The sequence below is a fragment of the Dasypus novemcinctus genome, chromosome 4, assembly GCF_030445035.2.
Source record: "Dasypus novemcinctus isolate mDasNov1 chromosome 4, mDasNov1.1.hap2, whole genome shotgun sequence".
NCBI classification, from domain to species: Eukaryota; Metazoa; Chordata; class Mammalia; order Cingulata; family Dasypodidae; genus Dasypus; species Dasypus novemcinctus.
Window position 1 is genome coordinate 42,001,528 of NC_080676.1, and position 72,089 is coordinate 42,073,616.

At 39.4% G+C, this 72,089-nt stretch overlaps 1 protein-coding gene and 1 non-coding gene across 3 annotated transcripts; one reads left to right on the plus strand and one right to left on the minus strand.

Moving 5' to 3' along the window:
* The first annotated feature begins 3,199 nt into the window (after positions 1–3,199).
* SKIL (SKI like proto-oncogene) lies at positions 3,200–32,181 on the plus strand. Of its 2 annotated transcripts, none has more exons than XM_004484873.3 (7): positions 3,200–3,580; positions 5,233–7,006; positions 19,705–19,802; positions 20,674–20,906; positions 25,313–25,557; positions 25,835–26,059; positions 27,560–32,181. In XM_004484873.3, exons 2-7 carry the CDS (start codon positions 5,906–5,908, stop codon positions 27,716–27,718), a joined length of 2,061 nt encoding a protein of 686 aa, XP_004484930.2. In that variant the 5' UTR covers positions 3,200–3,580; positions 5,233–5,905; the 3' UTR covers positions 27,719–32,181. The 2 variants fall into 2 exon arrangements, with proteins under 2 accessions (XP_004484930.2, XP_058151248.1); XM_058295265.2 differs by having other exon boundaries at positions 3,276–3,580; positions 5,233–7,010; positions 19,709–19,802.
* A 17,641-nt stretch (positions 32,182–49,822) lies between these two features.
* On the minus strand, positions 49,823–49,926 carry LOC111765461 (U6 spliceosomal RNA). Its single transcript, XR_002797794.1, has one exon. It is a non-coding gene; the product is annotated as a U6 spliceosomal RNA (small nuclear RNA).
* Positions 49,927–72,089: the final 22,163 nt, after the last annotated feature.

The window sequence follows — 72,089 nt, forward strand, 5'->3', positions numbered from 1 at the left end:
AATTGTTTTTAAGCATCTGGTTTTCATTTTATTTAAGGCATTAAAAAGGGAATTGGGACTTGTATATCCAGTACTGACTTGGCAGATAAGAGGAGAAAGCAGCCTGAGGAGAAAGTCTACTTGGTAAGGGGAAGGAACTTTGCACAGGAAGAGATAGTAGCATTAAAGAAACTTGGGAGTAAAGTGCACAGAAGAGAGGACAGGTCAGAAATAAAGTGCTGTAAAGTTAAAGAGCATCATCATTTCTCTTTCTCTTTTGACAACTAGAAAAAAATGAAAAGCTACAGAAAAAAATATGAGATGGAAAAAGGAAAAGGTTGAAATTATTTTGTGAAATTTAAGGACCTAGTAGGATTTGACTTGCTGTTATGAAAGCTTTCAAACAACAACAAAACATGTTTTTTTGAGGATCAAGAAAAAGGAAGGATTGTCAAGCTACAACTGGTTTCTCTATGGAAAAGAGCAAAATGTGTAAACTAAAACACAAGCCAGTGTTTATATGCTCAATTAACATTTGACATTTCTTCCCTCTCCTTCATAAAAAGAAAAATAATTTATATTGAATTTTTACACTTTACTGTTTCCTTTTTCATTTCCATGTCCTTCATAATTAATATAATTATTATTAGTAGGTCATTATCAGTATATCAGTAAATGGAGACACAAAGAAAATATTTGCCCCAAACTGTTTATCAAGTCACAGGGCAGAATTGGCCTTTGAATGTATAATGTCTAAATTCTATTTCAATTATTACCAGATGGCCATAGCTTCTCAAGAAGAAACTCAAAAACCATCTAGCATCATTAGTTTGGATCTTCTGTTTTTACTCCTTGGTAGAGGAAGACAAAACAATGGGTAGCCCCCTAGGCATTTGAAATTCTTATGGAATACAGGCATGCACTCACAGCAGACTAGCTCAGCTGCTGCTGGCAGCCAAGCAGTTCAGGTAGGAAGCCAGGCAAAAACCACCTACTTACTGACCAAAACTTAAACTGACTTTCAACACTGCTGAAAGACCACTAGTATGTGGGAATTCCAACATTCATTAACCTTGCAGCGCTAATTTTTTTAAGACTTCAATTCCACTTCTGGGATAAAGAAATGTTATATATTTTTGGTACTTTAAAATTTCCTATTATACAATACAATCAATTTTACTGATAATTTCCAAAAATCCTTATGTAGGCCTGCAAAGCTGGCTCAGTGTGAACCTCCCCATCTGTATCAGAACTATGTAAATGTACCCTGCTCAGTTTCACTTGTATTCAAACCAGCACCTTTGAGGCCAAGACCTTGGAAGGACACAGCGAATTTTTAATTTGGTACATTTTGTATTTTCAGGAACAATGAAAAAAAATGCCTTCAAAGCTTAATTAGTTATCACATTTGTCCTTCACTATTTCTCAGACCATTGTATATAAGATCACACACACAAAGGAATCTTCCCTCAAAAAACAGATTCCTGGGGAGAGCAAACTATATAAGAATGGAAGTGGTGGCAGAGATAATACTTGTGATTTCCCCAAAAGCCTGTTTATTGTCTGATTTATATTGGTCCTTAGACCTTTGGGTAAGCTAGCAAGCAATTATTTTTATGACTGACAAAATGACTGCTGAACATTTATCATTAATTGCCGTTTTGGAATCACCCTTTTTTTTTTTTATCTGTCATCTGGTTTCTAAAAATTGTTTTTTCTCGCTAGACACGTGAGCCAGGTGCCGAGAGCTGAAAGGATGCCAAGTCTCAGGTCTGTCCAGTCTTCCACATCAGATCTTCAGCCAGGCCTTCTGAATATTCTCATGGTTAGAAAATCTATCCCCCCAGACTCGCAGATGCTGTTCTCCCCCCACTGGCTCTGCACAGAACATCATTATCTTTGCCGAGCTTCTGTCTCTATGGCAATAACAGATGGAAAGTGCTGCGGAATTATTCATGTTCAGAAAAGGAGGCAGTCAAGGAGGAGGGAAGGGTGGGGGGTGGGAGAGGGGGCACGACCCGGGAGCACAGCGACGGAGGCGTCAGGAAGGGGAACTGGGGGCGGGCGGGGGGGTGCGAGGCGTGCATCTTCTGTAGGCCCCATGCGAGGAAAAGTGAGAGAGAAAAAATCTACGAGCACGGGAGTGTTCCCAGGCGGTCGGCTTCAAACGTGGGCCCATGAGTGAGCTCGAAGCAGTAAACCCAAGAAAAATTGGACGAAAATGGGCATAAAGGGGGAAAAAAAAAAAAAAAAAAAAAAAAGAGGACGAAGCTCGAAGCTGTCGAATTCTGTGCGCTGCGTCTCGGGGGCCTGTTTCAGTTCCTGATCCTGAGATGGGGTGGAGAAAAGGGGATTTCTCGGTGTTTTGAAATCTGACGGAGCAGCTGGGCAGAGTTCAACATGCTAATTGGCTATACTGGAACAGTGATCAGGAAGACCACCCTACACGCCCCTCAGGGTCACGGCAGAAAACTCTTAAATCATGTCTTTTCCATTTCATCTCCTCCCTCCCTCAAAAAACAAACACAAAAACTCTGTGTACACTGTAAAACCGTGCAATTTCTCTCTCTCTGTTGGAACCGAGAGGCTGAGAAGTAGGGAAAGAAATGTCTTCTCTCGGTTTTGCCGGAACTTTGGCCACCCTTCTCAGGTCTGGCCGGATGGCGGATGGCGGTCAGCCCGGCGAAGGCGTCGGGCGGCGGCAGCACGGGAGGGCCGCCGGCAGCTGGCGGGCCGGCCCTGGAGCGGGAGGCCCCGCGGGGGCGGGCCCCGGGGGAGAGGGCTCCCGCGGGGGGCGCTACGCGGCGGCCGCCGCCCGGCTGCCTCCGGGGCGGGGCGGCCCAGCTGCGGCCCCGCGGGGGGAGGGGCGCCCGTGCCTGACCTCGGGCGGCGGCTCTGAGCCGGGCGGGCCCTGCCTCCGCCCTGCCGGCTGCTGGGGTCGCGCACAGTGCACCGCGCGGACGCCCTGCCCCTCCCTCTGGGCCGCGCGGCAGCCGAGCGGCCAGGGCGCCCCCGGGTCTGGCCCGTCACCACAGAGCCGCGAGAAGGGCGGGGCGGTGACGGCCCCAGACAGCCGGCTGGGCGACTCGAGGAAGGAAGGAGGGCGGGCGGCGGTGGCGGTGGGGGGTGGGGCGGGGAGGGAACATCCTGTCTGCGCCGAGTGCACCGCAGACAGCGCCGCGCGCCAGCCGCCCAGACGGCGCGCGGAGACGGGCGCGCCGGGCGCGCGCCTGGGGGGGAGGGGCGCGCGCACGAGCCGAAGGGGCGCCGGGGGCACTGAGGAGCCACAATAGGCCAGACGACTCGCGCGTCCCCGAGGGCCTGGGAGCAGCGAAGCGGCGGCGACGCCGGCGGGGCCCGAGCGCGCGGGAGCGCCGCTGGCTCTGTTCCCTTCCCTTCCCCCCTCCGCGCCGCCCTCGCTCTCCCCCGGGCGGCCGGAGACGGCGGCGGCGTCTGCGGGAAGCCGTGTGTCTCCGCAGTGACGTGGGCGGGCCAAGGGCTCGGTGACGTCAGAGGGCTGTGTGTAGCGATGTGTGTGGGGTTCGGAGCGGCGCCGGCACAGCCGAAGGAAGCGGGCGAACGGCGGCGGCGGCGGGCACAGGTGCGGCCCCTGCTCGTGGGGTGGGGTGGGTGGTGGACGCGGCCGAGGCGGCGGGAGGTGAGGGGCGCGCAGCCTCCGGGGAACCCGTCGGCCGCGGAGGGGGTTGTGGGGAGTTAACAAAGCTCGTCCACTTTTCCGGGCGCCGAGGCCGGAGTCGGGGTTCCGGACGTGCGGGACCGGGGTGGGGTCGGGGTCAGCATGGGGCGGGGGGGGGCTGGTGTCCCATGGCAGGTCACACCTAGTTGACCTGGAGCGGGTGAGCGCCGACGGAGGGAGGGGGCGTTGCACTTGGCCGGAGCAGTCGGCACCCCGGACACCCCGATGCCTGCACCGCCCCCCACCCCCGGTTTGCGCTACGCGGGGATGCCCCGGGCTCGACCCGTTCGGTCGGCGGCCGACGGCGCGGGGATCCCCGCTGCGGGCCCACCCCGTCCGCGGATCCTTCTCGGTGGCCCGGGGCGGTGGGGGGAGGTGCAGCTCGAGGGGCGTTGGGTTAACACCCGAGAACTTCCCGGGGAGAGGGTGTGCGGGGGATTTCCACCGTCCTCCCCGCAGCCCCCTCAATGGGGCTGGACTGAGAGGGCACTTGGGGACTGTCCGGAGCTGGCGGGTGGGGGTTGGGGTACTCCTCTCTACTTTTCGCCAGCTTCCCGCACACTCGCAGCCGTCCCGGGCCCCTAGCCGTGGCCCTCGGATTTGCGATGGGTGGGTGGCTTTGCGTGGGCGGAGGACTTTAGGGTTCTGGGGCCTCCCCCATTCTAGGTCATGCCTCCTGCCCTCTTCCTTGGCCTGCCGTTTGCCCAGATGTTCCTGTGGTGGGCGAAAGTCAGTACGATTGCTAGTGGCGTTGGTCTTTAACCTTTTGGGTCTTTTTTAAGGTAAATTCTTGTGAGTTTGGGAGGCAAGAATTTCCACTTAATGGATTTCTTCTGGGTTTTCTCTCAAGAAGGAAGTGGAAGAATCTTTCCTTTCCTCCTTCCTCCATTTGCATTCTTTGTGAGGTCTGTCTGCCTTGTGCTTTTCGTCCCGGATTAGTCTTGTTCAAGGATGGAGATTCCCAGGTGTGGAGTCGGTAGCTTTTGGCTTCCCAGTAAGCACAATCGCTAACCTTTTAAAGGGAAAGTTAATTTTTGCCTGCACATCGCCTCTCGGCCTTTTGGCCAAGATAAAGCGTAATTTTTGCCAACAGTCTTTTTGAAAAATAGCATACACTGGATAAATCAATGCATTTAAGATTATAATTTAGTAATATAGGGTAGACCTGTTAACTCATCTGATTTTTTGGATGAACTTTGGTGTTTTAAAATTAGGAAATGAAGTATGGATTTTAGTTTAAATGGCATGACTGAGAAAACGTTATGGTACTGAGCCTTGGATAAGATGTCTTTTTGAGGTTCTGCGTGTTGGGTTTAGGAGTGGCCCTCTGCCTTTTGAGGGATATTATTGCTCCCTATTTACCCACCTTCCTAACTGCTTTCCTATTTAAATGAACGGTCTTCAAATTAACTGGAATTATATTTAAAGAAACCATTCAGATCAACCTTTGGTACAGTGAACTCAGTTTAAGATTAAGAACTGGTTTCAAACTGACCCTTTGGCCTTTGAAGCAAATTCAAATATAACTCTTCCCCATCCTCCTTCTCTTCTTCCAGATTAATTGAAAGAAGAATGAACTGAACTCCTTGAAGCTAATTGGGCAATTTTTCAAGTATTTTTGATTGTAAAAGTTCAAGTGGAGGCAGAGGCTTTTTACTGGTGTGAGGATATCTGCAAGTCTTCAATTTGTCGACACTGACCAACAGACCATCTTTTTTTTTTTTGAAAAGATACTTTAAAAAATTAGTTTTTGTGTCCCCAGGGGCAAAAATTTAATTTGGCTGCATCATTTTAATTTGTATTTGAGTCTGGTTTGATGAAACAAGTAATGACATAAACTTTCCATATGTTTTGCTTTAAAACAACTTCGACAAAACCATTGCATTGAACCTGGAAATCTTGAATTAAGAAAATTGGTAACTTTATTTTAATACATATATCTGAGGAATTTAAGAAAACATAAAGGCTTCCTGCTCTTAAAATTTATATTTATTATTTGAGGCAAAATGAGAAATTTTAGAGAATCTGCACTGAAACTATATTAGAGTTTAGGCAGAACCAAAAACAAAGTTGCAAAGTCTATTGAGAAATTTAAGGAGGCGGGAAGTTTAAATTTCCTATGAGAGTAAGTTACCGTAAGTATTTATATATACATTTTTCTCCGTTCAAATCAGCAACCAAGTAAAAATGCCAATCTCAGGCTTAGTTATTTAAAACAATAATTTAGCAATGGAAAGCCTACAGACAAATTTTTCCTTGGTTCAGGGCTCAAATAAAAAACTGCATGGGATGGGAGATGAAGGCAGCCCTCCAGTGAAAAAAATGATGACAGACATTCATGCAAATGGAAAAATGATGATACACAAGATGCCAACAGTAAAGAAGGAACACTTGGAAGACTATGGAGAAGCACCAATGGAAACGGATGGAGAGCATGTCAAGCGAAACTGTGCCTCTGTGCCTGAACCTTTAAATTTAAATCCCAGTTTGAAACATACATTGGCACAATTTCATTTAAGTAGTCAGAGCTCTCTGGGTGGGCCAGCAGCATTTTCTGCACGATATTCTCAAGAAAGCATGTCACCTACTGTATTTCTGCCCCTTCCATCTCCTCAGGTTCTTCCTGGCCCCCTCCTCATCCCTTCTGATAGCTCCACAGAACTCACCCAGACTGTGTTGGAGGGGGAGTCTATTTCATGTTTTCAGGTTGGAGGAGAGAAGAGACTCTGTTTGCCCCAAGTCTTAAATTCTGTGCTCCGAGAATTTTCACTCCAGCAAATAAATACTGTGTGTGATGAATTGTACATATATTGCTCAAGGTGCACTTCAGACCAGCTTCATATTTTAAAAGTCCTGGGAATTCTTCCGTTCAATGCCCCATCCTGTGGGCTGATCACATTAACTGATGCACAAAGACTATGTAATGCTTTATTGCGACCACGCACTTTTCCTCAAAATGGTAGCATGCTTCCTGCTAAAAACTCATTGGCCCAGCTAAAGGAAACTGGCAGTGCCTTTGAAGTGGAACACGAATGCTTGGGCAAATGTCAGGGTCTGTTTGCACCGCAGTTTTATGTTCAGCCTGATGCTCCGTGTATTCAGTGTCTGGAGTGCTGTGGAATGTTTGCACCCCAGACATTTGTGATGCATTCCCACAGATCACCTGACAAAAGGACTTGCCACTGGGGCTTTGAATCTGCCAAATGGCATTGCTATCTTCATGTGAACCAAAAATACTTAGGGACACCTGAAGAAAAGAAACTGAAGATAGTTTTAGAAGAAATGAAGGAGAAATTTAGCATGAGAAATGGAAAGAGAACTCAGTCCAAGGCAAGTTTTTTTAAAATAGCAGTTTTGAATAATGATAAATGGCATACTTTGAATCAAATGTTCTGTATTTAGAATATAACTTAACCTATGTATTGTTAAGAAACTGTTAATGCTCTTGCAACAAGTACTGATCAGTATATGTTATGTGTGTATTATACTTTTTAGGTAATAAATTGCTTTTCTGTATGTTTTCCTATTTGACCAAACAAGCATATTTGACCTTCCAAACAAGGAAGTAGGATTATTTCCATTTTACAGGTACTGAGAACATGAGGCTCAAAAAGATTAAGTGGCTTTTCCAAAGTTATATAGCCAAGGATTGGAGGAATTGGGCTTCTTCTCAAATTCTGTCCTCTTATGCATCCTGTTTCTTGATGACTAAATCTGTTGTTTTCCTTGGATTAGAGGTAATTTACACTTTGGTGTTATCCCTGTTTGCAAATGGTATTAAACTCACCAAAACAATTCTGGTAGTGGGCACCACAGCATTTTCAAAGTTAAAACTTAGGATTTCTGATATTGGCTCCATGCTCGTATTCAGATTTGAACAATACTGGAAAGAAATGGAAAAGACAGATTTATCTGAAGAATTTGTGATTCTAGTGACCAAGATTTTTTTAAGTAAAGGAATAATTAAAAAAAAATTTTTTTTGACAGCCAAAATAAAGAAAAGGTTATTTTAAGTATTAGTACAAAAACCTATTAGCAAAGATATCTTAAACTTAGTATTTCCCACTGCATTATCTGCTAGGCTAAACTAATATCTTTAATCAAAATTGTGAAAGCCTGGGTGATAGACAGGATTTGGTTTTTAAATGTTCAGGTTGCTGATCTAGTTACTTTATTTTTCTATTTGATTAGAATTGATAAATAACAATAGCTAATAGCGTTTAAAGGGTATCAAGGATTGCTCTTGAGTAGTTTTATATATATTATTTTTCTTACAACAAAAGATTGACCATGTTTCATTTAAGAATCTTTAATTTTTCCACAACTGGTTTTTATTCCTTGAAATATCTCTGTCCTTTCTGTTTGACAGAGGAAATAATTGATACACATTAAATCACTGAAGGTTACCACAATGTTAGATCTTGGATTAGAACCTAAGAATTTGGTGTCCTTTCCTTTATTAGGGTGCCTTTAATGTTTTGAGAGAAACTTACATGTAGTTTTTATGACAATGGTTTGCTTCTGAAGCCCAATGAAGATAATTTTAGCCTGTCATTCAGGGTAGTTTGCTGCTTGCTGCACCTAAAGATTTAGCACTGCTTCAGAATTCCTTGCCAGTGGCTGCTAGATAAGCTTATATTATTTAGGTGCAGTTACTTACTGAATTTAAAGCAGACTTGATTTCAAGCTAGTACTCAAACTGCTTGACTTGCTTACAGTTGGACTTGTCTAGTACCTGTGCTCAGAGATACTCTCAAAATACGAAATGCCCCTATTGATATTTTGTAAAACCTTGTTCCCCAGGTAATTAGATAGAGGCTTGCCCCTTACATGTCCATAGGTAGCTACATTATTCTCTGGGTATTCTTGCTCCAATTGCCATTACTCTGACATAAAAACTTTGTGGATAAGCTACTACTCTGCATAATAGTTCTGCTCTGTGTTTGTATGAAAAAACTTGAGAAGCATGATGAATGTGCTGAGGTTTGATGAAATTAAAACCATCCTTTGTCTGGGATATAGCCCTTTATTGTCCCAGCACTCATTAATTTGCATGCATTTTTGATTTGGTGAAGGTGTGAGAATGTTTTCCATCTTTTTGCTTTAAAAAAAATTTTTTTACAGTATTTGCTATAGTGTTTCCATTGTGGTATTTTTTCCAATTTTATGTGGACTTGAAGAAATTTAAGGAATTTAAGGGAATGAAGAAAATTTCCAGCAATTAAACCTTTCAGAAAAAATCTTTTGGGTTCATGTTTAATAGATACTTAAAAGCTGGTTTTATCATGTTTGCCACTTCACATTTTAAAATTTTATTCCTCAAAACATTGTGAGATAGTTCTTTTTGAAGATCTTTGAGGCAGGTGAGTAGGAATTATATATTCCTCTTTTATTTAGATGAGAAAGCAGACCTAGATAGGTCATATGCTTCTGATTGTTTAACTGGTACCTGGTAGAATCAGCAGTTTGAAAGTGGGTCTTCTGACTTGAAGTCAGAATTTTTACTACTTCCTAAAGTGAATTTAGTAGTAGAAACTGAGTTTTGAAAAATAATAACTTTTCCTATCAACTACCTGAGTCTGAGTATAAAGTTTCTTAAACTCTCTTAACCTGACTGTAGACTAAGGTATTTAACTTGGAAGGCTACAAGGAGATAGTCCTTGACTGTCTTCTGTGAGTCAGTGAGTTGGTTGCCAGACAAACAATATTGACCCAGAGGAAACTAGTTTTTAATAAAACCAAAGCAGGCCTTTTAAAAACAAAACAAAACAAAACAATGCACTACATACTTTAACCTGTTATGTAAAGGACCTTATTTGTAATATGAATACTTAATGTAATTTGATAGGTTAATAAAATTTATATAGGTGAATATTCTTTTGGTTTTAAAAAGAAACATGAAACTCAATAGGTAATTGTTTGAACTATAACTAAATTATTTCATAGGACTAAAATTAATGATGAACAAGAAACTAATTTGAATAGCTGATAGCTGTATTTAATTTGCATCGTTAATAGCTCTATTTAGATGAGAGAAATAAATGGTGTAAGGTCAGTGTTCTAAGTGAAGAATTGAATTTATTTGTAAAAATTAAAGGTATTTTAAATTTTAATTTTCTTTTGAACTTTTGTACTGAGGTCATGGCAAGAGTTTAGATCTGCTTAGATTGCTCTGCAAAGTGGTGCAGTCAAATTATTCATCTCTTAACATCACTTTGAACTTTATTGACTGTTTTCCTTCAAATATAAAAACTGTTGTGTTTTTGTGTAGAAAGTGTGTTTTTCAAATATAACCTAAGTGAGATAAAGAACTGCAGTGGGTCGTGTTGGGACAAACCATGTTCCTGTAATAATTGTTGCTGATTTGATGGTATTTATTATATCAGTGTTATAATTTGCATATTGTATTTAGCATAAATTTTGATCATATGGGAATAAGGTTAGAGTCAAATGAAGTGTGCTTATTTGAGGGACAGGTAGTATGAGTATTTTTGTCTTAATTTTCTAAAAGTAACTGTTTCCCATGAGTTTGTAGACTGTACTTTTCTCCAAAACCTAGTCTAGTGCCTGGCAAATCAAAGGCATTCAGTGAAATCTTTTTTTTTTTAACACAACATTTTGGAAAAATGACAGTAAACTTAAGAGTACATGAAATATTTTTTGAAAAATAATGGTTTAGCCTTTAGACACATATATAGTTTGGAAGTAAACTGTTCAGTGATCAAATGAGAGAATGTATGTGGAAGTATTTTGGAAGCCAGAGTCTACTGTAAAAATGTAGGGGGTGGTATTTCATACTGATACTGAAATACTATTTGGAGAGTCTCTTCCATACTCCAAACATCATCTTCACTTACATAGAATTAGGTGACCGTGTTTCTGAAACAAATGGATTAACTGAGTATTTGACTTAAATGTATCTCTTAATTTTTTATATACAGTAATTAGACTAATTGGATATTTGTTTACTAAAATGAAGTATGCTAGAAGAAAGTGAGACAGATTTGTCATAGGAAGTAGAGATTATTGTCATTTTCTGGTCATTTAGTCCTAGACAAGCATCCCAAAAAGGTGGTGCATTGGTTCTCTTGGAGATGATACCCATTCTAGTCTCTGATCACTTGGTTGAGGTCACATTGAAGATTAAAATGGAGACTAACACAGACCTTTTTAGATGCAGGAAAAATTTGTTTAGAATATCTTTCTTGTATCTCTTTATGCTTTTGTAATGAGTTCAGGGTAATCAAATTTTTTTGGAGCTCATTCTAATAATAGCCAGATTTGTGTGCCACCTCCCCCTTCCCCTGGCATTATGTTGATGAACTCTTTAGAATGGCTTTGGGAATAGTGCCCCCTTATGGTTTAAGAAATACAGAGTATAATATTCATTTTTACCATTAAAAAATGGAATTAACAAAAAAATCTTAGAAATTTATCCTTTTGGACTGAGAAATGGAAAAAAAAAACTTCAAAGAAGGAAAAAAGAAAAGATTGCCATCTTATAAACTATAATGTAAACTATAATCCACACTTCGTGGCAAGCTCCAATATATGTTCCTCAATTGTAACAAATGTACCACACTAATGAAGGATGTTAATGTGGGAAAGTGTGGGAGAGGGAGGAAGTGGAGCGTCCTAGAATCCTGTACATTTTTAATGTAACGTTTATGTAATCTATCTTTAAAATTTTTTTAAAAGTATATTAAAAAAAAGATTACCATCTTTTCAGGGTAGGTCTGACTTACTGTGTAGTTTGCCAGTAATGTTCTCATAGCTATATTCATTATCAGTTATACTGCTGGAGGGACAAGAAAGTAATAAACAGTTGGGTTAATTTCAATCCCTTTAGAATTCTGGGAATTGAAAGTGATTGTAGAGCCAGAACTCAATTTGTTCAAGTAAAGGGGTAGAACTAGTCTGGTAAATAGCTTTAGCGTATAGCTTGACCCTGTATTTCATCCACATATAGAATTTTGTTCTACTGAGGGTTCATATACATGAAATAAGGATTCTATTATGGTATGAAAAGCAAGAGAAATATATAATGAAATCATAAATTTTTTTAAGGTGTGGTTTGCTTCAGTCGTGAAATTAATGATACAGCACCATTCAAGGTAAAAAGAGGAATGGATTAGAAGAATCCAAAATTAGTTTAAAACTCGTTTTGATTTCATAGTTCCTAAACTTGTGACTTAGGGTCACAAGAATAGCTATGTAAAGGCTAGATGGAGGCTCCTGAAGCAGAAGTTTGTCTTGTATTCTCAGAATCTAGAATTGTACATTGCACAGTGTAGATGCTTGTGATAAAGATTTGGGTGACTGAAGGAAGTGTTAGTTGCCCTGTAAGTTTACCAGTGAATCTTGAGGGAAACAGGTTTAATTTTAAAACAAAGCAACATTTTGTTTTTATTTGTGATATTGAATTGATTTTGAGATTTCAGATAGTGTTAAAAGTACATAGTTACCTGATGGGGGATAAGGAATTAAAAGGTTTAAGAAATTTACTAAAGAACATCTTGGTAAATATTGCTAGGGCTTTTTCGCTTTTTATATTGCATGTTAAAATTTTTTGTGTGTGTTTATGAGGGCATTATAGGCTTTTCGTAGAAAATACTAAAAAAGTTCAAAGAAGAAAATACAATGCCTCATAATCCCAAGTAATTACTACCAGTGGAATTTGTTCCTTTGTGTGCAAAAACATGTCTAGAATGCACAGGTGTTAATATAAGACTAGTTTTTGGAATAATACATTTGAAACAATTTTAGGACATTTCATTTACTTAGTATTTTTGAAACTGCAGTTTGTGATGCAAGCAGCCTTCTCATCCACGGGGTCCTAGGGGAGAATTAAGCCCTATACAGAAAGTGATTTGAGAAGTGTTGTCGTCAGTTTGCCCAAGGATGGTTCATAGTACCATTCTATATGCATAGGAGGAAAGTTAATTCATTACATGCTTTGGGTATTTGGCCTTAATTCTCTTGAGAAGTCGGACTGAAAGGGATGTGAAATTGATTTAGTGGGTTATAACCAGCATTTAAAAAATCATGAAGATAAAATAGAAAATAGAGTACATTGTAAATAGTAAGGGTAATTAATAAGTATTCTGATACTGCTGGTTTACTTTATTTGAAGGTTAGAAGAATCCGGGATCATATTTTGTTTGTTTGTTTGTTTTAAGCATAGATGCATAAATGAGGTAGAAAAGCAAAACCTTGGGAAGCAGGCGTAGCTCAGTGGTTGAACCCCTGCTTCCCATGTACGAGGTCTTGGGTTCAATCCCTGGTACCTCAGAAACAACAACAAAAACACAACTGTGTGACTGTGCCAGATACCATTGGTCGTATACTTTATTGGATAAATTGTATGCTTTATTAATATATATTAATAAAATTTATGTGTTTAAAAAAAAGCAAACCTTAGATTTTTACAGGTTAAAACTTGACTTTTATTTCAGTGAAAATACATAAATGACATTGAAATTGCCAAGTAACTGCAATATTAAATGGATTGGACACCGCAGAATTCTAGTGTTAAAAAATTGTTCCAGGAATTAACAGAATTTTTACCAGTTTGTTCCTTTTCCTTATAAGTTATAAAGGGAGTGAGTTCATACTAAAATTTTCACATGGCTTTGTTTCTATGAAGGATTTAAGATCGTAGTTGTACATTTATTATAAGAACTTGAGCCTTTGCTTTTCCCATGCACTTTTCTAAGCATTTTAAACCTGAAATTGGCTTTGGAAGGTAGACGGTATGATCTTGGAGCAGCGGTCTGTGGAGCAGCAGTCGTTTCTGTGACTCCTGAAAGTCTGTCTTTCATAACTTAGTGGAGGTGCTTAGATCAGTTTGCTAGTTTTGTATTAGGTTGATCTTTCCTGATATGAATACAGTGGAGGCACAAGACTAAACCTTAAGATCATAAGTAGGTATTTTGCTACCTTATAACACTGTTCCTGTGTCAGATGTTGAAACACTCATTCACAACACGTTGGAAGTAATAGGGAAACCTAATACTGTTCTTAAGGGATTTGGTTTTTTTCAGTAAAAGTTGTTGGCAGCTGTCTAGTACGGTGTTTTTTGGTGTCCTTCTGAAATCATTTTATGGACCCCTTGAATCCAGGATCATAGTCTTTTTTTGTTTGTTTTAAGCATAGATGCATAAATGAGTTATATACTGTGTATAAGTAAATGAGTTATTATATAGAGTTAAAAAAAGACCTGACAGGTATATTTACCTAAGAAGTTATTAACTAAATATGTACCTAGTTATGTGTTTAGCATTGCTAGTGATTTATTTTGGGCCAGTATAAAGTAATGTACATTTAGTATGCTTTGATTTTTTTGTATAAACAGATTAGGACAGACTGTTAAACTTAACAGCTTTCCTAGTATTAATGTTCTTCGTATGCTTACTGTCTTATGATTTAAATACCAGAATTTAAAAATTAATTTTGATATTTTATAGTACTTTTTAATCCTATTTTTTAGGAATAAGTTTTTCATATTTAAAAACATTCTTAATTCTGTTTTTTTTTTGGAGTTTAGAAATCTCAAAGTATGTTGGAAATCCCGCTGGTATTTTGAGGCATTGCCTTGATTTCTTTAATTCATCAATGTTTACCAATAGGGTTTAAAGATAATAATATTATTCTGATGCTGTAATTAAAAACTTAAAATGCATTTAAGAGTAAAGGTATTGTTGAGTATAAGTCTAGGAATTTTAAAGGGTTTTGATTTCTTTTTAGTACAGATTAGATTATTTTTATATGAACAGTGCTTATATTACTTTCATATCATAAAAGTGGCAACAAAAATGCTTATTTTTTTGAAAATGTAATCAAACTTTCTAAATTATTTGTCATTGTTAGACTACTAAGCATTGTACCACCAAAATACAATGGTTCTTTATTAGGAAATCTGATTATCAAAGGGTCCTGTCAACAAAATAATATAGGAAGTTGAAGAGATTTAGAAAAAACTTTAATAAAGCATTTAATTTTTACCTATTTTAATTACACTCCTTTACTGTGCATTTTGAGATGGCTTGAATTTTGCTTTCATAGATATTATTTGGGGTTTTTTTGACTTAGAGAAAGAATCTTTGAAATGGTATAATAATAATATGCCTGAAATTTTGCTTTGTGTTTCAGATGAGGATGCCATCTGTTCATTTGGGGTGGGTTATGGTGGGGAAGGTAGAAGATAAAAGCATTTTACAAATGTTAAGGGTCTAATTAAGCTACTAAATAAATGATCTCCTCCCCCTTGCCAAGTAATATGATGTGTTTTATTTTTATGTTTAAATACACAAAGGGAATGAAACATTCCCATGTTGAAAGGTAAGATAAAAGGTTATATAGATGCTCATATCTTGATAGCTAATTTTTATTCCTCATCAGTAGGATTACTGCTCTGCCATTTAATTATTGTTCTTTTTTTGAAAACCTAATTTGTATGTTGACACAAATGCAATAGATGAGAAAATCTGGCATGTCTGTGAACGTTTTGTTGTATAATATGTGATTTTCTTAATTGTTGTTAACACACAGTTAGAATAATTTGTTACAAATGTGTTTATGGCTTACCATAGTGTATTAGGTAAAATTAATTCACAACATTTTATCATAGTTACTGTTTTGCATTTTCCCATCATTAATATTATTTAATTTGTAGATCTGATCTCTAAAGAATACAGTCCCAGAGGCTGTTGGGCTTCTTTGTGTGCTTTAGGAAGTAGAAGGATAGCAAATGTGGGTTTTGTGGTAGTACGGTAACCTTGAAAAAAAGGTCACCCTGGAAATTCATGAGCCTGTCACTCAACATTCACTCAACAAATATTTATTGAATCCCTACTACATACTGGCATGATGCTAGGCCCTGAGAATACAAAAGTGGATAAGACAATTCTTGACCTCAAGCTGTTGTTTAAGCCAAGCAGAGACTAGATAGCTACTTTTCAGGGATTTTGAGCTGGGAAATCAGACATTGGTTAAAGGACTATACCAAGTAATCTTTAAAAGAAGTTTCTTTAGAACCCTGAATTTGCACCTCTGATAGTGGGGATGGTGTGAGAATAGGGAGTAAAGCACAAGATCTAGAGAGAGATGGATGTTTTAAAAATAAATGAAAAAAAAAAAAAAAAAGGGAGCCTATGTGGTGTAAGGGGTTGAATGCCTGCTTCCCACATCGGAGGTTCCATGTTTGGCTCTTGGTGCATCCTTAAAACAACAACAAATGCAAAAACCAACTTGGGGAAGCTGATGTGGCTCAGTGGTTGAGCGTTGGCTTCCCACATATGAGGTCTGGGGTTCAATTCCTGGCCCCAGTACCTCACACACACAAAATGAATATGCGTGCATTTATTTTATGGTAGCACCTGAACTTTAGAGACTTGTAGAAATAAAAGGGTTTGGATCATGAATAAATAAAACTTAATCAGACTGCAGAGTTATGAAATGAACTAGACCAAAATTGAGTCAGATTTCAAGGAGATCTTTGGCTACAGAAATTTAGAATTTGCTTTCTGAAGATTTGAGATTTCAGACATACACATTAGGAAAAATTTAAATGCGCAGATCAATTTTAGTAATTTTAAAAAATATGAAACAATTGATTTCTTGTATAGTACATCCAGAATTGTTTCAGATATAAAACTGATTTAAAATGGAGCTTTCTTTGTTTTTTAAATAACAAAGTCAACAAAGACTTCTAGAGAAGTTCTTTTAATTCACATTGATCTTAGAGTTCATTGATTTGTGAGAGTGAACTTAATACATTCACTTTTTATCATACAGTATAAACACGACTTTTATTAACACTACCTTTATCATACAGCGTTGGGGTACAAAATGTGCTGCCTAGGTGAATTTTCTAGATACTGAAACTTATATTTTTAAGTGCTATATTTTTGTTGTTATTTTTTGAGATACCAGGGCCAGGGATTGAACCCGGGACTTGTATGTAGAAAGCTGGTGGTCAACCACTGAGCAACATTGGCTCCCCTGAATTGTTTTTTTTTCTTTTTTTTTTTTAAAAGATTTATTTATTTATTTTATTCCCCCCTCCCCCCGTTGTCTGTTCTCAGTCTATTTGCTGTGTCTTTGTCCATTTCTGTTGTTGTTGGTGGCACGGGAATCTGTGTTCTTTTTGTTGCGTCAATTCTCCGTGTGTGCGGTGCAATTCCTGGGCACTTTCTTTCGCGCTGGGCGGCTCTCCTTACAGGGCACACTCCTTGTGCATGGGGCTCCCCTATGCCGGGACACCCCTGCGTGGCACAGCACTCCTTGAGTGCATCAGCACTGCGCATGGGCCAGCTGCACACAGGTCAAGGAGGCCCGGGGTTTGAACTGCGGACCTCCCATGTGGTAGACAGATGCCCTAACCACTGGGCCAAGTCCGCAGCCCTGAATTGTTTTTTTTTGTTTGTTTGTTTGTTTTAGGAGGTAGAGGGAATGGAACCTGGGACCCCGTATGTGGGAAGCAAGCGCTCAACTGCTTGAGCTACATCCACTTCAGTGCTGTTTTTAAAACTAAACTTTTCTATGATATTCTAAAATGTCTTTACTTTTTTAAGATTTTATTTATTTATCCCCCCCCACACCCTGTTGTTTACACTTAACTGTCTGCTACTCTGTCTTTTTGTTGTGTGCTCTCTGTGTGTGCTCATCTTTATAGGAGGCACTGGGAACTGAACCTGGGACCTCCCATGTGGGAAGGAGGTGCCCAGTCGCTTGAGCCACCTCCGTTCCCTGCTTGTTGTGTGTCTCACTGTGTTTTCTTGTGTCTCATCGTTTTGTCATCTCATTGCATCAGCTCACTGCACCAGCCTGTTAGTTCTCTGTCTTACTCACCTTCTTTACAAGGCCCAGGAACTGAACCTGGGACCACCCATGTCGTAGGCGGGTGCCCAACTGCTTGAGCCACATCCACTTACCTAAAATGTCTTAAATAGGTTGCAATATTTTCTAAATGGTGTACAGAACATTTATGTTATGTCATATCGACTCAAGATTTCTTAAACATCAGTTACTATACTCTTGTGTTGGGGTTAGGGGGAAATTAAAGTATATTGCATTACGTGCCCTGGCCTATGCTAAAGCCCTTAGTCTGTTTTACTTTTTGAATCAGTTTTTGTGTTTACAACTTACATTCTCCTCTTTAGTCTATCAACTGTTAACTAACATCATTTAGTATTTCTGGTGCCAGCAGCCAGTTGGCTTTCTAATTTACTGCTAGAACTAAGTTGTAGGCTGGGAGGCTATGTAAACAAGTGATTGGTTTATTTTATAAATGAGCTGTTAAATTTTTCGCAGATTCTGAATTACTTTAGAATATTTATAGTGATCAGAATTGTGAGTATCTGTGTTTTTTTTTATTCTACCCTTATATTCTAGAGGCCCCGAATGAATACTTAACTCTTAAATCCTTTCAAAATATTATTCTTTTCCCTATATTTTATGGTCTTACTAGCCTTTCTAATTCCTTGCTTAATGATTCTTTTTTTAAAAAAATGTTTTAAAAGTTGACTTTTATCATTCATACACGAACATCCATAAACAATAAGTGTAAATTGTATAAACAGTAAGTATAAATCGTGAACTTAGAAAAAAAACATATCTTCATACAGGGAAATGATTTGTTACAAAAGTGTAAATCTCCCACCAATACAAGTTACCATGTTTTTAATTTTGTCCTTTAGTTTACCTTAAGTCATCGCCTGATTGATCAAATTGTGTAATGTGTGCTCCAAGAGCTGATTCTTTTCTGTACTCTGCCTGTTTGTTGGGGGCAGCAGGTCACTTGTCAGGTCTTCATCCTCACTGGTTTCCATTCATTATCTAGATATCCTTATTCAAACCATAAGCAGTTTATGATTTGATTTTACTTTAATTACAACTGCTTAGCATCTGGAGATCTGCTACATTTCTGTTTTATATAGTTTTCTCAGTTCAGAACTAGAGTACTGGGATACAATTGGGTAAAAAAAAGTTTTCCTAATTGTTTGGTATTTAGTGGCTATCCCCTAAGTGTGGTGATTATGTACTGTTGGATGAGGTTGTTATCCTCATTACAGAAGGGAGTGGAGCCTTTTAGAGGTAGGGTTCAGAAGAATATCCGCCTCTCCTTTTGTCTTATCCATTTTAAACTCATTCCCAATCCTATTCTCTCTCCCCCCACTGAGTTTGTTAGCTTCTTGTCTTGTTGCTCACCCTAACCATACCTCCTTTTAGCTTCTCTTTCCCAGTGAGTCTTATTTTCCATTTAAGTTATTTTTTTCCCCCTCGAGTGCAGGGTAATTGCTATAAAATGGAAATATGTTCTGAGGGAGGAGGGATAGAGAGCAGGAGAGGGGAACGAGTAAAAAGCAAACTAAAATAAGGGGCACAGTTAGTAATCACATATTATTTACTTTTTTTCTTAGTTTTTGAACCTCAGTTTTCTAATCTGTAAAATAGAGAATGATAATGAAATATTTTTTAGAATTACAAAGAGTATTTAAAGAGTATAGCAAATAGACATACACTAAGTTGCCATTTACCTACCTCCTCTTTTACGGGTACAGTTCATCGTTTGGAACTAAAAAGCTTTTCATAATTATGAGGAGATACAGTTTACTGATAAGTGTTAGCAAACAAACTGGTTTTTGGTTAGTTTGGCAAAATATTTGTTGCTGTAGAATATTACCTAGTTGATATGTTAATAAATACCATAGGGGTGGGATGTACTTTAGCTGATTATAATAGCAATCAGAACTTCCCAGGGCTAGACATTTGGTGAGTACTATTCTTCAAAATGTGTTTTAAAAAGAGAGTCCCTAAATATGAAATTTGTTGAGATCATTTGTCTTAATTCATATTAACTATGCATACTGAAATTGTTCTTGTGATGGGATAATTTAGTTAATAGTCTCTTCACGTGACCAGACATGGCATTTTTAGGAAAGACTATCCTATTAGAAGATGACTCTTAATTAATATAACTCTTCCCCCTAAATAAAGGTTTTTTCCCCCTTCAAATTTTTCTACAGACAGATACACCATCAGGAATGGAATTACAGTCATGGTATCCTGTTATAAAGCAGGAAGGTGACCATGTTTCTCAGGCACATTCATTTTTACACCCCAGGTAAGTTGGGTATTCATTCATTTAACATCTGCTGTGTGTCAGATACTGCTCTTGGTCCTAGGAATTAATTATTTAGTTTCAGACTTTGTTTTTAATCATAGGTTATCTTTGAAAATTCAGAATTGTTGTTTAAACAGTTATTTTGGGTTCTAATTTTTTGTTTTTATCACTATAGGGAAGTTTTATGAGAATTATCTTTAGTCACTAGGGAAAAAATTTAAAAAAATGTAAAATGATTGTGAATAGTAAACTGTATTAAATATTTGAGATAACCTTTAACTGGTGCTTGTGACTGTATATGCCTTTTTTAGAAATAGGTCATTGCCTTTTTGCTGGCTCTGATATTTTTATGTTTTATTGATAAAATCACATGGTAGATGAAATTCACATAGTCTAGATAAAAAGAATAAAGATCTTTTATTTCCTTACTTTAAGAGGTAAACCAACTCTCTTCAAGAGTTTCATGTGGATCTTTGATATTTTAAAAGGAAATTTTTTTTGACACTTAGGTGCTTTCCTAATAACCACAACCCTTCAAAAATCAAGTTTTCATATTTTCAATAAGAATTCATCCTTGATTTAAAAACTTATATTTAGGTCCTAGATTTGTATCTGCTGCTTTAAATTTAATATATATTCCCTCCCAAGCATGGTGACAATCTTGTTTTTTTTTTTTAATTTCCATAGTTACTACCACACCTGTTGTGTTTTAAGTACGTCCTTGGGCAATATTAAACCAGTCATTTTTCTTAGCAGAATACTATTTGTTGTCTGTTTTGATTAAAAAATATTTGAATTTAACCATAGAAATATGTTGCTTATTTTGAATTTTACTTAAATATAATGTCTTATTTTACCTCTTTGTTTTCAGCTACTACTTATATATGTGTGATAAAGTAGTTGCACCCAATGTGTCTCTTACGTCTGCTGTATCCCAGGGTAAAGAGGTCACAAAGACAGAGGCAAGTAGGTCCATACTGAGACAGTCAGAGAAGCCTCACAGTAGTGGCAAACATCAAAAAATGGTGTCTTATCCAGATGTCTCACTCGAAGAACAAGAGAAAATGGATTTAAAAACAAGTAGAGAATTATGTAGCCGTTCAGGTGAGTATCCAGAAATTGTCTTTTTAAAATCAAATACCAAAATATCTAATAAACTCATTTATTCAGCATTGTTAAAGAAGATTTCTATTTTAGAGAATTTCTGATAATTGAAGTAAAGCAATATTTTCTGCTTTGGGGGGGTTACTTTGAACATTAGTTGCTATACTCTTCTACAATGGTGATAGCTATAGAGGCTGTGAGAAAGATATATATAGGTTACATGGCTTCACACTGCATGTGATTTTTGTCTGATTTTTTCCCCCCATCCTGCCTTCTCTTTGCTGTCAGATTTTTTTAATAGGTCCTTATTTTCCTTTCTAATTTGCTGTGAACTGAGAACCATTTAATAATGCTAACACAAATGTATAAGTAAGAGTAGTTAGATATAGGACTAAGGAAATTTAGCTATGGAATAAAGCAAGTGCTGAAAATTCATAGCTCCAGGAGCCAGGCAGATGGTATAAATGCAGAATGTTAACTGGATTTCTAAAAAAAAACAAAACAAACTGCCTAGTTACAGTTTCTTTTAAAATACTGTGGACCAAACAAGACATGTCAACTTAAATGCCGCCTGTTACCCTCTATGTAGCAACAGAGCTTTGCTTAGATCTTAGGCAGTGTGACAGTTACTTAAGCTGCCTTGGAACAGTTGAGTCCTCTAGTTATTTAACTGCTTTCATAGAATTGAGATTTGGGGAGGCTTTCTTGTACTTTAAGATTTTTGAAACTCTGTTTTCTTTTAAATATGGCAAACAGTAATTAGTAGTGTACCCTTGTTTTTGCATTGTATTTTATTTCCCAAACTAGTTTATTCTAGTGACTTTTAAAAAATTGTTGAAATATAATTCACATGCCTTAAAATTCACACTTTTAAAGTTTACAATTCAGTGGTTTTTAGTATATTAACAAAGTTGTACAACTGTTGCAGCTATCTAATTCCAGAACATTTTCATCACTTCTAAAAGAAACCCCATAATCCATTAACAGTCACTCCAAATCCTCTCCTCAGCCTCTTACAAGCACTAATCTACTTTCTGTCTTAATGGATTTTCCTATTCTCTACATTTCATATAAAAGAAATCATACAATATGTGGCCTTTTGTGTCTACCTTCTTTCACATAATGTTTTCTCAGTCTATATTATATCATGTTTCAGCACTTCATTCCTTTTTTTTAAAGGAGGTACTGGGGATTGAACCCAGGACCTCGTATATGGGAAGCAGGCCCTTAACTACTGAGCTACATTGCTCCCCAATGAGAGTTGTTTTTTTTTGTTTTATTTTATTTTATTTTAGGAGGTACCAGGGATTGAATCCGGAAGGAGGCACTGCAGCACTTGAACTACATCTGTTCCCTTTATTCCTTTTTATGGTTGAATAATAATCCATTGTTTGGATGGATATGCCACATTTTGTTTATTTGTTCATCAGTTGATGGACATTCGGGTTGTTTCCACTTTTTGACTATTAATAATGCTGCTTTGAACATGTGTGTACAAGTTTCAGTGTGGGTATATGTTTTCACTTCACCTGGGTATTTATTTAGGAGTGGAATTATTGGGTCATATGGTTGGTAGCCACCATATGTTTTTTTGTTTTTTGTTTTTTGTTTTTTGTTTTTTTTTGTAACTATTATGTTTTTTTAACAAAGTGACTGTGCTATTATTTTACATTCTCACTAGCGGTGTGTAAGGGTTCCGGTTTCTCCACATCCTTGTCAACACTTGGTTGTCCATCTTTTTGATTATAGTTATCCTAGTGGTTGTAAAGTGGTATTGTGGTTTTGGTTTGCAGTTCCCTAGTGACTAATGATGTTGAGTATCTTTTCATGTTTTTATTGGTCATTTGTATATCTTCTTTGTAGAAATTTCTATTCAGATCCTTTGTTCCGTTTTTTTTTTAAAGGTTTATTTATTTCTCTCCCCTCCCCCCCCCCACCCTGGTTGTTTGTTCTCTGTGTCTATTTGCTGCGTCTTCTTTGTCTGCTTCTGTTGTCAGCAGCATAGGAATCTGTGTTTCTTTTTGTTGCATCATCTTGTTGTGTCAGTTCTCTGTGTGTGCGGCACTATTGCTGGGTAGGCTGAACTTTCTTTTGTGCTGGGCAGCTCTCTTTACGGGGCGTACTCCTTGCGCGTGGGGCTCCCCTACTCGGGGGACACCCCTGCGTGGCAGGGCACTCCTTACGCTTATCAGCACCGCACATGCGCCTGCTCCACACAAGTCAAGGAGGCCCCGGGGTTTGAACCGCAGACCTCCCATGTGGTTAGACGGAGGCCCTAACCACTGGGCCAAATCTGCCGCCCTTTTTTAAAATTGTATTTTTCTTTCTTTTTTTTTTGGTTGGGTTGTAAGAGTTCTTTATACATTTTGGATATTAGACCCATATTAGATATATGATTGCCATTCTGTGCATTGTATTTTCACTTTTTTGATAGTGTCCTTAGAAGCACAAAAGTTTTTTATGAAGTCCAATTTATCTATGTTTCTTTGGTTGTTTGCTTTAGGTGTCATATCTAGCAAACCATCACCTAATCCAAGATCGTAAAGATGTACATTTAAGAGTTTTACCTCATGAGAGTGGATATAGCTCAGGTAGTTGAGCCCCTGCTTCCCATGTATGAGGTCCTGGGTTGGATTCCCAGTACCTCCTAAAAACAAACATGAAAAACTAACTCTTATTGGGAAGTAGATGTAACTCAGGGGTTGAGTGCCTGCTTCCCATGAATGAGGTCCTGGGTTCAATCCCTGGTACTTCTGGGGAAAAAAATGTTTTACCTTTTATATTTAGATCTTTGATCTATTTTAAGTTAATTTATGGTGTGAGGTGTAGGGCTGTCCAACCTCATTCTTTTGCATGTGAATACGGTTGTCCCAGCACTATTTGTTGAAATAGTCTTTTTCCTTTGAATTATCTTGCATCCTTGTAAAAAAAATTGTCTTCCTTTATGCCAGAACCACCCACATAGTCTTGATTTTTGTAGCTTTGTAGTAAGTTTGAATTGAGTCCTCCAACTTTGTTCTTTTTCAAGGTTGTCTTGGCTATTCTGGATCCCTTGCATTTCCATATGAATTTTAGAATGAGCATGCCAATTTCTGCAAAAAGACACCTGGTATTTTGATAGGAACCGTGAATAAAATCAATTTGGGGAGGAATGACATTTTTTTTTTTTTAAGATTTATTTATTTCTCCTGATCCCCTCATTGTTTTGCATTTGGTGTGTCTGTTTGTTGTGTGCTGATCTTTTTAGGTGGCACTGTGAACCAAACTGAGTACCTCCTATGTGGGAGGGAGGTGCTATTGCTTGAACCATCTCTCCCTGCTTTATTGTATCTCTCATTATGTTTTCCTCCTTGTGTCTCTTGTTGAGTTCTCTTTTTGGGTCAGCTTGCTGTGCCTGTCCGTCATGTCAGTTTGCTGTCTTGTTCATCTTTAGGAGGCATTGGGACCTGAATCTGGGACCTCCCATGTGGTAGGCAGGAGCTCAGTTGCTTGAGCCACATCTCCTTCCCAACATCTTAATACTTTATTAAGTTTTCAATCCATGAACTTGGGATCGCTTCCCTTTTTTTTAGGTCTTTTGATTTTTTTCAATGATGTTTTAGTTTTCAGTATACAAATACATTACACTTCTTTTGTTAAATTTATTCCTCAGTATGCTTTCGTTTTTTTTTTTTTTCAAGCTACCGGGGCTGGGGATTGAATTTGGGACCTTGTATGTGGGGAGCTGGCGCTCAGCCAATGAGCCACATTTGGCATCCCTGAGTTGGTTTTCTTGTCTTCTTGCTTGTTTTTTGTTGTTCTTTTTAGGAGGCACTAGAAACTGAACCCAGGACCTCTTGTGGGAAGCTGACGCTTAACCACTTGAGCCACATCTGCTCCCCTCAGTGTTGGTTTTTTTTTTTTTTTTTTAAATTTTTAAAAGATTTATTTAATTTATTCATTTTCACCCCTTGTTGTTTGTGCTCCCTGTCTGGTCTCTGTGACAGTTTATTGTGTAATCGTCTTCTTTTTAGGGGGCACTGGGAACCGAACCTGGGACCTCCTATGTAGGAGGAAAGTGCCCAGTCACTTGAGCTACCTCTCTCTACTCCCTGCTTGTTCTGTCTCTCATTATGTTTCCTTCTTATATCTTTCCATTGTGTAAGCTTGCTGTGCCAGCCTATTACATCGGCTCACTGTTTTGTTCATCTTCTTTAGCAGGCTTTGGAGACCAAACCCAGGATCTCCATGTGGTAGGTGGGCGCCCAACTGCTTGAGCCATATCCGCTTCCCTCAGTATTCTTTTTGATACTATTGTAAATGGGATTATTTTCACAATATAATTTCATTTCTGGATTTTTCTAGTGATTTATTTTTTTAAAACATAATTATATTCATACTTTGTTACTTGATTTTTGCTTTTAAAGATTCATCAATCTCAAATAATTCTGCAAGTAAAAAGAAATCCGAGTCTACTACTTGCAACTTTAAAATTAGAGACACAACCAAGATGGGAATTGGCCATGTTGCTGCAGCTTCATCTCCACTTCTTGTCAAAGATGTTACTTGTGAGGATGATAAGGGAAAAATAATGGAAGAAGTAATGAAAACTTACATAAAACAACAGGAAAAACTGAATTCAATTTTGCAGAAGAAGCAACAACTTCAGATGGTAAAATTGTAATCTAAATAAGAGTCCATTATGAAACAATACTTTTGCATATTCTTAGCAAGGAAAGTCAAGAAGAGATGCTATACATGTACTTAAAATTACTCAAAACTTTATGCTGATAAATTTTAATGTACTTTTTAGCTTTCAAGATAGTTATTTCTGTATAGAACTCATGATGGCTGAATTTTAGATAAATTTCTGTCCTTGTTTTTCCTGAACTGAAATTTTTGACATGATGGAAATAAAGTAAAAATTGTACTGTGACTTTACATTACAGGAAGTGGAAATGTTGAGTAGTTCAAAAGCTATGAAGGAACTCACTGAAGAACAGCAGAATTTACAGAAAGAGCTTGAATCTTTGCAGAACGAACATGCTCAAAGAATGGAAGAATTTTATGTTGAGCAAAAAGACTTAGAAAAAAAATTGGAGCAGGTAATGAAGCAAAAATGTACCTGTGACTCAAATTTAGAAAAAGACAAAGAGGCTGAATATGCAGCACAGGTAAGAATTACTCAGTTTTTCTAATATTGCCCTTTCGACATGGAAATTGAAAATGTCAACTTCTCTATTAAAGGAATAACTTTTTGTCAATCTCATTTTAATAGACTGAATTTAAAAATACATAATTCTGTTAAACACAACTTTATGCTATATCATCTAAGATGAATATTTGAACTATTATTTTTAAGCGCTTATTGGGTTTCTATATTTTAGTTGCCTAAATAGCTTATCTCTAGCTCTCCAAATATCAAATTTTATATTATTTTAATGTAATGTATGGGCTTTAAAATCAAATTAAAAACCATCAATAATCTTTGAAAAATTTGTTCATTTTTAATTGTGGTTAAGATATACATACCAGGGGAAACGGACTTGGCCCAGTGGTTAGGGCATCCGTCTATCACATGGGAGGTCCGCGGTTCAAACCCTGGGCCTCCTTGACTCTTGTGGAGCTGGCCCATGCGCAGTGCTGATGGACGCAAGGAGTGCCCTGCCACATAGGGGTATCCCCCGCGTAGGGGAGCCCCATGTGCAAGGAGTGCGCCCCGTAAGGAGAGCCGCCTGGTGCGAAAGAAAGTGCAGCCTGCCTAAGAAAGGTGCCACCCACATGGAGAACTGACACACCAAGATGACAAGATGACTCAACAAAAAGAGACACAGATTCCCGTGCCGCTGAGAACAACAGAAGCGGACAAAGAAACAAGATGCAGCAAATAGACACAGAGAACAGACAACTGGGGTGGGGGGGAGGAGGGGAGAGAAATAAATAAATAAATCTTAAAAAAAAAAAGCTATACATAACATGAAACCATTTTAACCATTTTAAGTGGTTAATTCTTTGACGTTAAGTACATTGGCAGTATTGTGTAACTTTCATCACTGTTTTCAGCATCCTAAACCAGAACTCATATTCATTTAGCAATAACTCTCCTTTTCTCCAGTGCCCTCCTCCCCCCCGAATCATCCCTTTTAACCACCACTCTTCTGCTTTCTGTCCCTATAAATTTGCTTTTTCTAAGTATTCCATGTAAGAGAAATCATACAATATTTGCCCTTTTGTGTCTGGCTTCTTTCCCTCAACATGATGTCTTCAAGGTATATCCATATTGTAGCATGGACCAACAGTTCACATATCTTTACAAACAAATGTGACTATGTTCAAAAGCACTGGAGAAAAATGGAATAAATGATTCCCTTCCATTAATAGTAGCTCACAACCTAGGGAAGATGAGCAAAAAACTTTCATCATGAACAGGTTGTGATGAGTAAGTGCAGGACAAGATGAAAGTGCTTTAGGTGGTCATTCTCTTGACTCTGCTTTTCCTTCAATTTAATATCTTGTCAAATGTGAAATTAAAATTACTAGGTATTTGAGAGTGTATTATTCATGAAATAACTCATTTGTAAAATAATTTGAAAGTAAATCTTTGTCATTATATGAGGAATAAATGGAAAAACAAAACTGAATGAAAACTGACAAAGCCTTTTTATATCACACAGTTGGCAGAGCTGAGACAGAGGTTGGACCATGCTGAGGCTGATAGGCAAGAACTCCAAGATGAACTCAGACAGGAACGGGAGGCAAGACAGAAGTTAGAGATGATGATCAAAGAGCTAAAGCTGCAAATTTTGAAATCATCAAAGACTACTAAAGAATAGAAACCTTTAAAGATTCATCTGTGTACTTATGACAGGGTTTTTGTTTGCTTGCTTGTTTTGGTAATTGAATTCTGAACAACTTATCTGCATGGAGATAACAAGGCATTCTACCCATTTGATGATCAGAGAAAGTGAAGAGATTATATATATATTAGTACATGAATTTTTACATTTTCCAAATGAATGAAAATGTCTGTTTCTTTGTACTTTTTCTCTCCCCCCCAACAATACTTTGATAACCTGCCTATATTTCTAATGCAAACTTAACAGTTGTATGTATGTTTGTTTAATTTTTATTTTTTTATTACCTTTTTAGGTACCAGGGCCAGGGATTGAACCCTGGACCTCATATGTGGGAAGCCAGTGCTCAACCAGTGAGCCACACTGACTTCCCTGAGTTGTTTTTTTTTTTGTTTGTTTGCTTGTTTGTTTTTTTGTTTTTAGGAGGCACTGGGAACCAAACCTGGGACCTCCCATGTGGAAAGCACGTGCTCGCCTGCTTGAGCTACATTCACTCCCCTGAATATGGGTTTTTAAAACCGCATTTTGAGATGGAAAGAATAGCTGTGGTCATTTTTGTTATCCATATTTCAGATTCAGTTTTAGATAAAACGGTGGCTTCATATTTCAAATATGTAAAGTTGAATCTCTATTTTTTTCATAAGTTGATAATGAATATTCATCATTACACACAAAATGTTGCTTTTATTCAGATTCAGATTTGGAACAAATTTTCACCAGTTCTTTTTAGTGTCTTTTGGGAAAAGGAATTTCACTGATGAGGTTGCAGCGTACCTTGTGGGCACAATGGGGAAGGGGATACATGCTTTATGCACTGCTGCTAAAAACAAGGGCAGTTATAATTTGTTTTTTCGGTTTAAATGTTATGTTTAGAAAATGTTTTTATGTAGCAACTTCAGAAGAGGGAATAAAGTAATAATTCCTGAACTTTTGTTATGTTGTTAATAGTGATGTGAAAACATTAATGTTCTTGAGAAAAGCTGATGACGATGTACATGAGTTTCTATAGATTCTTAGTTCTCCTGCACAGTTTTTATATGTAGTTATGGGTTGTCTTGAAATTTTTATAATGGATTCGTTTTCCTTAGTGAATTTATTTTTCTTTAAACTGTAAAATATTAAACACCTTGGATTTACTTTGGAATTGTTTAAATGTCTTACCAAAATTTGCACGGATGGACCATTTTCAATTACTACTTAATATTAAAATCGGCAATTTATAGTCAACTGATAAGTGTATGATAGGTTAAAATAGGAAAGCTTAATTAACTGCTACTTGGCGGTTTTTAGATAATTTTTAGGAGACAACAGAATTCCATGATTTGGGGAGGGGCAACACCTGCACTTTTCTTTTTTTGCACAGAGAAGTCTGTCATTCTTTGTCATTCTATTTTTTTTTAGGAGGTACTAGGTATTGGAGCCTGGACCTTGAATGTGGGAGGCAGGCACTCAACTACTGAGCTACATCCGCTCCCTCTGTCATTCTCTAATAGCATATTCCATTTTAGTTTAAAAGAAAGATAGGTTAAAATCTTAATGTGCATTTTTTAAAAAGAAATTTTCTGAAGCTTTCACTGACATTACCCAGTGAATTTTATGTTTCCATGTTCTTTCATAAGGTACTGTTTGAAGCTACTTAAGAGAGCTAATTTTATTTTTAAAATAAATTAGCTAGAGTTAAGATTATATACTATACCAGGATAGAAAGTGAATATACTAATGGTGTGGAACTTCAAAATCACTAGGTTATTATTTAACCAGGTAGTTTCATATTTTGCCTAATGGTACTCACATACCCAAAAAGAATTTTTGTACTTTCCAAAGTGTGGTTTCTTTACTAAATAGCGTAGTACCTAAGTGTGTGTTTTCTGTTTTCCATTTAAATCTTACTATATCAACCCTGTAATTTGTTGATGCTTGGAATCTCCTGAGTTGGGGAACAAATGTTAAAATGACGTATAGGAACAAATGTCAAAGTTATATACTCTCCCAATACCTTTTATTTAGGTTTGGACAAAGGCAAATTATAAAGACATTTATGACACAGTTTTATTTCAGTTGTCAGTTAAGTGTCACAGCTCTGCTCTTTTGGAAGACAAACTCAGGCCCGTTTAGTTACATTTATTTCTATTCCAAACCTTTCTGCTTATGTTCTTAATAAAGTTTAAGAAGTCCTAAAATAAATTAATCCTTGACATATGTTATTTAAAAATTTTATAAGTGGTGCTCAAACACCATTAAATTATGATAAACTCTTAATTTAGAATTAAATATTCTAGTCCTTCACATATCGAAAACTTGCCACATGACATTGTATAGTCTTCATTTTACAGAAAATACATTGAAGTGCCATGAGTTTCTGTCTAGTTTCCTTGAAAGTAGTGTTTAGTCAATTGTAAATATACCTGTTCTAGTTAAAAGTAATTTTAAGTTAAACTACCACATAGTTTGAAAACAATATAGAAATCTTGCAATACATTAAAGTGGCCTCTCCTAAAGTATCTTACCATATAAATTTATTCTTTGCATGCTCATTTTGTGTCTTGGTTGCGAGCTTAAAGTTTGTTTTGGCATTAGTTTGTATGTGCCAAATACATTACGCAAACATATTTTCCTCCAACTTCATAATGTTACTCTTCTTGAGGAAAAATATAAAAATGTTTACTTTAAAAAGCTGCATTAAGGGAACAGCCTATAAAAAGTTCTGCTAGAGCATCTTTAGAAGGAAGAAGAGATAGCATTTTAGTTTTTTGGGTGATAGATGATATTTAATTTGGGTGGTATTAATTTCTGTATTCCATAGAAGTTATGACAAAAATGTACCAAATCTATAAATGTAAAACCTCATGTTAACATTGAGGAAGCGCTAAACCACCCTAATTTCACAAGTGCAGTTTTTGTAACACTATAAAAGGATTTAACCAACAAATTAAGTTTGGCTCGTTCTTCAGTTTTGTAAAGCATACTTTTTGCTTGGATTTCTGTGTACATGAAATGATGTTTTATGCTTCTTGAACTAATTTTATAACATTTAATATATTAACAGTCTAGATATAAAATCATTTGTACATATTGAACTATAAAGCAGTTACTACTAAAGTAGGTGAAATAAAGTGAGAAAAATTATATTTGCAGGTTATCCATATATTTTAGAAGTCATGACAGAAAAACCAGTTTATTTGCACAGTTGTGGCTTCAGTTTGGAAGGAAGTGAAATGATGAGCAAACTAAAAGTAATATGAAAAATGCTAGAATTAATTGCAAAGCCGGTGCTGAAGGTTTTCAACCAGCTTCTAAAATTTTCTTCTCTGTGGTAAGACTTGACGTTTTGTTTACTTAGGGAAGAATCCTCATTTTAAAAAAAAATTGCTCTTTATGCATTTAATCCACATGACAGGACATTACAATTAATAGAAATTTGTGCTCATACTGTTCATCTATTTCTGTGCTTAGAACTACTTGTTAATAGTTTTTATTGAAGCTGTCAGCAATAAAGATCATATTACTGCTATATGATACATTGTGGAATTGAATAAACAGTTGAAAATTTTTTTCTAGTGTAGGATACTTAAGCATTGGAAGAAGTCATGAATATTTTATATTGCATCTTGTTTCAAGGGGCTGTCTTATTTTTAGGTAAAATCTTTCCATTAAATATCTTCTAAACAACATAATACAATTTGGAGCCTGTTTCTTTATTAATAGAATTAAATGTGTGTAGTGCTACTATTTTTGAATTAGAAAGTGATCAAATATAGATTGAAATTTTAAAACTTAAGTCCAGAAAACAAAATAGTATAAGTTTAAATGTAAAAGAAATTTATAAAGTTTTTTTCTTCAATATAGATACCTCACTTAAATAATGAAAGCACAGCATACTTAAAGTAGTTCTAGTAAAAAGGTCCTACTAAAAGAATTGCTAAATCTAGGACAGCTTTGAGAATTTATAGTATGTGAGAAGTAAAATATAACTGCTTTTAACCACCCACTTAGAAGTTTTTGTTTATCCTGATCATTTTCAGCCAACAGTTATCTTTTAAGTTACTTCTGAATTTCTAATCTTGAAGGCAGTAATTAAATACTGTTCTGCAACTGTTGAAACAAATTGTTGACTACATTGAATATAATTCAGTTTAAAGTTTTGCCAATGATGTACAGTTTTATGGTGGAAATTGCTGTGGTTGGTTGAATTACATGACGCAAAACTGTCCTCTACCTCACACAAAATAAATATTTTATATAGTTTTACTAAAAGGTAAGACTCATCTATCTGGTCACTTAGTTTACAAATTTTGAATTATATTTATTGAAACATGACATACTGTGCTCTTAGCTTATACCTCAATTGTATTTTGTGCTGTTCTCCATTTTCATGCCTTGTAATAACTTGTATAGATTGTGGATTAAGTTCCAAATAAAAACTTGTAATGCCAATCAAGTCATTTCAGTATCTTGTGTGACTTTAATTTTCTTGTTTCTTAAGATTGACGTTTTCTACTTTTGTACCTTTAAAGTATTTAATGTAAGAGAAATCATACAATATTTGTCATTTTGTGTCAGGCTTATTAAACTCATCATGATGTCTTCAGGATACATCCATGTTTTAGAATGCATCAAAACTTCATTCTTTTTAAGGCTGAATAATAATTCCGTTATATGGATATACCACATTTTGTTTATCCATTCATCAGTTGATGTACACTTGAGTTACTTCTGCTGCGATGAACATTGATGTACAAATACCTGTCCAAGTCCCTTTCTTTTGCGCATATACCTAGGAGTGAAATTGCCTGGTCATATGGTAATTGTTTAATCTGCAGGATCACTGACCGTTTCCCCAGTGGCTGTGTTTTACACTGCCAGCAACAATTTACCAGAGTAACTTTTTCTGCATCCTGACCAACACTAGTTATTTTCAGTTTTTTAAAAACAGTAACCAGCCTAGTGGGTGTGCAGTGGTTTCTCATTTTAGTTCCTCCCCACCCCAGATGGCTCCTTTGTCGGTTTGCTTGTTGTTTGCATTCATCTGCTTGTTGGTTGTTTTTTTCCCTTAGGATGCATCAGGAACCGAACCTGGGGTCTCCCATGTAGGAGGTGGGCACTCAACCGCTTGAACCACATCTACTCCTCATTGTAGTTTTAATTTGCATTTGTTTAATGACTAATGATGTTGTGCATCTTTTCATGCACATACTGTTTGATTATCTACTTTGGAGAAATAGTAATATCTATTCAAATCTTTTGACCCCTTTTAAAATTGGGCCATTTGTCTTTTTATTGTTGAGTTGAAAGAATTTATATATGCTGGATATTAAGTCCTTATCAGAGATACAGTTTCTAAATATTTTCTTCCATACTGTAGGTTTTTACTTTATTGATAATGTCCTTTGATACATAAAATTTTAAAATTTTGATATGCTTTTTTTTCCTTTTGTTACATGCTTTTGATGTCTATATGAAAATCCATTGCCTACTACTGTGTTTTCTTGTATGAGTTTTATAGTATTTAGCTCTTATATTTAGGTCTATTTTCCATTTTGAATTAATTTTTGTAAATGGTGATAGGTAGGGGTCCACAGTCATTCTTTTGCATGTGGATTTCCAGTTGTTTGACCACTATTTGTGGAACCAACAAGTCTTTACTCATTGAATGGTCTTGGCACCCTTGTCAAATATCAAGTGGCCAGAGATATATGGATGTAATTCTATTACATTGCTGTATATCTTTCTATGCCAGCACCACACTTTTTTTAAATTAAAGATTTATTTCTCTCCCCCTGCCTCCACCCCCGGTTGTCTGTTCTCTGTGTCTATTTGCTGCGTCTTCTTTGTCCGCTTCTGTTGTTGTCAGCGGCATGGGAATCTGTGTTTCTTTTTGTTGTGTCAGCTCTCCGTGTGTGTGGCACCATTCCTGGGCAGGTTGCACTTTCTTTCGCGCTGGGCAGTTCTTATGGGGCACACTCCTTGCGTGTGGCGCTCCCCTATGAGGGGACACCCCTTTGTGGCAGGGCACTCCTGTGCGCATCAACACTGTATGTGGACCAGCTCCACACGGGTCAAGGAGGCCTGGGACTTGAACCGCGGACCTCCCATGTGGTAGACGGACACCCTAACCACTGGGCCAAGTCCACTTCCCCTGTTTCATTATTAGTGTACAGAAATGCTACTGAGGGAAGCGGATGTGTTTCAGTTGACTGAGCTGCCTACCATATGGGAGGTCCGTGGTTCGATTCCAGTGCCTCCTAAGAAGACAGTGATGGGCAGGTACAACAAGCTGACAACAAGATGATACAACAAAAGATACAGGAGGAAGAACATAATGAGAGACACAACAAAGCAGGAAACAGGTGGCTCAAGTGATTAGGCACCTCCCTCCCACATCAGAGTTCCTGGGTTCAGTTTCTGGTGCCTCCTAAAGAAACAAAAAAGACAACAGGTGCAGCAAGTGCAAACAATGGGTAGGTGGACAAATCTTTAAAAAAAAAAACACTGGTTTTTATGTGTTGATCATATATCCTGTCACTTTACTGAACTTCTCAGCTCTAGAAACTTTGTTGTAGATTTTTCAGGACTTTCCACGAAAAGGATCATGTCATCTGCAAATAGTGAAAGCTTTATTTCTTCCTTTCCAAGTTCGATTTCTTTTATTTCTTTTTCTTGCCTAAGTGCTTGAGCAAGTACTTCTAATGTTAAATAAGAGTTGTGACAGTGGACCTCCTTGTCTTGTTTTCAAATCTTAGAGGGAAAGCCTTTACCCTTTGACCATTGCGTATGATGTTAGCTGTGGGGTTTTCATATATGTCCTTTACCATGTTGAGGAAGTTTCTTCTAATCCTATCTTTTAAAGTGTTTTTTTTTTTTAATCAAAAAATGATTCTGTATTTTGTCAAATGCCTTTTCTGTGTTGATAACATTCTTGATTTTTTTCTTTTGCTCTGTTAATGTGATATATTACACTAATTGTTTTCCTTATTTTCAACTGTCCTTGCATATCTGGGATAAAACTCTTGATCATGGCGTATAATTTGATTGATGTGTTGTTGGATTCAGTTAGCAAGTATTTTGTTGAGGACTTCAGCACTGAAGTTCATTAGAGAGATTGGTCTGTAGTTTTCATGTAGCATTTTTATGTGGCTTTGGTATTAGGGTGATGTTGGCAGGATAGAATAATTAGGTAGTGTTCCCTTCTTGTATTAGCCAAAGGGATACTGATATGCAAAATATCAGAAATTGGTTGGTTTTTATAAAGGGTATTTGGGGTAGAAGCTTACAGTTACCAGGCAGTACAGTGTAAGTTACTTCCCTCACCAAAGTCTGTTGCCACATGTTGGAGCAAGATGGCTGCTGACGTCTGCAAGGGTTCAGGCTTCCTGGGTTCCTCTTTTCCCAGTGCTCGTTTCTCCCTGGGTTCAGCTGCTCTGCTCTCCCTCACATGTTTTTTTTTTTTTTTTTAAAGATTTATTTTTATTTATTTAATTCCCCTCCCCTCCCCCGGTTGTCTGTTTTCTGTGTCTTTTTGCTGCGTCTTGTTTCTTGTTTCTTTGTCCGCTTCTATTGTCGTCAGTGGCACGGTAAGTGTGGGCGGCGCCATTCCTGGGCAGGCTGCTCCCTCCTTCGCGCTGGGCGGCTCTCCTTATGGGTGCACTCCTTGCACGTCCCTCACATGTTTACTTCCCGGACTCCAGCTCAAAATTCCAACCTCCCTTCTCTGCATTGAGGTTTCTCTGAGTACGCTGCCCATCAAAGGGGTGGGGACTCAATGTCCTCCTGATGTGGGCCAATCAAAGCCCTAATCATAATTTAATCATGCCCAGAGGAACAGACCATACAAACATAATCCAATATCTATTTTTCGAATTCATAAACAACGTCAAACTGTCACACACCTCTTCAATTTTTTGGAAAAGTTTGGGCAGGATTGGAATTAGTTCTTTTCAGAATGGTTGGTAGAATTCACTGGTGAAACCTTTCTTTTTTTAAACTCATCACTGTTCTTTTTTTTTTTTTAATTTTTCTCTCCCCTTTCCCCCTCCCCCCCAAGTTGTCTGCTCTCTGTGTCCATTCGCTGTGTGTTCTTCTGTGACTGCTTCTATCCTTATCAGTGGCACTGGGAATCTGTTTCTTTTTGTTGCGTCATCTTGTGTCAGCTCTCCATGTGTAAAGTGCCATTCTTGGGCAGGCTGCAATTTCTTTCACGCTGGGCGGTTCTCCTTACGGGGTGCGTTCCTTTCGCGTGGGGCTCCCCTACGTGGGGACATGACTGCATGGCACGGCACTCCTTGCACGTATCAGCACTGTGCATGGACCACCTACATGGGTCAAGGAGGCCTGGGATTTGAACTGCAGACCTCCCATGTGGTAGTTGGACGCCCTGACCACTGGGCCAAGTCTGCTTCTCTAGTGAAACCTTTTGGTCCTGGGCTTTTCTTGGTTCATTTTTTTTTTTTTATAAAGAAATTTTAGATTACATAAAAGTTACATTGAAAATATAGGGGATTCCTATAAACCCCACACCCTCCCCCTCTCACACTTCCCCCCATTAATAACATCTTTCATTAATGTGGTCCATTTGTAACAGTAACGATGCACAAATATTGAAGCATTGCTACTAACCATGGCCCATGGTTTACATTATGGTTTATGTACCATACACTTTTATAGGGTTTGAAAAAATGTTTAAAGACCAGTATCCATCATTGCAAAGTTAATGCAGAACATTTCTAATGCCCTATAAATTCCCTACGTTCCAGCTATTCTTCCCTCCCCCTCCCTTGGAACTTATGCTAACCCCTAAGTTTCAATTATTGAAGAATAAGGTTGATAGTTACATGCATTAATATTGAATTCTTGATATACTGGTCTTTTTTAAAAAAATTAGTATATTGAGATATATCACTCACACACAAACATACATAAACAGTAAGTGTATAACAATAGTTGTGAACTTTAAAAACAAACATATAACATCATACAGGACTCATAACTCACCCTTCTTCCAACATCTTACATTGTTGTTAAACCTTTTAAACTAATGATTAAAGAGCATTGTCAAAATATTACTGCTAACCAAAATGTTTTCCCCCAACCCTCCCTAATATAATTATCTTTATGTGATTTATATATGAACATACATAATTAAGTGTATAGTAAAAGTTGTGAACTTACAAAGCAAACATGCGTAATATACAGGGGTCCCATAAATCAACCTTCCACCAACCCCTTGCATTGTTATGAGATGTTTGTTACAAATTACAAAAGAATATTGTCAAAATCTTACTACTAATTATAGTCTGTATCTTACATTTGGTGTGTTTTTTCCCCCAACACACCTTATTATTATTTTTTAAATATATTTTTTATGACAGAAGTTGTAAACTTATAGAACAATCATGCACATGTGCAGAATTCCCAAGCAACACCCCTCTATCAATACACCACACTGTGGTGGAACATTTGTTATAGATAAGATAATATCGTTTGATTGTTACGATGTCTATAGTATACATTTGGCTCACATTTTCCATACTGCCCCATTATCAACACAGTACATCTTTGGCATAGATGCAAGAATATTATTTTATTACTGCTAACCACAGTCCATAGGTCATTCCAGTTGTATTTTTCTCATGCGTTCCCAACACTCTGCAGTAGTGATACACATTTGCTCTAGCTAATAAAGGACACTCTTGCATCTGTATCATCAACCACAATTCTCATCCACCTCTTGATTTACTGTGCTATTCAGTTCCTATATTATTCTCTAGCTTTCTGTCGATTGGCATTTGCATCCTTAGACTACCATTTTCAGCCACATCCCTATTCATAAACTAGCTATTATTATTTTTACCATCCATTCTGTACATTTCCACACTTTCCCAGTAAAGCAAATTAAAATTTCTACATACATTACTTTTTTTAAAAAGATTTATTTATTTTGTATTTATTTCTCTCCCTCCCCCGCCCCCCGCCCAGTTGTCTGTTCTCTGTGTCCATTTGCTGTGTGTTCTTCTGTGTCCACTTGTATTCTTGTCAGTGGCACGGGAATCTGTGTCTCTTTTTGTTGCGTCATCTTGCTGTGTCAGCTCTCCGTGTGTGCGGCGCCACTCCTGGGCAGGCTGAACTTTCTTTCACGCTGGGCAGCTCTCCTTACTGGTTGCACTCCTTGCGTGTGGGGCTCCCCTGCATGGGGGACACCCCTGCGTGGCACAGCACTCCTTGCATGCATCAGCACTGCACGTGGGCCAGCTCCACATGGGTCAAGGAGGTCCTGGGTTTTAACCTTGGACCTCCCAAGTGGTAGGTGAATGCCCTATCCATTGAGCCAAGGCCGCTTCCCTAAAACTTCTACATACATTAAACATCAGTAGTCCAACTCAGTCTTTCTCTTATCTCCGTTAAGAATCCACCACCTACCACCAGGTCTTGACGATATTTTCCTACAATTTCTTCTAGAAGTTTTATGGTTCTTTTATTTTTAGGTTTTTGATCCATTTTTGGGTTAATTTTTGGATAAGGTGTGAGATAGAGATCCTCTTGCCTTATTTTGGCTATGGATATCCAGTTCTTTCAGCACCATTTTGCTGAATGGACTGATCTGCCCGAGCTGCGTGGGTTTGACAGGCTAGTCAAAAATCACTTGACCATACACCTGAGGGTCTGTTTCTGAGCCATCAGTTTGGTTCCATGGGTCTATGTATCTGTCTTTATGCCAGTACCATGCTGTTGTTTTTTTTTTACCACTATAGCTTGGTAGTATGATTTTAAGTCCAGAGATGAGGGTTCATTTTTCCTTTTATGATGTTTCTGGCTATTCAGGAAGCTTACCCTTCCAAATAAATTTGTTAATTGTGTTTTTAATTTTAAAAAATGCTGGTGGAATTTTTATCAGGGTTGCATTGAATCTGTATATCAGTTTGAGTAGAAATGACATCTTAATGATATTTAGTCTTCTGATCCATGAGCATGGAATGTTCATCCAGTTATTTAGGATTTTTAAAATTTCTTTTAACATTGGATTGCAGTTTTCTGAATACAAGTGCTTTCCATCATTGGTTAAGTTTATTCCTGACTGCTTGAGTTTATCTGTCCCTATTTTATTTTCACCACTCTTTTGACACTTTTATTTACTTTTATTGATATAATCTTCATTTCCAGACTTTCTTCCAGGCCCCTCTCTCCTGTCTTTTCTCTTCAGGCTCTAGTACACCCCTTAGTATTTCCGAAAAATCTGGTCTCTTGATAAGAAATTCTCTCAGTTTCTGTTTATCTATGAATATACTAATCTTGCCCTCCTTCCACTCCCCCAAGGACATTGCAGGATGCTCTTCTGGTCTCCTGGATCCCCCAAACAGGTGCTTCACCAAGCTCCAGAGAGCTCTGGGTGTTTACTAACTGCCCTGTAGCAGGAGCTGACTGTAGGAATTCCTTACTCCGCCACCTGGTCTGTTTTCTTTTATTAGGCACTGCATATATACTCAAGAGATTCTTGCCCCTCTATTTGATAATGTCACAGAACTCCCCAGGATGGATTTTAATATTTTCTTGTTTATTGTGTGGATCTCCATCCACTGAGATAACACGCTATGGCAAGGTGAACGCGTTCATATTCCATAGATGCATGCCCCAGGTGCTCTCTTTCCCACATATCCCACATCTCACCACCGATTGCCCTGCACCTGTGACCCTCCCCTATCATATTTGTAGTTCAATCCAACTCCCAACCCTGCTCACCTGCACATCCCAGCATCATCAATCAAACTCACATTCCTGCACCCCCATCCACTGCCAAACCACCCCTTCCACCTAATAGCTTCTGCCCATATTGAGCATTGTCTCACCACACTCTAATCCTTCTCTGTCTCCTGATAATCTCTCTTCCAGATACTATGTCTATGAGTCTGCTCAGGATACTTAGGTCATAGTAGGGAGGTCATGCAATATTTGTCCTTTAGTGACTGGCTTACTTCACTCAACATAAGATTCATCCATGTTGCATGTGTCAACACTTCATTCCTTCCTACAGCTGAGTAACATTCCATTGTAGGTATTTACCACATTTTGTTCATCTGTTGATTGACACTGGGTTGCTTCCAACTTTTGGCATGCTGTTATGAACATAGGTGTGCATATATCTGTTCATGCCCCTGCTTTCAATTCTTCTGGGTGGAATTGCTGGATCATATGACAATTCTATAGTTAGATTCCTGAGGAACCACCAAATTGTCCTCCACAAAGGCTGCACCATTCTGCATTCCCACTAGCAGTGGTTGAGGATCCACCTTTCCTCCACATCCTCTCCAACACTTGTAGCTCTCTGTGGTTTTTTAACATTTAAAAAATTTTTTTTAATTTTTAAATTTATTCCCGTCCTCCCCTGCCTTGGGGCTTGCTTGTTGTCTGCTCTCTGTGTTCATTAACCGTGCGCTCTTCTGTGTTTTTACTTGTCTCCCTTTTTGTTGCGTCACCTTGCTGAGTCGACTCTCTGCGGTGCTGGCTGGTGGGGCGGCACTCTGCAGTGCTTGCTGGCTGGTGGCTCTCCTCAGTGTGTGGGCAAGCCTGCTTTCACAAGGAGGCCCCGGGACACGAAACCAGGGCCTCCCATATGGTGGACGGGAGCCCAACTGACTGAGCCACAGCTGTTTCCCTCTCTGTTTTTTGTTTTTTTTTTTAAGATTTATTTTTATTTATTTCTCTCCCCCCGCCAGTTGTCTGCTTTCTGTGTCCATTCACTGTGTGTTCTTCTGTGACCGCTTCTATCCTTAGCAGGGCACCGGGAATCTGTGTTTCTTTTTGTTGTGTTGTCTTATTGTGTCACCTCTCCGTGTGTGCGGCACCATTCCTGGGCAGGCTGCACTTTCTTTCACACTGTGCAGCTGAGCTTACGGGGCGCATTACTTGCACGTGGGGCTCCCCTGTGCGGGGGGGGGGGGGGGGGGGGCACCCTGTATGGCACGGCACTCCTTGTGTGCATCAGCACTGTGGGTGGGCCAGCTCCACACGGGTCAAGGAGGCCCAGGGTTTGAACTGTGGACCTCCCATGTGGTAGGTGGACGCCCTATCCATTGGGCCAAGTCCACTTCCCTCTGTTTTTTTTTGATAGTTTCCAGTCTAATAGGTGTAAGATGATATCTCATTGTGCTTTTGATCTGCATTTCTCTAATAGCTAGTGATGTTGAGCATCATTTCATGTGCTTTTTTTTTTTGTGTGTGTGTGTTACAGGAGCTGGGGACCTTATATGTGGATAGCTCAAACACTTAGCCATGTCAGCTCCCCTGAGTCGGTTTTTTTTTTCCCTCACTTTTTTTTTTTTTAGGAGGCATTGGGAACTGAACTTGGGATCTCCCATGTGGGAAGCAGGTGCTCAATTGCTTGAGCCACATCTATTCCCTCATGTTCTTTTTAGTCATTTGTATTTCCTCTTTGGAAAAGGGTTTATTCAAATCTCTTGGCTCCCCCTCCCTTTTTTTATAGGGTAGGTGAGAGAGTAAAGAGTTCATTAAGAAACAAAAGAGATAGTATACAACCCCAGACATGGGTGCAGTCATGCTACCGGGTGAGTTGTGTGCATGGGACCCCACAGTAGGGCATTTTTAAAGACCTTTCCTCCTCCTCTTTCCTAATGTTGGGGATGGGCTCCAGCTGTTTGTTATTCTGATTGGTTGCCTTTGATCCCTACCTTGTAGTTCTCAGGAGAACAATTAGGAGGCCTTTTGTTTGGAGTTTTCTAGGACCAATGGGGAGGCCTATTTGAAGTTATCTGGGGCTTCCTCTTGACCCTGGGGGAGTTCCAAATGGGATCTCATTTGCCCATTTTTAAAATGGGTTGTTTGTCTTTTTATTTTTGAGATGTAGGATTTCTTTTTATATGCTGGATATTAGACCCTTATCAGATAAGTGTTATCTCCCATGGAGTTGGCTGTCTTTTCACTTACTTGACAAACTCCTTTGAAGCTCAAAAGTTTTTAATTTTGAGGAGATCCCATTTATCTATTTTTTCCTTTATTGTTTTGGGTATAAAGCTTATGAAACCATTTCCTATGACATTCCTATGTCATTTCCTATGACAAGATCTTATAGATGCTTCCCTACATTATCTTCTGGGAGCTTTATGGTTTTGGCTCCTATATTTAGGTCTTTTCTCCATCTTGAGTTAATTTTTATATAAGGTGTGAGATGCTGTTCCTCTCTGATTCTTTTGGACATGGATATCCAGTTCTCCAAGCACCATTTGTTGACAAGGCCATTCTGTCCCAGTTGAGTGGGCTTGGTGGCCTTGTCAACTATCAGTTGACCAAATATGCAATGATCTATATCAGAACTTTCAGTTTGGTTCCATTGGTCAGTATGTCTGTCCTTGTGCCAATACCATGCAAATTTTTACCACCGTTGCTTTGTAGTATTCTTTAAAGTCAGGTAGCAGGATTCCTCCACTTTCATTTTTTTTTCAATATGTTTTTGGCTATTCAGGGCCCCTTACCCTTCCAAATAAGTTTCATAATTAGCTTTTACAGTTCAATAAACCATGCTGTTGTAATTTATTGGGATTGCTTTAAATCTGTAAATCACTTTGGGTAGGACAGACCTCTTAATGATGTTTAGTGGGTAGGACAGACCTCTTAATGATGTTTAGTCTGCCAATCCATGAACATGAAATAGTCTTCCATTTATTTAGGTCTTTGATTTCCATTAACAGTGTTGTGTAGCTTTCTGTGTACATGTCCTTTACATCCTCAGTTAAGGAACTGAACCAGGGACCTCTCCCATGTGGTAGGTGGGAGCTCAATTGCTTGAGCCACATCTACTTCCCAACAATTTTTTAAAAAGATTTTTTATTTTATTTATTTCTCCCCCCACCCCGCCCCACCCAGTTGTCTATTCTCTGTGTCCATTTGCTGGGTGTTCTTCTTTTTGTCTGCTTCTGTTGTTGTCAGCAGCATGGGAATCTGTGTTTCTTTTTTGTTGTGTCATCTTTCTGTGTCAGCTCTCCGTGTGTGCGGTGCCATTCCTGGGCAGGCTGCATTTTCTTTCATGCTGGGCGTCTCTCCTTACGGGGTGCACTCCTTGCGTGTGGGGCTCCCCTACGCAGGGGGCACCCTGTGTGGCACGGCACTCCTTGAGCACATCAGCACTGCAGGTGGGCCAGCTCCACCTAGGTCAAGGAGGCCCAGGGTTTGAACCGTGGACCTCCATGTGGTAGATGGACGCCCTAACCACTGGGCCAAGTCCGCTTCCCCCAACAATCTTTAAACGTAACCTCTTGTGATACTCTTTATTTCTGTGGGGTCACTGGTGATATCCCCATTCTCAATTATGATTTTATTTATTTGCATCTTCTCTCTCTCCCTTTTTTCTTTGTTAATCTAGCTATGGATTTGCGATTTTATTAATCTTCTCAAAGAACCAGATTTTGGTTTTGTTAATTCTAATGTTTTTTATCCTCAATTTCATTTAATTTTGCCCTAATCTTTGTTGTTTCCTTCCTTCTGCTTGCCTTGGAATTAGTTTGTTGTTCTTATTTTAGTTCCTTCAGGTGTGCAGTTAGGTCTTTGATTTTAGCTCTTTCTTCTTATTTAATGTAGGCATTTAGAGCTATAAATTTCCCTCTCGGCACTGATTTAACTACATCCCATACATTTTGATATGTTGTTTTCTCATTTTCATTCAGTTTGAAGTAGTTACTGATTTCTCTAGCATTTCATCCTTGACCCACTGATTGTTTAAGAGTGTGTTGTTTAACTTCCATGTATTTGTGCCTCTTCCAGTTCTGTCCTTCATTGATTTCTAGTTTCATTCTGTTGTCAGAGAAAGTGCATTGTATAATTTCAATCATTCTTAATTTGTTGAGGCTTGTTCTATGACCTAGCATGTGGTCTCTACTGGAGAATAACACATGAGCACTTGAGAAGAATGTACATCCTGTTGCATTTGGGTATAATGTTCTGTATCAGTCCATTAGGTGTAATTCCTCTAATGTATTATTCAGTACATTAATACTCATCTGTTTCTTTTTTATTTTTATTTTTTTAAAGATTTTATTTTATTTATTTCCCCTTCCCCCCTGTTGTCTGCTCTCTGTCCATTCATTGTGTGTTCTTCTTTGTCCGCTGGTATTCTTGTCATGCGGCACTGAGAAACTGTCACTTTTTTTGTTGTGTCACATTGCTGCATCAGCTCTTCGTGTGTGTGGTGCCACTCCCTTGTGGGCTGCACTTTTTTGTGCAGAGCGGCTCTCCTTGTGGGGCGCACTCCTTGCGTGTGGGGCACCCCTACGTGGGGGACACCCTTGTGTGGCATGGCACTCCTTGCATGCAGCAGCACTGTGCATGGGCCAGCTCACCACATGGGTCAGGAGGTCCTGGGTATTGAACCCTGGACCCTCCTTATGGTAGGCGGACGCTCTATCAGTTGAGCCATAACCGCTTCCCCTATTTCTTTACTGAGCCTCTGCCAAGATGTTCTGTCTAATGGTAATACTGATGTATTAAAGTCCCCCAATATGTTTGTAGAGGCCTCTACTTCTTTCCTTAGTTTTGCCAGTATTTTCCTCAAGTATTTTGGAGTTCCCTGACTAGGTATATAAATATTTATGATTGCTATTTTTTCTTGATAGAGTACCCCTTTTATTTTTTATTTTTATTTTTATTAACAAATTTTATTGATACATATTAATAAATCATCCTGCCATCCAAACTATACAACAATGGTATTTAGTATAATCACATAGTTGTGCATTCATCACTTCAAACATTTTTAGAGCATTTCCATTATTCCAATAATAATAATAATAATAAACAAATGCCAACCAAACAAAACTCATCACCTCTTAATCTCTTTATACTTCCCTTGCTATACATAGCTGCTATTCTTTCTTTTGTTCTAATATATTCATATTTATATTTTATACAAATAGTCTTATTTATGAATATCACCCATATTAACATTTTACATGAGATTTCACTGTTATACAGTCCCATGTTTCATTTTTTAGCTTTCCTTCTAGTAATATACATGACCTTAGACTTACCTTTTCAACCAGTCATACTCCTCCAATAGCTCTGCTAGTTACAAACACTGTGATGTGCTTTCACCATTTCTATTCATTTCCAAAGATCTACAAACAGCTTTTTTTTTAGCCAATTCTACGTAGATTAAACCTCAGCTTTCCATTCTCTACCCTCATTCTTTTTTTTGTTGACCTATATTCTAATTTTTAACTCCATGAGTTTACATAATATTATACATAAAGTTCAAAATAGCACTATCATACAGTATTTGTCCTTATGTGTCTTGCTTGCTTCACTCAACATAATGTCATCCAGGTTCATCCATGTTGTCATATGCTGTAACAATTTCATTTCTTTTTACCACTGTATAATATACCATCGTGTGTATTCACCACAATTCATTTATCTGATCATCAGTTGTTGGACACCTGGGTTGTTTCCAACTTTTGGCACTCATTAATAATGCTGCTATGAACGTTGGTGTGCAGATGTCTGTTCATGTCACTGCTCTTAATTCTTTTGGGTATATCCCTAGTAATAGTATTGCTGGGTCACATGGAAAGTCTATATTCGACTTCCTTAGGAACTGCCAAACAGTCCTCCACAGTGGCTGTCCAATTCTACATTCCCACCAACGGTGAATAAGCGTTCTTATCTCTACATCCTCTCCAACATTTATAGTTTTCTGACTTTTTAATAGAGGCCAGTCTAATTGGAATGAAATGATATTTCATTGTAGTTTTCATTTGCATTTCCTTATTGCTAGTGATGTTAACATTTTTCATGTGTTTCTTTTCCATTTGTATTTTTTCTTTGAAAAATTGTTTTTTTCAAGTCTTTTGCCTATTTCTTATCAGGTAGTTTGTCTTTTTATTATTGGGTTGCATGATCTCTTTATATATCATGGATATTAAATCCTTGCAGAATGGATATAACTCAAGTGGTCGACCACCTGCTTCCCATGTATGAGGTCCTGTGTTTGATCCCTGGTACCTCCTAGAAACGAACAAGCAAAAACACCAGCTCTGGAGAACACATGTATCTCAGTGTTTGAGAATCTGTTTCCCAAGTGTGAGATCCCAGGTTAAATCCCTGGTGACCCCTCTTCCAAAAGCAAAAGACCAAAAAAAAACTTACCAAATACATGTTTGCCAAATATTTTCTCCAATTTCGTCAGCTGCCTTTTCCCCCTTTCAACAAAGTTCTTTGAGGTGCAAGAAGTGTTTAATTTTGAGGAGGTTGCATTTATCTATTTTTGTTGCTGCTGCTTATGTTTTGGGTTTAAGGTTAAGGAATCTACCGCTTACCACAAGATCTTCAAGATGTTTTCCTACATTTTCTTCTAGTAGTTTTATTGTTGTTGCTTTTAAATGTAGGTCCTTGATCCATTCTGAGTTAATTTTTGTATGAAGTGTTAGATAGGGGTCAACTTTCTTTTGGATATGGATATCCAATTCTCCCAGCACCATTTGTTGAATAGACTGCTCTGGCCCAGCTGGGTGGGATTAACAGCCTTGTCAGAAATCACTCGACTATTGATGTGAGGGTCTATTTCTGAACTCTCAAGTCAGCTCCATTGGTCACTCTGTCTGTCTTCAAGCTAGTACCATGCTGTTTTTACCACTGTAGCTAAGTAATATGCTTTGAAGTTGGAAAGTGAGAGTTTTTCAGCTTTGTTCTTCTTTTTTAAAGACATTTTTGGCTATTTGGTGCCCCTTAACCTTCCAAATGTAATTGATAATTGGCTTTTCCATTTCTGCAAAAAATGCTGCTGGGATTTTTATTGGGATTGCATTGAATCTGTAAATCAGTTTGGGTAGAATTGACATTTTAACAATATTTAGTTTTTAAATCCATGAACATGGAGTGTCCATTTATTTAAGTCTTCTTCAGTTTATGTTCTTGGTTAAGTTTATTTATTTATTTATTTAAAGATTTATTTTTAATTTATTTATCCCCCCACCCCTGCCTGTTGTTTGTACTCACTGTCTGCTTTCTGTGTCCACTTGTGTGCTCTCTGTGTCTAGTCATCCTCTCCTTAGGAGGCACTGGGAACCAAACTTGGGACCTCCCATGTGGGAAAGAGGTGCTCATTTGCTTGAGCCACCTTAGCTCCCTGGTTTGTCATGTCTTTCATTTTCTCCCCTCTTTGTGTTTCTTTGTTTCTTCATCTTGTTCCGTCAGCTCCCCTGCTTGTTGCATCAGCTCGCTTTCTCCAGGATGCACTGGGAACCGAACCTGGGACCTCCTATGTGGTAGGCGGAAGCCCAATTGCTTGAGCCACATCCACTTCCCAAGTTTATTTCTAAATATTTCATTCTTTTAGTTGCTGTTATAAGTGGAATTTTTTTTTCTGATTTCTTCCTCAGATTGCACATCAGTAGTGTATAGAAATGCTATTAATTTTTGCATATTGAGCTTGTATCCCACCACCTTGCTGAACTCATCTATTAATTCTAGTAGCTTTGTTGTGGATTTTTCAGGATTTTCTAGATACAGAGTCATATCATCAAGTGAATAGTGCAAGTTTTATTTCTTACTTTTCTATTTGGGTGTCTTTTATTTCTTTATCTAGCCTAATTACTCTAGTTAGAACTTTTAGCACAATATTGAATAACACCAGTGACAGTGAGCATCCTTGTCTTGTTCCTGATCTTAGCAAGAAATATTTCAGTCTTTCACAGTTGAGTACTATGCTAGCTGTAGGATTTTCATATATACACTTTACCATGTTGAGAAAACTTCCTTCTATTCCTATATTTTGAAGTGTTTTTTCTTTTTTTATCATCAAGAAGGAGTTCTGTATTTTCTCAAATGCCTTTTCTGCATCAGTCAATAGGATCATGTGATTTTTCCTTTCAATTTACCAAAGTGGTTTATTACTCTAATTGCTTTTCTTTTGCTGAACCACCATGTCATACCACCATATCATACCTGGGATAAAACCCACTTGATTGTGGTGTATAATTCTTTTAATGTGCTTTTGGATTTGATTTGCAAGTATTATGCTGAGGATTTTTGCATCAATATTCATTAGAGAAATTGGTCTGTAATTTTATTTTTTCATAGTATCTTTATCTGGTTTTGGTATTAGAGTGATGTTGGCTTCATAGAATGAGTTTGGTAGCTTTCTTTCCTGTTCGGTTTTTTGAAAGAACTTGAGTAAGATTGGTATTAGATCATCTTTGATTGGTAGAATTCACCTGTGAAGCCATCTGGTCCTGGACTTTTAATGTTTGGGAGGTTTTTGATGACTGTTTCAATCTCCTCACTTGTAATTTGTTTGTTGAGGTCTTTTATTTCTTCTAGGGTCAGTGTAGGTGGTTTGTGTGTTTCTAGGAATTTGTCCATGTCATCTACATTGTCTAGTTCTTTGGCATACAGTTGTTCCTATAACCTCTTGTGATCTCTTTTATTTCTGTGGGGTAAGTGGTAATGTCTCCCCTCTCATTCTGATTTGATTTATTTACATCTCCTGTCTCTTTTTTTCTTTGTCCAGCTAAGTGTTTGTTGATTTTGTTGATCTTCTCAAAGAACCATCTTTTGGTTTTGTTGATTCTATTGTTTTTTTTTTTTTTTTGTCTCAATTTTATTTATTTCTGCTCTGATCTTTCCTTGGCTTGGTTTGGGTTTAGTTTGCTGTTCTTTTTCCTAGTTCCTCCAGGTGAGCAGTTAGACCTTCAATTTTAGCTCTTTCTTTTTGTTTAATGTAAGCATATAGAGCTATAAATTTACCTCTCAGCACTGATTTTGTGGTATTCCATAGGTTTTGATATGTTTTATTCTCATTCCATTTGTCTCAAAATATTTCCTGAACTCTCTTGCAATTTCTTTTTGACCCACTAATTATTTAAGAGTGTATTCTTTTATCTCCATATATTTATGAATTTTCCCTTTTTCCATTCATTATGATTTCTTGCTTCATTTCATTATTATCACAGAAAGTGTTTTGTGTAATTTCTTTTTTTTAAAATTTTTTTTATTTTTTATTTTTTATTTATTTATTTATTTATTTATTTATTTTTATTGACTTTGTAATAATATTACATTAAAAATATATATGTGAGGTCCCATTCAACCCCACCCCCCCGCCCCCCCTCTCCCCTGTAATTTCAATCTTTTAAAATTTATTAAGTCTTGTCCTGTGACACAACATATGGTCTATTCCAGAGCAGGATCCATGAGCACTTGAAAATAATTTATATCCTGTTGTCTTGGGGTGCAATACTCTATAGATGTCTGTTAGGTCTAGTTTATTTATCATATTACTCAAGCTCTGTTTTCTTATTTATCCTCTGTCCAGATGTTCTATCCAATATTGAGAGTGGTATATTGAAGTCTCAGTATTATTGTAGAGACATCTATTTCTTCCTTCGGTTTTGCCAGTTTGTGCCTCATGTTATTTGGGGCACTCAGGTTAAGTGCATAGATATTTAGTATAATTATTTTTTCTTGGTGAATTGTCCCTTTTATTAATATATAATGACTCTCTTCATCCCTTTTAACAGTTTTTGCATTTAAAAAAGCTATTTTGTCCAATATTATTACCACTACTCTTGCTCTGTTTTGATTACTATTTGTATGGAATATCTTCTCCAAACTTTCACTTTTAGCCTGGTTGTATCCTTATGTCTGAGGTGAATCTGTTTAGATATCATACAGATGGCTCATAATTTTAAAAAATCAATTGTATCAGTCTATGTCTTTTGAAAGGAGAGTTTAAGCCATTAATATTCAATATTATTACTATAAAGGCATTACTTACTTCATCCATTTTGTCCTTTGGCTTTCTGTTGTCATATTTTACTATTGTCTTTTTACCCTTTTCTTTAAACTTCTTAATAATCTTCATTTCTACACTCTTCTCCAAGTCTCTTGTCCTTGTTTTTTTCCTTTTAGGCAGCAGAATTACAAGTGTCTCTTGTAATTCTGGTCCCTTGGTAACATATTTTATCAGTTTTTGTTTGTGAAGACTCTGAACTTACCATAATTTTTTTTTTTGTTGTTGCTGGAATTTTTTTTTCCACTTTCTTTTTTCTTTTTCTGTCTTTATTTATTTATTTTTAATATTACATTCAAAAAAATATGGAGTGCTTCACGAATTTGCATGTCATCCTTGCGCAGGGGCCATGCTAATCTTCTCTGTATCGTTCCAATTTTAGTATATGTATGCCGAAGTAAGCACTCACCATCATTTTTGAAGGACAGTTTTGCCAGATACAGAATTCTTGGTTGGAAGTATTTCTCTTTTTCTATCTTAATTACATCATACCACTTTCTTTTCACCTCCAAGGTTACTGATGAGAGGTCTACTTAATGTTATTGAGGTTCCTTTGTATGTGATGCTTTGTTTTTTTGATTCCTGCTTTCAGAATCTTCTCTTTATCTCTGATATTTGTCATTCTGAATAGTATGTGTCTCAGGGTAGGTCAGTTTGGCTTTATTCTGTTAGGGGTGTTTTGTCCTTCTGGATATTGATATTTATATCTTTTATAAGGGTTGGGAAGTTTTCAGTCATTATTTTCTCAAATATTCTTTCTGCCTCTTTTCTGTCCACTTTTCCTTCTGGGATACCGATCATGTGTATGTTTGTGTTTCATGTTGTCATTCGATTTCCTAATACCCTGTTCCATTTCTTTCATTCTCTTTCTGTTCTCCTGCTTTTTTCCAGTTTGTATGTTCTGACTTCAAAATCACTAATTCTGTCTTTGAGCAATTCATGCCTCTAATGTGTTTAATCTCATTGTATTAGTCTGTCAAAGCAGTTCTGATGCAAAGTACCAGAAATCTGTTGGCTTTTATAAAGGATATTTGTTTAGGGTAAAAATATACAGTCCTAAGGCCATGAAAAGGCCAACTTAAGGTACCATAAAAGATTCTTTCTCACCAAAGTCAGCTGTCATGTGTTGAAGCAAGATGATGGGTGATCTCTGCCTGGTCTCTCAGAGTTTCCTATTTCAGTCTCTGGCATAGGGCTTGTTTCTTACCAGGCATTCTCAGCTGCTCAACTGCTATGTTCTCTTCAGCTGTAAACTATCTGGCAAATGGCTCTTCTCTCGCTAGGCCCCAGGATGAAACATGGGGGCTCTCTCTCTCTTTCTGTGTGTCTTCTTGAGTGAGTGCCTATTTGTGGTCAGCCCACCAAGGGGGTGGGGTCTCAACCTGAGTCATGCCCTACTGATGTGGTTGAATCACAAGCTCAACTTTGATTTTATCAAGTAAACTTAAAACCTTTGAATTTAATACAATCAAAGGGTATCAAACCCAGAGAATAGATTAGTTTACAAACATAATCTTTCTCATTTTGGGATTCATAAAATAATCCCGTCTATTGTGTTTTCATTCTATTACTTTTCTTTGCAGGCTTTCAAATTCTTATGTTCTCCCAGTTTCTTCTTAATATCCTTTATCTTTTTTGTCATATTTTCTTTCAATTCTTTGACTTGATTTATGAGAGTTGTGTGATTATCATTAATTAGTTTTCTTAAATTCGGCATCTCTTCAGGAGCTTTAGTTTGTTCCTTTGGCTGTGTTATCTCTTCCTGTTTCCAAGTACGGCTTGTAATTTTTTTCTGATATCTAGAAATCTGAATATGGTGATGAATTTACTCTGATGGCCAGTTTTACTCTCTTGCCTATTGTTTTTTCCCCACAGCTCTTCTTTGATAGTTGGTTCAACTTATTCTAAGTCTTTAAAATTTCCCAGCTTGAGTTATCAACATCAGGCCAGGGATTCACTAATGGGGTGCAGATTTTCTCCCAGGAGTTTGAGTTGAGAGAGACTAAAATCAGTTTTTCTTTGAGCAATTTCCAGACTGGTCAGCAGATGGTGGTCGCTGGGGCACCTTCCATGGAGGTGTTTCTTTCTATCTCCACTTTCCTGGTTTTGGTCTGGGCAGAGTAGAAATTCAAAGTGGGTTCTGGTGGTCTAATTCACTGAAGAGAAGTCCCCTGAGTCCCCCTCCCTTTTCTTTTGTAACAGCTGATAGGGAGGAAGATGTCTGTTCCTCTCTCAGTCAGATGCATTGAGCCAGGGTTCTTCCCTTGACTTAATATCTTGGAGTTGGGGAAGTGGAGCTCTTCCCAGCTGCCACAGGTGTTTGGTAACTTGTTTGATGTTTCAGGTTCTTCATGTCTCTTTCCCCCACCCTCTTGGGAATTGTGTAGCACTGTCAAGGTCTGCTGACCCCCAAAGCATGTTCTTTAGACAGCTTTTCACCTCTTCTCCATTGTTTATATGAGACAGTTGAGCCCTGCCTGCCTACTTCAATGCCATTTTCCTGGAATGTCCCTTTTATTCATATATTGTGTTCTTCTTTGTCTCTTAAAATAATTTTGCATTTAAAATCTATTTTGACTGATATTAGTTTTAGCCACTATTGCCTTTTTTTTTGGTTACTGTTTGTATGCAAAATTGTTTCACTTACAACTTGTTTGTGTTCCTGAGTCTAAAGTGAGTTTTTTTGTAGGCAGCATATAGATGGGTTGTATTTCTTTAACCATTCTGCCAATCATTAGAGAGCTTAATCCATTAACATTCAGTGTTATTACTATAAAGGCAGTACTTACTTTTTTTTAATGACTTATTTTATTTATTTCTATCCCCCTGTCATTGTTTGCACTCTCTGTATGTTTTCTTTTTTTTAGGAGGGACCACTCCTCACTCCTCACTCTTCAGACCTCTCATGTGGAAGTGAGGCACCCAATCACTTGAGCCACTTCCACTCCTGCTTGTTGTGTCTCTCATTGTGTTTCCTCATTGTCTCTTCCTTGTTCCATCTTGTGTCATTTTGTGTCAGCACACTGTGCCAGCCTGTGGCATTAGCTAGCTGTCTTGCTCTTCTTCTTTAGGAGGCACCAGGAACCAAATCTGGAACCTTCCATGTGGTGGGTGGGCACCCAACTGCTTGAGCCACATTTGCTTTTTACTACTTACTTTAATCATATTTTCTGTAGGTTTATATATGCCATATTTTATTTTTATTTATTTTTAAAAAATCCTTTTAGTTACTCTTACCAGTAATCTTCCTTTTGACAATCTCTTCCATACCTCTCTCCTGTTTCCTCCTTTCATCCTGCTGAACTCCCTTTAGTATTTCTTGAGTAGCAGGATTATTTTTGACAAATTATTTCAATTTCTGTTTATCTGTGAATATTTTGAACTCTCCCTCATTTTTTTAATTGGAAATTTTGCTGGATACAGAATTTTTGGCTGGCAGTTTTTTTCTTTCAGCACTTTAACTATGTTAAACCACTGTCTTCTTGCCTCCATGGTTTCAGATAATAAACCAGCACTTAATCAGCTTCCCTTATGTGTGAGAGATCTCTTTTCTCTTGTTGCTTATAGGAGTCTGTTTTTGTCTTAAATTTTTGAAAATATGATAACTATGTGTATTGGGGTAGATCTGCTAGGATTTATTGTCCTTGGAGTACATTGTACTTCCTGGATATGTATATGTATGTCCTTCATGAAAGTTGGGAAATTTTTGGCCATTATTTTCTCAAACACTCCTACCACCCCTTTTCCTTTCTCTTCTACTTCTGGGATGCCCAACTGCATATGTTTGTGCCTTTTGTTTTGTCAATCAATTCCCTGAGTCTCTGAATTTTTTCACTTTTTTGTCTATCTGTTCTACTATCTGTGTGATTTTGGATGTCCCATCTTTGATGTCACTAATTCTTTCCTTTGCCTGTTTTAGTCTGCTGTTATGTACATCTAATGTATTTTTAGTTTCTTGCATTGTATCTTTTATCACCATAAGATCTGTTATCTTTATATGTATATTTACAATTTCTTCTGTATGTTACCCCACTGTCTTCTTGATATCCTTTATCTCTTCTTTCATTTCATTGAGTTGGTTAAGGATATTTATTTGGACATCCTTGATTAGTTGCTTCACATTGTATGTCTCCTCCTGTTTTTTAGTTTGTTCTCTAGACTGGACCATGATTTCCTGTTTCTTAGTAGGAATTGTAATTTTTTGCTAAAGTCTAGGCATCTCTTTATCTTGATTGGCTTATTCAGTTGATTAGTTTCTCTTTCTAGGCTAGGGTTTTATTTCTGTTTGGTTTTGTGTTAGGAGTCCTCTTTATCACCTGGTTCCACTTATTCTGTATCCTTCCCACAGTTTCTTGAGGGAGAGTGCAGCTTACCATTCCCTACTCTGCCACCTTGGATCCCTCTGTTCTTCTCTTTCAAAGTTCTTTTAGCTTTTTGGGGTCCTTTGGAATTCTGTATGAGTTTAAATATCAACTTTTCCATTTCTGCAAAATGGCTACTGGAATTTTGATAGGATTTGCGCTGAATTTGTAAATTGCTTTAGGCATTATTGTCATCTTAACAATATAAAGTCTTTCAATACATGAACATGGGGTGTCTTTTCATTTATTTAGGTTTCCTTTAATTTCTTTCAGAAATTTTTGTAGTTTTCAGTATACAAGTCTTTCACATCTTTGGTTAAATTTATTCCTAGGTATTTTATTATTTCAGCTGCTATCGTAACTGCAATTGTTTTCTTGATTTCCTTTACAGATTGTTCATTACTGATTTATAGGAAACCAACTGGATTCTGTGTGTTTAAATTGTATCCTACAACTTTGCTGAATTCATTTTTTAGTTCCATTATTTTTCTTATGAATGCTTTGTGGTTTTCTACGTATAGGACCTTGTCTTCTGCAAATAGGGTTAATTTGACTTATTTCTTCCTCTTGCCTGGTTGCCCTGTCTAGAGCTTCCAATATAATGTTGAATAACAATGGTGACATCCTTATCTTCTTTCTGATATTAAAGGGAAAGTTTTCAGTCTCTCACCATTGAGTATGAAATTCACTGTGGGTTTTTCATAAATGGCCTTTATCATGTTGAGAAAGTTCCCTCCTAGTCCTAGTTTTCTGAGTTTTCCTTATGAAAAATGTGGTTGGATTTTGTCAAATGCCTTTCTGCATCGATTAAGATGATCATGTATTTTCCCCCTCTTCATTCTAGTAATGTGGTATATTATACTGATTGATTTTCTTGTTGAACCATCCTTGAATTCCTGAAATAAATCCATTTGGTCATGGTGTATAATCCTTTTTACTGTTGGATTTGGTTTGCCATATTTTGTTGAGGATTTTTGCACCTATATTAATAATGGACATTGGTCTAATTTTCTTTTCTTGTGCTGACTTTATCTGGCTTTGGAATCAAGGTAATGCTGGACTCCTAGAATGAGATAGGAAGTAATCCCTCCTCTTCTGTTTTTTGTAGATGAGAAAGATTGGTATTAAATCTTCTTTAAATGTTTCATAGAATTCAGCAGTGAAACCACCTGGTCCTGGGCTCTTATTTTTGAGGTTTTAAATCACTGATTCAATCCCTTTACTTCAAGTCCACTAAGATTTTCTATTTCTTCTTGCACCAGATTAGGTATGAATCTGTCCATTTCATCTAGGTTTTCTAATTTGTTGGCATGTAATTGTTCGTAGTATCCTCTTTTTATTAAAAAGTATCCTTTTTATTACTGTAAAGGTCAGTAGTAATGATTTGACTTTCATTTATTTTATTTTTTAGATTTATTTATTTATCCCCCACTGCCCACTGCCCCTTGTTTTTTTGTAATTGCTGTGTCTGTTCATTGTGTGCTTGTCTTCCTTTTAGGAGGCACTGGGAATGAAACCTGGGAACTCCCATGTGAGAGGGAGGCACCAAACCACTTGAGTCACCTCTGGTCCCTGCTTGTTGTTTGTCTCATTATGTTTCCACATTGTATTTCTTTGTTGTGTCACCTTGTGGGATCATTTTGTTGCATCACTCACCCCACCAGCCCACCGTATCAGCTCATTGTCTTACTTGTCTTCTTTAAGAGGCACCGGGAACTGAATCTGTGACCTTCCATGTGGTAGGTAGGCACCCAACTGCTTGAGCCACATCCGTTTCTCTCCACTTTCATTTCTGACTTTATTTATTTGTATCCTCTATCATTGTCAGTTTGACTAAAGTTTTGCTGATTTTATTGATCGTCTCATAAATCAAGTTTTGGTTTTGCTATTTCTATTGTTTTTTCTATTCTCTATTTCGTTTAACTTTGCTCTAATCCTTACTATTTCCTTTCTACTAATTTTGAGATTAGTTTTTTTCTTCTTTTCTAGTTTCTTTAGATGTGAAGTTAGGCTATTGCTTTGTAATCTTTCTTCTTTTTAAATGTAGGCATTTAGAGCTATAAATTTTCCTTTGCTGCATCCCGTAAGTTTTGGTATGTTGTGTTTGTAATGGTATAAAATGAACTATATTTGGTGCCTTGTCATTTTACCTAGCTATAAGTTTCCCTATTGAGTGACCACCCCAGCTAGCTCTGTCCTGGTTGTAAGTGCAACTAGAAAGTCATGTACCTCCATATGGTTTAGATAATAAGAGAAACCCTTCTGATTCTGCCCTTTCACACAGCATAATATATTAGCGAGATTTGTGTGGTTGGGGGCAGTCTTAGCATGGCCTGCATCTTTCCCTGGAACCCACAAATACCTCCTGTACTCAGGATCAGGTGTGTGTCACCTTGGCAGGATGAAGTACAGACCCCTGGTAGATAAGGGGATGACCAGTACATTCCTTCCCCTACTGCTCCAAGCGTATATAATCATTCACTGGGGACAGTCTGATGCTGGTGGGCATGTTTTATGACATCCAGCTCACATCCCTAGTGGGGAGGAAATGGGGCTCTTCCACTGCAGCAGCACAAGAGCACAAAAGGGGTGCTGTGTATAGATCATTTCCCTGAGTCAGCCACAGATGGAAACCCACTTCCTATGGGAAACCAATGTCCACTAACAAAGCTGACCTTGCTCTGGCTCTTCTTTAAGTGAACAGAATCTTGTTTAAATCAGTGTTGGGTTGTGATTGCTGGTTTTTTATTTTTGTAAGTACCAGGGATTGAACCCAGGATCTCGTACATGGGAAGCAGGAGCTCAACCACTGAGCTACACCCACTTCCTTGGGTTGTGCTTTTGTTGGTGACCCTGACACTTGTATTGGAGTAGGTCGACACCTCTTTAGGTGTCTCTCCTTCCAACCAATAGCATTTATCTCCATATGGCTTGGATAATAAGCTCTGCCCTTGGCTTCTCCAAATGGCCCTTGCCACTTCTGCTTTTCACACCATATAGTTTGAAACTGCCAATCCTCAGTATCCATGGGACATCCATACTCCTCTCTTTTTGGTTACATTAAAGTCAAGAGTCTGGGACCCACATGTGCTCTCCCCTAGCTTCCCCTCCAATATTCTTACTGCAGCCTAGGTTAGGTGAGCCCTGGGCCCTCCATTACCTTCCTTCTCCCTCTCCTCTACTGGCTTTTGGTCTAATAAAGCTGTCCTTTTGTGCATTTTTGACTGTCTACTTTGTTTGCATCTTATCACCCTGAAGAACTGCCATATAACATCCAAAACAATTTGTGCAATGAGAAGGGTGATTTGATGCTCCTGGTAGCAGCCAGGTGGGAATGCTTTCAGCTCTCATGGCTTACTACCCTGTTGTACCAAGCAGTTTAGCACCATCTGAGAAGGCTCCACTGTTTGCTGGCATTCATTGGTGCTGCTTTGTGAGGTTGCCCTTTGTGTCTGTTGGGTGTTGCTTAGGTTATCCATCCTGAATTGTGGATTTATTAAAGGTGCAGGGACCTGTACAGAGGCACAGGCTGGCTCCCCGGTGAATGCTTAATTTGGCCACCTGCTTTAGTAGGATAAGAGAGAGGACAAGGGTCCCTATTGCCTCCCTGAAAAGGGGCACAGGACATGGTGAGACTAGTGAAAATTTGTTGTACATTAATTTGGTATTGTCCTGTGAAAGAAGTAGGGCCCACATAAAATACAGGAGGGCCATTCCCAGATCTATGTGTCTTACGCTTTCCAGGGCATAGGGACTTGCAGGCCTGCCATGGCACTGAATCAAGATGGAAGCCTCTGTTGTTCATCCTGACTGAGCTGTGTCTGCCAGACCTTGTCCAAGGGTATTATATCACCCCTGGGTTTAGAAATATTTCTAAGATCACATAGGGAAGGGGAAAACTCCTGACCAGGATAATGGTACCCCACATGGCAAAGGGATAGAAGGGTCTGCAGGTGTTACATTGCTACTATCTTCACTGCTACCACTCTTCATCCTCTGACCCCATGGAATAAAGAGGGTTCAATCTTTGGCGTGTGGTGGCGAAGGTTCTAATGGGCAAATGCAAGGGACCTTGTCCTGGCTCCTCCTAAGATCTCCAGTGAGGTTTCCTCCCTACTGAAGAAATGTAAGACACCCATGCAGTGTGCCTGCTCTTTAACTGAGTGCCACATCATATCAGCATGTGTGGTCTACTAGTATTTCAAGCACTGGCCTGGGAGCCTTGCTCAATGATCTGGCCATCTGGGCATTAATAGTTGTGAACCCTAACTCCTCTGAGGTTGATTGGGATATCCTGGAGAGAGAGGCTGCAGAATATGGGACAGGGAAGAGGATCCCTCAATTTTTTCCAGTAATGACCTACAAGGTTGTGGCAGTTTGGTATTGTTTATGAACTACGAAAATAGGTATTGGATTGTGTTTGTAAACTGGTCTGTTCCTCTGGGCGTATTAGATTGCAATAGATTCAGAGGTTTCACTTTGTATTAAATCAAGATTAGGGCTTTTATTTGGCCACATCATTAGGGAAACTCAGTCTGAGTCCTCACCCACCTCCCACCCTCTTGTGGGCTATATAAACAGATGCTCAAAGACAGGGAAGTATATACACAGAGAAGGGGAACACAGAGTGTTTAGTTTTTTGGCGCTGGAGCCCTGGGGAAAGAGCTGAGCCATTTGCATGAGAGTTTACAGCTGGCCTTGTGGAGAAAGCTGAGCAGCTGAGCCTGGAATGACACTAGGCCTGGGAATAGAGATGAGCATTATGCTAGCCTACAGCTGAGATTGGAAGAATCTGGGACCATAGAGCCTTAAGAGGAAGAGGAAGCCTGAACCCTTGCAGATGTTGGCAGCCATCTTGCTCCATCACGTGGTGACAGACTTTGGTGAGGGAAGTAACTTACACTTTATGGCCTTGTGACTGTAAACTTCTACCCCAAATAAAGACCCTTTATAAAAGCCAACAGATTTCTGGTACTTTGCATCAGTACTCCTTGGCTGACTAAAACAAAGGTCAAACAAATCCCAGACAGGGAAGATACTGAATCCAAAACTACAAGTTTTTCCTAGACTAGAAATTCAAACCATTCCTAAGGATTTTATTCCATAGGTGGCTAACTGCTTGCTAAGGGTATTCAACACGGGGTTCAAATTATTAACAAACCCCTGGAAGATGAGACATTCAACAGGCATTGCCAAGAACTCCATATTACATAATTCACTCTGGACGCCTCCTGGTTTCTGTGCTAAATTTATCTGTGACTACCAGGGTCTCACCGTATTTAAAAGGCAGAGAGAGGCTGTCTCTGTACCTGGGGTAAGAAGGCTGAAGACAAAGAAGAGAAAAGTGAGAATGAAGAGGTCTCTAAGACCCCTAAAGTTGAGGGTGCTTTATCCTTCCTCACACGGATTTTTATGGCTTGAAAGAGAGCTTATCTCTCAGTGGTCATTATTGCTGCTAAGTTGTATCCCACATGGAGGGCCATAGAGGAAGCAAGGGAACCCCTATATAAAATGGGAATGGTACAGTGGGTATCTCCTTCTGATACCCACCCTGATAAAGATGACCCAGAATCCACTGCTAACCCAGAGGAGGCACCTTTTGCTCCAAAGGCCTGGGAATTCTTTCTCCAGAGAAAGAATTACCAGTTGGCAATATTAACCTTACCAGCTCAGGCCCAAACCATTAAGGGGGATTTAGATGGTCTTGACTTTTTGGCCTGTCATTTATCCCAAGTTGAGGGAGGACGGGCAGACTACCCTGCATTCCCAGCTTTTGGCATGCTATAATCCCATTGCCTGGGACAGGCATCCTATTGGGCCTGAGGTTACTACATATTCTGCTTCAGTACCTGATTATAATTTCCAGGCTGATTTTTTATTGGTGATTAAGGATATGGGCCCCCCTTAATGACCTCATTTCAGGCAAACCCAGTAGCTCCCTGGAACTACTGTTCAGGGCCATTATACATATGCAATAGGCAAGACTGGAGTTAATTACAGGAGTTCCACCCCATGGGGAATAGATGGTACTCCCATCAGCCAGGCCCTATTTTACCCCCACAGAGGACCCTTAATCGAGGCCCTGCTACAAGGGCCCCCCAGGACCAGGGGTACTTCCCAGCTCCTAGTGTGGAGCAGCACCAGTCACCCAGTGATACAGTCAAATAATTGGGGGGAGAGGAAGGCTTCCCAAACTTATAAGACTGGAGACCTCCTTAACCAAGGGAGTAGGGACTCAGCATGTCCCTGGAGATCAGATCACTCTGGGACAATCGTTCCTTCACAACCATGGTGGTTCATTATAGCTCTTGAAATAAACAGCAATTCTTGGCCGTTCTAGATACTGGAGCACAGGCCACTGTGTTACCTGCACACCCCAAATTATACCCAAATCACCTTATGTGATGGTTAGACTATTGTGTCAACTCAGCCAGGTAATTGTGCCCAGTTGTTTGGTCAAGCAAGCACTGGGCTAACTGTAATACAAGGGCATTTATGGACTTTAGTCACCATTGACTTTACTGCAGTGGTAAATCATAGATAGCTGATTACAATCACATCTATCAGGGAGATTGCCATCAGCAATGAGTGACACTTAACCTAATCAGTAGAATACCTTGAAAGGGGAAGTGATTCCAGCATTGAGAGAGAATTTCCCAGCTCATCTTTGGATAGCCAATATCTCCCAGAACATATCAAGAACCTTCAATGGACTTTTATTGGAGCCCCTGGTTGTGGCCTGCCTGCAGAACCTGGACTCGTGCATCCCCATGGCTGCGTGAGAGACACTTAAAGAATCATTTACTACTGACAGATATCTCTTGTTGATTCTGTTTCCCTACAGAACCCTGACTAATATACCTTATATGTAAGGGAATTTCAGGTAAAGTCATACCTGGAAAACAAATTTAAATAGTTGTAACCTTTGATACAGTTTTTATTACACAACTCCCAGTGGTGGTGACTCCTCTAGTCCTTCTGTTCCCTGTTATAGGTATGGACACCCTATATCATTGCATGACTTCCTGGAATAAACCCAAATACACTGCCCTGATGTTGGGCAACGCTAATTGGGATCCAGCTGAGCTACCTGCTCTGATCAAGGTGGTACATATACCTTAGTGTTGCCTAAGACAAGGTATAGAAGGGTTACGGCCTGTTAAGGATTTCGTGGATAAGGAAGTTCTCATTCCTACCATTTCTCCATTTAATAGCTCTGTGTGGCCAGTACTGAAGCCAGCTACTAATGAATGGAAACTGTATTAGCCAGCCACAAGCGGTGCTGATGCAAAATAGCAGAAATTGGTTGGTTTTTATAAAGGATATTTATTTGGGGTAGGAGCTTACAGATAACAGGCCATAAGGCATAAGTTACTTCCCTCATCAAACTCTATTTCCACGTGTTGGAGCAAAATGGCTGCCGACGTCTGCAAGGATTCAGGCCTCCTGGCTTCCTCTGGGCTCAGCTCCTCTGTTTTCTCCACAAGCTCAGCTGTAGACTATTAGGTAAACGGCTCTGTCTCTCTCCCTGTGGCTCCAGCTTCAGCATCAAACTCCAACATCGAAACTCCGACATTAAAAACCTCCAACTCTGTTCTTTGCCATGCCTTTTATCTGCGAGTCCCCGTGCACCAAGGGGTGGGGACTTGATGCCCGAATGATGTGGCCCAATCAAGCCCTAATCATAACTTAATCATGCCTAGGTATAGACCAGATTACAAACATAATCCAATATCTATTTTTGGAATTCATAACCATATCAAACTGCTACAGTGACCATTCATTGATTATTAAAATTTAAATGCTCAAATGCTACCTATTAAGGCACTCCTGCCTCATAACACTGTGATAACTAATGGTATACAGAGTTTCAGGTTCTTACTTTACTATAACAGGTTTGGCCAATATGTTCAACTCTATTCAAATAGCCCCTATCTCCCAGGTCCTGTTTGCCTCCATGTTGACAGCTCCCAAAACATCTTTGCCCATTTGCCCATGGGTTACTCAATAGTCCCACAATTGCACACAAATGATGCCAAAAGTATTTCCAAAAGTTTACACTTTAAACATTGTCAGTATTGGCATATATTATAATGACATCCTTTTGTGGGGACCCACAGAAAAGGAAGTCAAATGTGATCTATTTACTTTTTTTATCATTTTTTTTCATTTATTGAAGTATGTCACTCATACATAAACATACATAAATAAAAGTGTGTAGTAATAGCTGTGAACTTACCAAACAAACATACATAGTATCATACAGGGTACTTATACCTCACCTCACCACCAATATCTTACATTTTTGTGAAACATTTTTAACTAATGATTAAAAAGTATCCTCAAAATATTACTCTAATCAAAGTATCTTACATTTGGTATATTTTTCTTCCAACCCACCTTATTATTATTATGTCATTTATATGTGATTGTACAAACACAATAAGTGTATAGTATAAATTGTGAACTTACAAAGCAAACGTTCATAACATCATACTGGGATACCATACATCAACCCACCACCAACACCTTACATTGTTGTGAGACATTTGTTACAAATTATGAAAGAATATCATCAAAATATTACTATTGTCCTTATCTTACATTTGATGTATTTTTTCCCAACCCACCTTATTATTATTTTTTAACATATCTTTGTGACAGAAGTTGTAAGTTTACAAAACAATCATGCACATGTGCAGAATTCCCATAAATAGCCCTCTATCAACACACCACACTGTGGTGGAACATTTGTTACACACTATGAGATAATATCCTCAGATTATTACCAGGTCCATACAGTATATTTGGCACACTTTTTTCGTACTCCCCCATTATCAACACAGTACATCTTTGGCTTAGATGCATGAATATTACATTAATACTGTTAACCACAGTCCATAGGTCACTCTAGCTGTATTTTTCCCATGCTTCTCCACAGTCCCACTACCCTAAAATAGTGACATATACCCACTGTAGCTCACAAAGGACACCTTTGCATCTGTACCATCAACCACAATTCTCATCCATCTCTGGGTTTCCTATGTTATTCAGTCTCTAGATTATTCTTTAGCTTTCTGTCAATTGGCATTTAAATCCCTAGACTACCCTTTCCAGTCAATTCCCATTTATAAACCAGCTGTTACTCACTATAATGTGTTACCATCAACTCTATACATTTCCACACTTTTACAGTAAAGTTAATTAAAACTTCTACATACATTAAACATCAGTGGTCCATCTCAGTCCTCCTCTTACCTTCTTTAAGAATCCACCACCTACCACCAGGTCTTGAGGATATTTTCCTACATTTTCTTCTAGAACCTTTATGGTTCTTGCTTTTATTTTTAGTTTTTTGATCCATTTTGAGTGAATTTTTGAATAATGTATGAGATAGGGGTCCTCTTTCCTCCTTTTGGCTATGGATATCCAGTTCTTTCAGCACCATTTGTTGAATGGACTGTTCTGTCTGAGCTGGGTGGGTTTGACAGGCTTGTCAAAATCACTTGGCCATAGATGTGAGGGTCTGTTTCTGAACCATTAATTCAGGTCCATTGGTCTATATGTCAGTCTTTATGCCAGTACCCTGCTGTTTTTATCACTGTAGCTAGGTAATGATTTACAGTCCAGAAGTGAGAGTCTTCCAACTTTGCTTTTCCTTTTTAAGATGTTTCTGGCTATTGAGGACCCCTTAGCCTTCCAAATAAATTTGATAATTTTGCTTTCCACTTACTTAAAAAATGCTGTGGAATTTTTATTGGGATTGCATTTAATCTGTATGTCAATATGAGTAGAATTGACATCTTTTTTTTTTAAAAAAGATTTATTTATTTATTTCTCTCCCCTCCCTCTCCACCCCGGTTGTCTGTTCTCTGTGTCTATTTGCTGCATCTTCTTTGTCCGCTTCTGTTGTTGTAAGTGGCACGGGAATCTGTGTTTCTTTCTGTTGTGTCATCTTGTTGTGTCAGCTCTCCGTGTGTGCGGCATCATTACTGGGCAGGTTGCACTTTCTTTCGTGCTGGGCAGCTCTCCTTAAGGGGTGCACTCCTTGTGCGTGGGGCTCCGCTACATGGGGGACACCCCTGCGTGGCACGACACTCCTTGCGCGCATCAGCACTGCGCATGGGCCAGCTCCACACGGGTCAGGGAGGCCCAGGGTTTGAACTGCGGACCTCCCATGTGGTAGACGGACACCCTAAACACTGGGCCAAGTCCGCCGCCAGAATTGACATCTTAATGATATTTAGTCTTCCAGTCCGTAAGCATGGAATGTTCTTTCAATAATTTAGGTCTTTTTTGATTTCTTTTAACAATGAGTTGTAGTTTTCTGAATATAAGTGCTTTACATTATTGGTTAAGTTTATTCCTAAATATTTGGGTTTTATCTGTCATATCTTATTTTCATCATTCTTTTGACACTTTTAGTTACTTTTACTGATATAATCTTCATTTTTAGGCTCTCTTCCAAGCCTCTCTGTCCTGTCTTTTCGTTTCAGGCTGTAGAACAACCTTTAGTATTTTCTGCAAAGCCGACCCTTGGTTACAAACTCTCAATTTCTGTTTATCTGTGAATATTCTAAACTCGCCCTCACTTTTAAAAGACAGTCTTGCTGGATATAAGATTCTTGGCTGGAAGTTTTTCTCTTGCAGTATCTTAAAAATATCACACCACTGTCTTCTTGCCTCCATGGTTTCTGATGAGAAATCAGCATCTATTCTTACTGGGTATCCCTTATTATGTTGCACATTGCTTTTCTCTTGCTGCTTTCAGAATTCTCTCTTTGTCTTTGGCCTTTGACATTCTGATATGTGTGTGTCTTGGAGTTTGTCTGTGCAGATTTACTTGGATGGGAGTATGTTGTGTTTCTTGGACATGGATATCCATGTCCTCCAATAGGGTTGGGAAATTTTCTACCATTATTTCTTCAAATATTCCTTCTGCCCCTTTTCCCTTCTCATGACATGTATGTTTGTATATCTCTGGCTGTCATTTAGTTCTCAGAGAACTTGTTCAATTTTTTCCATTCTTTTCTCCATCTGTTCTTTTGTATATTTGTTTCCAGAGGCCATTTCTTCATGCTCACCAATCCTTTCTTCTGCCTCTTCAAATCTGCTATTATAGTTTTCCAGTGTATTATTTTTAAAGATTTATTTTTTTAAAAATTTATTCCACCCCGCCCCCCCAGTTGTCTGCTCTGTGTCCATTTGCTGTGTGTTCTTCTGTGACCCCTTCTATCCTTACCAGCGGCACCGGGAATCTGTGTTTCTTTTTGTTGCATCATCTGGTTGTGTCAGCTCTCTGTGTGTGCGACACCATTCTCTGGTAGGCTGCACTTTTTTTCACACTGGGCGGCTCTCCTTACGCCTGGGGCGCACTCCTTGCACATGGGACTCCCCTACGCGGGGGACACCCCTGCATGGCATGGCACTCCTTGCGCGCATCAGCACTGCACATGCGCCAGCTGCACACATGTCAAGGAGGCCGGGGGTTTGAACTGCGGACCTCCCATGTGGTAGGCGGACGTCCTAACCACTGGGCCAAGTTTGCCATCCCAATGTCTTCTTAATATCCTTAATCTCTTTAGACATCTCATTGAACTTATTAAGGAGACTTGTTTGAACATCTATGATTAGTTGTCTTAACCTTCCTTATCTTGTTCCTTTAATTGGGCCATATCTTTCTGTTTCTTGATGTGGATTGTAATTTTTTTGTTGGTGTCTTGGCCTTTGGCTTACTAGATGTATTTATTTTGGTTGCAGCTTCTCTCTTTAGTTTAGGGCTTTCTTTTTGGTTGTGTAGTAGGGGCCAAGGATGTAGTTTGTGCTGTAAGCTGTGGAGGCTCAAGCTGACCTAATTGCCCCATGGACCTATGAAGCTTCTCCCAACTTTCTCCTTTGCCAGGGGTAGGGACAGAACCACAACCATGTGTAATAATCCAAGTTGTGCAGCCCTAGACTGTAGTTGCCTAGAGAGATTGATGAAACTTCAAGCCCCTTTCTCCCCTGCCTAGGGTGGGGATGGAGCTGCAGGTGTGGGCCACAATCTATGCCATGTGCATTCAAAATGACCACAGTTGACCTGGTAGACTTCCATCGATTCAGTCTGTGCCTGCTGAATGTACCTGAGGTTATCCTGAGAGGCTGGTGCAGAGCCCTCCAGCTTCCTCCCTGCTAGAGGTGGGGGTCCTGGCTGATCTGGGTGAAAAAAATCTATCTCTGCCATCACTGTGATTTTTTGCCTGGGTTCCCTGCATGCTGGGGGCAGAGTCAAAATGGCCTCTTTCTGACTTGGATAGGTTAAAATTTTAGCTTAGTGCTATACTTTAGCCAGCCAAGTTTACTAATCACTAGCTGAAATCAGTGGCCAACTGCCTCTTCCTCCCCTGTTTTTGGGAAATGGAGTTTCCATTTCCAGCCACAGAATAGCTCATGAGAAGGCTTGTGCTGCCAGAGTAGGATGATCGCTGGCCTCCGCGGCATGGCCTGTGTTTTCCTGGAGAGACTAGTGCAGGTCCACTCAGCTTTCTCCCTGATGGGGATGGTTTTGGGGCTTATGCTAGAGCTGCAATCTAAACTAGATGGAAAGAAGGTGGTCTCTACCAGCACTGTGATTTTCAGTCCATCCTGCCATCCCTCGTACCAGGGGTGGAGTTAAGATGGTGGCTACCAGCCTCTTTCTGACTTGGACAGTTTCAAACTTTAGCTGTTCTCAGGATTATATTTTAGCCTGCCGAATTTCCTAATTCGTTACTGAAGTTGGTGCCCAATTGTGTCTTCCTCCCCTGTTTTGGGGAGATGGAGCTTCCAATTCCAGCCACAGAATAGCTCCCGAGGTGGCTTGTGCCTCCAGTGGGGGATGGGCACTGGCCTCCGGGGTGTGGAGTGCTCTACTTATGAATCTTCTCTGCAGACAGGCAGTTTCCTCCTTCCATTCTTTTTTTTTTCTCTCAAAGATTTATTTATTTCTCTCCCTTCCCCCTCCTCCATTGTCTGCTCTCTGTGTCCATTTGCTGTGTGTTCTTCTGTGTCCACCTGCATTCTTGTCAGGTAGCACCGGGAATCTGTGTCTCTTTTTGTTGTGTCATCTTGCTATGTCAGCTCTCCATGTGTGGGGCACCACTCCTGGACAGGCTGCATTTTTCACGTGGGGCAGCTCTCCTTGTGGTGTACACTCCTTGGATGTGGGGCACCCCTATGTGGGGGACACCCCTGTGTGGTACGGCACTCCTTGCACCTGGCAGCACTGTGCGTGGGCCAGCTCATCACAGGAGCCAGGAGGCCCTGGGTATCGAACACTGGACCCCCTTTATGGTAGGTGGACACTCTATCACTTGAGCCACATCTCCTTCCCATCCTTCTTCCGTTCTTTCAAGGATGTTGCAGGATGGTCTTCTGGTCTCCTGGAGCCTCCAAACAGATGTTTTTGATAGCTCTGGGTGATTACTAACTGCCTGTAGTACAAGCTGACCCTAGGAGCACCTTACTCTCCTGTCATCTTGCTGGTTGTCCTGATCTATTTACTTTTAAAGAATATCTAAAAGAACTGGGATGGACTCTGTCCCCTTATACAAGCCAAGTACTCACAACTAGTGTTTAGTTCCTAGGAATTGTTTGCTCCTCCAAGGGGTGTGAAATTCCCAATACAGTAAAGCAACACATTCTCACTGTCACAGCTCCTCAAACACTCAAACAGGCACAACATCTACTATAAGTCTATATGTTCTGGTGTCATCACATTCTACATCTGACTGTGTTACTCAAATTTATATATGCCATCACCAAGAACTCTAGCTGCGACGGTTTGCTCGGTCGGTAGAGGTGGGGTCTGGCTGCGGACGAGGGGTCGGTCCAGCTCAGGACGAGGGGTCGGTCCCGCTTGGGACGAGGGATCGGTCCCGCTTGGGATGAGGGGTCGGTCCGGCAGCAGACGAGGGGTCGGTCTCACAGGGGTTGCGTGGTTTGGCTGATGGGGTCGCCCGGCGAAGCCGGCGACGAGGGGGTCGCCCGGAGAAGCAGGAGACGAACTGGGGACAAGGGAGGCCAGGCCCTTGTCGGGGGCTCTCAGGACTGGAGGGCGCACGGCAGAAGAACTACTGCGGAGACAAGGTAAAAACGCAAGTCCAACTTTATTGAGGGAGAGGCAACAGTTTTATAGGGGCTGGGGAAGGCTGATTGGTCGAAGCCACGCCCTGCTCTGATTGGTTGCCGGAGAAAGGTCAGTGGGAGGTACTAGATGGGGGAGGGGTGGTGATTAGGGATTGGCTGTTGCTGTTGCTGGGGGAAGTGGCAGGGTTTAGGGATTGGTGGCTGCTGTTGCTGGGGTAGAGGGCAGGGTTTAGGGATTGGTGGCTGCTGTTGCTGGGGTAGAGGGCAGACTTGAATTTCTGGCCTTGTGCCTGGCTGTTGCTGCTGTCGGGGGGAGACTGGAATTTTCTGCCCTGCGCCTGTGCAGGGAGAAAGAAGAAGAAGGGTGTTGCCTTATAAGGCATCGTGTGGCGCTATCCAGGAGGAGGGGCGGCCGCGGAAGCATGGCTGCTGAGAAGGGGAGACCCGAGGGCACTCTGCGCCCATGCTGAGCTCCCTTCAGGGGTGGCGGTGAGTCCGACCAGCCACCCTATTATGGGGGCAGCGGCTTGGCCTGCCGTGGCTACTCCCCTGCCAGGCCAGCAAACCACACTTCAGCCCGAGGGGTGACCGCATCTAGCTCCTATCAATAGGGCCCTGAGCAAGACAGAGCCCTTCAATGGGCATAGCAGGTAGTTTAGCAAGCCTTGTGGCTGATACCCCCAGGTCCCACTTTTAGATTAGAGGCAATTTCCACAGTTGACTATGCTTCTTGGAACCTTCAGACATATCATGATGAAACACAGCTACTGTGACAGTTTGAATTTGGTGACTCCCCCAAAAAGATTATGTTTTTGAACCAATCCATTCCTGTGGGTATGAGACACTTTGATTGCATTAAATTCTTTTTTTTTTTTTTAATGTATAAATTTTTTTTTATTGACTTTGTAATAATATTACATTAAAAATATATATGTGAGGTCCCATTCAACCCCACCCCCCCACCCCCCCTCTCCCCCCCCCCAACAACACTCGTTCCCATCATCATGACACATCCATTGGATTTGGTAAGTACATCTTTGGGCACCTCTGCACCTCATAGACAATGGTTCACATCATGGCCCATACTCTCCTCCATTCCATCCAGTGGGCCCTGTGAGGATTTACAATGTCCGGTGATTACCTCTGAAGCACCATCCAGGGTAGCTCCATGTCCCAAAGACGCCTCCACCTCTCATCTCTTCCTGCCTTTCCCCATACCCATCGTCCACCATGTCCACTTTTCCCAATCCAATGCCACCTCTTCTATGTGGACATTGGATTGGTTGTGTCCATTGCACCTCTATGTCAAGAGGAGGCTCAGATTCCACATGGATGCTGGATGCAATCCTCCCATTTTCAGTTGTAATCACTCTAGGCTCCATGGTGTGGTGGTTGTCCTTCTTCAACTCCATCTTAGCTGAGTGTGGTAAGTCCAATAGATCAGATTGTAGGTGCTGGAGTCTGTTGAGGCTCAGGACCTGGCTATCACATTGTCAGTCCAGAGATTCAAATCCCCTAAATATATCTTAAACCCCAACATTAACTGCACCTCCAGCACATTAGCATGAAAGTCTTATGAAGGGAGATCCCATCTGAGTCCAGATTCATCACACATAAACACCATTTCCAAAGAGGGGCCATCTGCCCTGGTAGTTAACCCCATCGGCCATGACCATAACTCCCATGGGTCTCTTTAGCCCTCAGAGGAACCAATATCTGGGGGTTGTATCTGCTTTATCTGTCTCTCTGACTCTTCTCAGTTGTGCATGAGGGCAATCCTTCTGCCAGCCTCCAGACTCTTTTTTAGAAACTCGTAGCCATATAAACTCATTTCTCCTTTCCATTTCCCCCTTACTTTAGGTCAAACAGCATTTTAAAGTCATGGTATTTTATGTAGACATGGATATTCTGCTGATCCGCATTGAACCTTCCGTATAAGGTCATTTTCCAGTTGCATCATCAGTTGGTAGTTGATAGTGGTCCCTCGGTGCCAGGGAGGCTCATCCCCGGGTGTCATGTCTCACGCTGGGGGGAAGGCATTGCATTTACATGCTGAGTTTGGCTTCGAGACTGGCCACATTTGAGTAACATGAAGGCTGACAGGAGGAAATTCCCAGGCACAATGTTGCTCTAGGCCTTGTTCTTATTTTAGGTTTATCAGCTCACAAGCATAGTCATTAGCATCAGGGGCTCACTGTTGAACCCTCACTCCCTCCCGGTCCCCGCCACTGTACCTGGGAGACTGTCGCTGCTCCCCTAGGGACCACGACAGAGCACCACTGGCCAGGAACCCAGTACCCCCCCTACTGTGGTTTTTAATTGTTGCCACTATGAGTATATCCAAACATTACCTGCATTAAATTCTTTTAAGGGACCTTGATTAGAGCACTTGATTAGATCACTTTTGATTGGACTATGTCAGTGAGGCAGGACACAGGTTGGAGACCTGGGTCTTATATAAACTGAGAACACAAAGAGAGACACAGAGAAAGGATGCCACTATTTTGATCCTGTCATGTGAGAGAGGACATAAGGATTGTGAAGTTGAGGCATGAAGTCCCCAAGAGGCTGGGCCCACAGAGAAGCTCAAGGCTGAAGAGATGAACTGTATGCCTGATTGTTCACAGCTGGGCTCCAGGAAATGGTGATCCTGGAGGGGAAGGCAGAAATCTTGGGAGAGATCAGCCATCATCTTGCCTTGCTATGTGGCGGTATGTCAGGATCACTGGTAGCTGACTTTGTTGAGAAAGCATCTAGAATGGTGCCTTGATTTGGACATTTCATGGCCTTGGAACTATAAGATTTTTCCCTAATAAAATTTTCATTATAAAAGTCAACCCATTTCTGATACTTTGCATTGGCAGCACTTGGCAAACTAAGAAAGCTGCTACGGGTTTCTGGATCACAAAGTTGCCCCAGCAGCCACCCAGTACCCTACAATGGAAAGATAGATCCTACTGACATACTGTATTTTCCTAGAAACCAAGGCACTTACAGCGTTCCAGACCACTTTGCTATGAACCCAGGACACCATCTCTGCTTGAATAAGAGAAACGTCTCAATAGCAGCTCAGCATAGCCACTGAAGCCTCTTTGTTTAAATGGAAATGTTACCTTAGGGAAAGGGCAGAATCTGACTTCAGGGGCCTCCCTAAAATCCGAGAGGATGTGGCTTCCCCCGTGCTCAACCCTTTGCCTGCAGGGCTGGAGGAACAGGTGGCAGTGCCCCCACTGCCTGAGCCCCTTGCCAGGTGGGATCCCCCTTGGATCAACTATCTGATAGGGAAGGGGAGTTGGTATCTTTCACTGATGGCAGTGTTACTTTTACACTCAGTGGCACCCATTAGAGGTCCATAATATGTCACCTGGCCTCAGGTGCTTCCCTGAGCAAGGAGGGAACTCCCCACAAATGGGTTCCTAACCACTGTGTCTTAAGCTATAGGAGATGCTCTGGCCCATGACCTGTCTGAATTGTGCATTTTTCCTAATTCTTGGACAATTACTAATGGATTAGCTGCATGGGCTGGACTCAGGAGACAAAACAATTTCAACATACAATGTGAGCCCCCCGGGAGACATCATTTGGGAAGAGCTAGCACAGGTTAATACACGTGCCTTCATCTCACATGTGTTTAAGCATACAATGGCATACACTGCTGAGGCATTTTTTTTGTGTGTGTCTACTTTTTAATCGAGGTAAAATATATAACACATAAATTTAGCCATTTTAACCACTTTTAAGTGTCTACTTCAGTGACATTAATTACATTCAAAATATTGGGCAGTCACCACTGTTTCTAAAAATTTTCATCACCCCAAAGAGAAACTCTGTATCCATTAAGCAATAACTCCCCATCCCCCCTCTATCAGCCCCTGATAACTCTAGTCTACTTTTCCTCTATGGATTTGTCTATTCTAGATATTTCATGTAAGTGGAATCATACAATATTTGTCCTTTTGTGTTTGGCTTATTTTACTGAGCATTATGTTTTCAAGGTTCATACATGTTGCATATATCAGAAATTTATTCCTTCTTATTGTTGAATAATATTCCATGGTATGTATATATCACACTTTCTTTATTCATTCTTCTATTCTTG

What these genes read in the sequence shown, in the direction of transcription:
- SKIL (XM_004484873.3), top strand. Translation starts at nt 5,906, where the DNA reads ATGGAAAGCCTACAGACAAATTTTTCCTTGGTTCAGGGCTCAAATAAA. An exon ending in GAAAGAGAACTCAGTCCAAG is followed by an intron (nt 7,007 to 19,704) that starts GCAAGTTTTTTT and finishes ATTTTTCTACAG; the next exon opens with ACAGATACACCATCAGGAAT. An exon ending in AGAATTATGTAGCCGTTCAG is followed by an intron (nt 20,907 to 25,312) that starts GTGAGTATCCAG and finishes TTGCTTTTAAAG; the next exon opens with ATTCATCAATCTCAAATAAT.